Source organism: Pinus tabuliformis, chromosome J, assembly GCF_031772625.1.
Source record: "Pinus tabuliformis cultivar Carrire ecotype Pingquan chromosome J, CPIR1, whole genome shotgun sequence".
NCBI lineage: Eukaryota > Viridiplantae > Streptophyta > Pinopsida > Pinales > Pinaceae > Pinus > Pinus tabuliformis.
In genome coordinates, this window is record NC_142295.1 from 1,476,643,271 (window position 1) to 1,476,715,359 (window position 72,089).

The 72,089-nt window shown below is 37.4% G+C and overlaps 1 protein-coding gene across 3 annotated transcripts; it reads right to left on the minus strand.

Moving 5' to 3' along the window:
* Positions 1-19,872: 19,872 nt before the first annotated feature.
* On the minus strand, positions 19,873-58,881 carry LOC149232956 (NADP-dependent alkenal double bond reductase P2-like). Of its 3 annotated transcripts, XM_089379607.1 has the most exons (6): positions 58,571-58,881; positions 33,436-33,678; positions 31,631-31,808; positions 24,046-24,212; positions 22,388-22,470; positions 19,873-20,436 (listed from the first exon to the last, which is right to left on the minus strand). In XM_089379607.1, exons 2-6 carry the CDS (start codon positions 33,661-33,663, stop codon positions 20,058-20,060), a joined length of 1,035 nt encoding a protein of 344 aa, XP_089235733.1. In that variant the 5' UTR covers positions 33,664-33,678; positions 58,571-58,881; the 3' UTR covers positions 19,873-20,057. The 3 variants fall into 3 exon arrangements, with proteins under 3 accessions (XP_089235733.1, XP_089235735.1, XP_089235734.1); XM_089379609.1 differs by lacking the exons at positions 33,436-33,678; positions 58,571-58,881 and adding an exon at positions 57,831-58,058 and having other exon boundaries at positions 19,875-20,436; XM_089379608.1 differs by lacking the exon at positions 33,436-33,678 and having other exon boundaries at positions 19,876-20,436; positions 58,571-58,869.
* Positions 58,882-72,089: the final 13,208 nt, after the last annotated feature.

Here is a 72,089-nt window from a genome sequence, read left to right on the forward strand (position 1 = left end):
TGATTTTTGGTAGAGGAAGGGATATCAGTTTGTGTTTTCTTGAATGGATTTTCAAAAGATTTTCTAGAAATAATTTCAGGGGTCTTTTTAGGAGAAGCATTAGCAGTTTTTTTTCTCCTAAGATTGTATTGCTTATGAATTTCCATGATGGAATTTTGGTAACCTTGTTTGTACTCTTCAGATTCTAAGGGAAATATTTCTGGTTGTGAAAGCAAAAACTGGTCTTGATCTTCTTTGGTCAAAAAGATGTGATCAATTTTTGTTTCCTCAAACAAATTAATCTGATTTTGTTCCACTTGTTCTTCTGCATAGTTTTATTGTAATGGAGACCTAATTGGTTGATCATTGGGGCCTTGATTCTCTCTTTGTTTAATTAGAGGTGGATTTCTCCTAGGATTCTGATTTCTGTTTTGGGGATTACCCTGGTTTTTTCTAGGATTGTTTCTCTCAACCATTGTCATTTTGTCCATCATTTTCTCCATCGTTCTGACTAGATTATCTATTTTAAAATCTGATGAAGAAGAGGAGGAAGGTTCCTCCTTGATAGTAACCATATGCTTAGTTTTCAATTTTTCTTTTTTGGCTAATAAATTAGCCTCTACTTTAACAGAATAATCTTGCATTTCCTCTAGTGTATTAGGGTCTCTCTCTCTTAATTGGTAGGCCATGTCAACATCAAATCCTTTAGGGAAATGAATAAGGGCCAAGCTTGGTGGAGGTTTAATAGCAGCTGGAGTTTCATTATAAACTCTATTAAACCTAGCACAATATTCTTCAACAGTTTCATTAGGTCCTCTTTTTAGGTTTTTATATTCATTCAAGATCTGAAGAGGATTCTTTTTGATTCCCTACCTATTGAGGAAAGCTTGATGAAAGGCAGGAAGGTCATTTATAGAAGTTGTTGCTAGAGATTTAAACCATTTCCTAAATTCTCCATTCAGAATTTGGGCAAAAAGACCCATATTTACATTGTCTTCATCAATTTCCTAAAGGTCAAAGTAATCATTCATTTTATCTACACGTTGTTATGCAGTGATAGTTCCAGTGCCATCAAATTGAGGAATTCTACTTTGATAATCTTGGGGCATATTACGCAATTTCCCAGGTAGGACTAAGGGAGAATAAAGAGTTGCCATGATGGGTTTGCGTGGTTGGATAACTGATGAACTAGTGATAGTTGTGGAGGAGCTGGTTTGTGAGGTTGTTGGGGGGGTAGTGGAGATTGTGGATGTTATGGAGCTAGTGGAAACTAAAGACAAAGTTTGAGAAATGGGAGGAAAATCTATCAAAAGAGATGTAAGTTCAACTAATTGTTGAACATAAGCTTTGTCAATGGCTTGGTTGAGATCAGGTACTAAGTCTTCTAACTTCTCCAGTTGTTGGAAAGCTTTTTGGTCTAAATCTTGATCTACTGGTTTAGGTTGAGGTTTGAATGGGCTTAAAACAGACTCATCAAGGATAGTTTCATCAACAAAGGTTTCTAATTTGGTTTTGAATAAGGTTTCTTAAAACTTTAATTCAAACTACAAGTCTTCTAAAGTAGGCAAAATCTCAAGAAGAGAACTGGCTCTAATGGGAGGGCTTCTACTCTTTTGGTCTTCAATGAGGTTTTTCTTTCTCAAGAGTTGCTCATGATTGTCAACAATATTAGGAGGATTTGGATCTGGGTGAGCTCTGGTATGAATCCCCTTGGGAGCCAAATCTAGATATTATTTGAACACACACTAGCAGCATATATATGAAATAAAAACTATAAAGTATTTAATCAAATAGTTGCATTATTTACAATAAAACTTACAGCCTTGACTAGGGACAAAAAATTTTCAGTTACGATCCGTTCGTTTAGTCCCCAGTATGGTCGCCAAGATGTTATCACTCTGTAATTTAATAAGGTTGAGAAATAATTGTAGAGGTAACCACAAAACCACTTTGGGAGTTGGGAATCTAGCCCTTCCAACCCCAGAGAGGGATCTCTCTGTATAATTTAGCTATGTTCTTCTGAATAATATTAGGCTAGCTATTAGGTTCAGGTTTTGGATTTTAGAATTGAGTTGGGTTGAAACAAGGAAGATAAGCCATTGGGAAATGGAGTCACAGGTTGAGTTTGTGAAAATTCCTTAATCTAACACATCAGAAACCCCTACTGCAATTACTAGTTTACAATCTCCTACTTGTTCTTTACATTAACAATTTATTTAATTACATAAACAGCGAAGTAAACACTATTGCAGCCTTCACAAATATACAGTTCATGCACTGAAATAAACACAGACAATTACACAAGGGACACCGTTATTTTTGGACAATTGTCCCCGAAAAAACCCAATGCGGAAAAATCGGTGCAGCAACTCTAAGGGTTTTATTATTAAGCAGTAGTTCTGAATACACTTTGGATTCCCTCTCGGCTATCCAGTTACAGAGATAACAAATATACTAGCAGAAACCTAAGTGAGATTACCTCACTTCTCTTGGAAAAATCTCTCTGTTCCGGCAACTCGACTGACTGTCCCCAGCTATAACTACGCTGCCCCTTAACAATAGTTGCGTGGGCCTGCATGGAGCACACTGGGACACTGTGTTAGCACTGCACTACCTCCTCTACCTCTTGAAGCTCTGATGTCAGCCTTTCTGGCTGATTTTGCTGCTCCCCAGGCTGAATTCGGATTTCTGCTGGAGGGTGGCTCTTCCCTTTCTCTGAAAATGTGTGGGCCCTTCCTAGCCCAGCGTCAGCCTCACAGGGTCTGCATTGCCCCCTCTGGCATCTTTCTACCTCTCTCTGTTGTGTATTCGAGGTCCCATAGAAGATCCTCCAACCTCAACTATCCCTGCCTCTCTACTGCAACAGATCACCTATTCGTTTTTCTCACAAAACCTCACCCCAAAAAAATCGAACTCTTTGATATCACAAGTGTGTCTCCAACTTACCCTCAAGCCTCCTCTTATATTTTTCCTGTTAATGAATCAACGACTGACATTAAGTACCTAATCAACAGCTAATATTAGAACTGGCTTGATCCTCGTCACTTTTAACTTTCTCACCCATATTATATTAATACACGTTAATATTTTAATTTTCCTAAGTTTAGACTTAGGAACTCACTAAAAATATTAATTATTTTAATATCTCTTCATCCTATTGGAATTTCTCTAAACGATTTCTAGGTCTTGGAGATCTCATGTTCCTTAGCCTCTCCACCAATTTTCACAGCTAGAGCACATCCGATGCTACCCAAAATAAACACTCCCTCTTAGCGAGGAATGTGCTCTAGTAGTGCTTCACCATAGAAGCATCACGCTGATCCTCCGCATCGGTCCTCTGTGTTGATGCTTGGCCTGCTGCCCCACATCCACTGCACTACTGCTTCTTGTATTGTTTCCCATGACAATGCCATTGCCACTGCTAGATCTGTACGGCATCTCCCTCTCAACATGTTGTATCATGCTTCCCATAGTACTGCCACTGCTAACTGTTGCACTGCAACTCAGTTACCGAGAAGTAAGTAACTGACTTCACCCAAACACTGACATCCTGGTCAGTCTGGAAGCCTCGTGATGCTGAAGTCACCTCTGCTACTATCTTATGGTTCCTTTGTTGCCACTGCGCTGCTGCAACCTCTTATGTGCCTCTCGCACTGCTACAACCTCCACTGTGCTGCTACAGACTTCTGCACTCTAGCATTGCATTGTCACTCCATCACACCTTTCTCCACCCGACACTTGTCATCATGCTAATTTCTTTAAGGGCTCCTGTATCGGGATGTGATTCAATCGCAAGGATCTTTCCCCTATCTATATCACTTTCAAACTACATCTTTAAATCTCCCCACCTCCCTCTTGGAGATGCAGCTGCCATCTCTTCCAAATGTCGAATGACGAACTGTTCTCTTCTCCCTCTTTCGTTGCTGCCCCAGCAAAACTTGGATTTGGATTTCTTTAGCACTATAAATCCTCTACGGAACAAGCTCCTCTAAACTCACTCTGAGTCATGATTTCCTTCATGGAAATCCTCAGGCCAAATGTCAAATCACTCCTCTCCAATCCTCCTTTGCTACTGCAACCCTGATCTAGATTTCTTTGGCTAGAAATCTATCAAGGAAGTGACTCCCTCTACCTTGGTTCTGTATCCTCACACACTATTATGCACCAGCAAAAACGACGTCCCACAAGCACCTCAGATTCGATCTGCATTTCTCCCTCTGCCCTAGCAACTGAAGAATCTGAGCTCCTCAGGCTCTGCGCAGTCACTGCGTGAGCTAGATCAACTCCCCCTAGACACTGCGTCACTGCTTCTGGGCTCAGGAAGATGTTGTGGCTCTACATGAGCTTGATCTACCCCTCTCTACTTCTGCGTTGGCCTAGATAGTTGACGCAATTACTGCGTGGGCTTCTCCCAGCTACTGTGTCACCCTCACCTGGCTCATAAAGCTGATGTAGGCACTACATGAGCCTCTATGTCACCTCTTATGCATTGTGTCAACCTTCCTTTGCGTTCTCTAGCTTTGGAAAAGCAATATCACTCGGGATAGCTGCCTCTCTGCAGCAGATTTGCTAGATCTCCTCGTTGATGGCTTCGGTATCCTATGATTGGCAATGCTCTAATACCATGTGAAAATTCCTGAATCTGACACATCAGTAACCCATACTGCAATTACTGGTTTACAATCTCCTACTTGTTCTTTACATTAACAAGTTATTTAATTACATAAACATCAAAGTAAACACTATTGCAGGCTTCACAAATATACAAATCATGCATTGAAATAAACAAAGACAATAACACAAGGGACACCATTATTTTTGGACAACCGTCCCTGGAAAAACCTAATGCGTGAAAATCGGTGCAGCAACTCTGAGGGTTTTATTATTAAGAAGTAGTTTTGAACACACTATGGATGCCCTCTCGTCTATCCAGTTACAGAGATAACAAATAAGTGAGATTACCTCACTTCACCCGGTAAAATCTCTCTGTTCCGGAAACTAGACTGACTGTCCCTGGCTACAACTGTGTTTCCCCTTCGCAGTAGTTGTGTGGGCCTGCATGGAGCACATTGGGACATTATGTCATCACTGTGTTGCCTCCTCTACCTCTTAAAGCTCTGACGTCATCCTTTCTCGCTGATTCTGCTGCTCCCCAAGCTAACTTCGGATTTCTGTTGGAGGGTGGCTCTTCCCATTCACTGGAAATGTGTGGGCCCTTCCTGGACTAGCATCAGCCTCACAGGATATGTGTTGCCTCCTCTAGCATCTTTCTACCTCTCTCTACTATGTATTCGAGGTCCTGGAGAAGATCCTCCAACCTCAACTATCCCTGCCCCTCTGCTGCATTAGATCACTTCTTCAATCTTCTCAGCAATCCTCGCCCCAAAAAAATCAAACTCTTTGATCTCACAAGTGTGTCTCCAACTGACCCCCTCAAGCTTCCTCTTATACTTTTCGTGTTGATGAATCAACGACCGAGATTAAGTCCCTAATCAACGGCTAAGATCAGAACTGGCTTGATCCTCATCACTTAGAACTTTCTCACCCATATTATATTAATCCACATTAATATTTTAATTTTCCTAAGTTTGGACTCAAGAACTCATTAAAAATATTAATTATTTTAATATCTCTTCATCTAGGTGGAATTTCCCCAAATGATTTCTAGGTATTGGAGATCTCATGTGCCTTAGCCTCTCCACTAATTTTCAAGGCTAGAGCACATCCGATGCTACCCAAAATCAACAGAGTTCAATCAAGACAGGTTCTACAGGAAACCTTACAGGGCAGAGTAGGCACCTTTTCTGGATTCTTAAGGTTGAGTTGTGATTTAGAAGAAAAGATGAGGGAATCAGATTATACCAGAGCAGTTAAAAATTCTAATACAAATCATCAAGTAGAAAACATTGAGATTGTAACTAAGCCGGAAGCATAGTGTATTTTGCAACAAATTATGTTATTTTACTTCTTAGAATAATCCAGAATTAATGAATAACATATGAAAAATAGAAGCCCCAAGGTTTAGCTCAACCGATCGAATCCCCATTGTTAAGTACCTCGTCGATCAGGAGGTCACAGGGTCAATTCTCCTCGACGCCCTTGGGCTTAGGCATAGCTATTGTCCGCAGGGCTTGATTCCCTTCAAGGTTGATCAGCCCAGATATTTTCATGGATGTAACGGCCACCCAGTGCCCGTGAACCACCCCCAAGAAAAACATATGAAAAACAGTGAACACAAAGATACAAAGGTAAATGAAATTCATGAGCATGAGTGACACGAGAATATTGTAATTGTTGCAACTATATTACTGAAGTTTGATCAAATGAGGCCCTGTGAGCTGTGTTACATCAATGAGTCTTTCTTCTCAAAAAAGTTCCAACCCATAATGCTTCAAAGTTTGAAGTATATATAGGTGAGTATTCACAAAATATCTTGAGTAACAGAAATATCCAACAACTAACTCCATTTGTTTCTCATTCTTACATATAATAGGAATTTGAAATCATCACTAAAGTGACCAAATTTCTCTTCAAAATATCAAAGGATAGGTTCAATGAACCTAAAACTAAATGTCGAAAAAACAGGGGTTGAATTTATTAAACAAAAACTATTTTAAAACACTAGATAGATGAGACTTAATGCTAATACATTCACCTAATACATCCTATTACATGCCTTCATCTCTCAACTGCTTCAAATTCCGCCTTTTCTTTCAAAAAATTCGAAATCTTGACAATGACTAGGTTGATTGTCATGTCATTTTTTTCCTGTAAAACTGTAAAAATGGGTCTCCAAGTCACCCTCATAACTATCAAACTGTATGATCTGTGTAAAATGTGAAGGAGGTTATTGTGTATGAATATGTTTTTGATATAAACGTCCTTTCTTTTGTAAAAATTCTTCTCCGATTCTTCATAATCTTCTTTGCAAAAAGGTGACTAAAACAGGCAATTGCGTGGTCAGAACAATAGGTCGTGAAGATGTGAATGGATCTCTCACTCTATAATACCTTTGTACTTTGGCATCTTAGGAACAAAACCCTCCAGTTTTCCAAAATTCAGCTTTGGTGGTCCACAAAATAGTTTTCAAAATGATGGCACAAGCAGAGAAATGTGTGATATTTTTGCACAGTCAAAGTGCAATCAAGTGCCAAATTTGGTTTTTGAAGAGGCCTGTTGATCATTGTAACTTTCAGATCCATGGATTGAAGGAGGTGTGATTTTTCTTATGTAGCTCTAAAACACATTCCTAAACTGATAAACTTGCAAAAAACACCATTCATACTTTGTGTAGTCAAAATGCAGTCATGGTCAAAATTGTATGCTAACTACCTTCAAGGCACCAAACTCTACTACAACTGGTAGTCTTTCCTCCACAACATCCTTATGACAACAAGTTAGATTCAAAAAACATCAAAAACCCTTATCATTTTATGTGAAAAATCCATATTGCAGCTCTCAAGGCAAGGTATTTCAAGTGGTTGTCTCAAAATTGCAAATGTGGTTAAAAACTAATTAGCAACTACCTTAGCCAAAATGTCAAGGCCACTTCCTCTCCCTCTAGTCTTTGCTTGCTTGATCTTTCTTAGTTGCTTCCTAGTCTTCTTGATTTTTTTCTTCATCACTCTTATCCTTACTTTAAGACTCATATTTCTAGCACAGTAATGCCTTGTTAGGTTCCTATGGAGGCTAATGTCTTTGTTGGCCTTGTGCAGTAGCCTCTATAAATGGTCATTCACTCTTTCCAGCCAATACTCTTTATCCTCTTCAAGGTTTGCCCACATCTTGTTTTCAATGGCAGGTTGTGCTTGAGGTAAAGGCATGTCCTCAGTGCTTTGTTCTTTCATGTTCATTTCTTGCTCTGTTCCTTGGTCTCTGAGGCTTTATTTCAGTGACATCAGCCTCTTCTAGATCAATCACATGTTTCCCTTTGTCTTCAGCAGCAAGTGATGGTAATTTGGGAATCATTTCATGTTATTTTTGCCTTTGTGTCTCTCTAACTCTATGTTGTAATTCTTTGTTTTCCTTTTGTAGAAAGGCAATGGTGTAAAGAGCCTTGCCTAATATTCCCTATAACTCAACAATCTTAAGGTCTATTTCATCTTGTTTGCTAGACTGCCCTCTTCAAATTAAGATTCTTGACCTTCATCCCCAATCTCTTGATCTTCATATTGTTGTGTCAAAATTCTTTCAGAAGAACTGATATATTGCTTGGGAATGACTTCTTTTGCCACTTCCTTGGTGGTGCCTCTTCTTCTTGATCTTTGTGGAACCTTGATCTTCTCAAAAACTACAGATCATTTTTCTCTTTGGAGTTCACTTTCTTTCCTCTTGTTGGCCTATGATCTAGCGGTTATCCTTTGTCTTTTAGGCTCTTCAACTGAATCATCTTTCTCTGGTGTGTCCTGAGATGTCTTAGGTGTGGGGTTTTGCTCTTGAATCTTTGACATGTCAATCTGGTTTATGAGATTTGATGCTGCCAAGAAATCCTCCCAAGTGCTACCTCTCTTTTCTAGCTCCTTCAAAACCAGCAACTTGATGAGGACAAAATGAAACAAGATGGAACCATGCTTCCCTCCTCTTGTTTGCACCTTTTCTGTCATCTTACCCAAACTTTTAAACAAATAGAAAGGCATATTAAGGCTCTTTCTCCTAGTGAAATGCATAAGCAGCCTAATATGTATTGATAGATGAATCTGCCCTCACAGGTAAAGTACCTTTCGATTGCCTTTAGAACCCTATCATAACGGTTCAAGAGGTAATTTCTTGGGAAAATCCTTCCATAATTATTTTTGTGTTGAGGTTTGAGGAAGGTTTTGTACAAAGTTGGGTCAAGCTACATGTTTTTAAACCAACAATTTCCTGTCAATGGGATATCAGTAGCCAAAGCAATAATCACTTCAGGCACTTAAAACTCTATGTTTCCCACCTTTACCATGTTGCCTTTGAGGTTATGTTCAAATTTTTCTACCACTTGGGAATGAAAACCATGAACCTAACATTTTTTTCAAAACTCTGCACGCCCTACGCGTTCAAAGGCTGACCAAATGGATGGGTCACTTGTCAACATTTCTATGCTTCTAGGTTCCACTCTGATTGGTTTTGTTGTTATTCTTTTCTTTCTTTTTGAAGTAGACATCTTACTTGGTGGGCTTTGTCATTGTTTTGAATCTTGAGGTGGAAGATATGACCAATCTTGAGCATACACTGATTAATAAACTAAGGAATTGTAAGATAAGGCATAATGAACAAAAATGAGGGTAGAAAAGTGTAAATAGGGGCAGGTTTGGCATGACTTGTTTAAGACAAGTTTGATTGATTGTCAATGGATCAATATTTTTTAACAAAGCTGATTATGCAAACAGGGGTTATACAAAAGTAAGGGCAACTACACTTTTCTTTACTTTAAACAAGAAATTTGTGAAAAGAAAAGGGCATAGCAGACATTTAGGAGACATATAAGAAGGTTTGGTCATGCACAGGTGGAATCGAACAGGAAATAAGAGTGAAAATTTGAATTTCTCAGATGCTTTGTCTTTGAGCAGTCATTGCACAATCATATTCAAAAATTTTGATGGTTTTCATATAAGGAGGGTGTTCTGGAAAAAACTAAAACATGGGTTTTGAAGGGACAAACATGTGGATGGTGAGGTGTTCAAAAAACTTGGAAACTTTTCGTCGAGGAGGCACCAAGATGTCGGGGAAACTATACGTAGTATTTGCGCAATCAAGGTTTCGTAGTCTTTGCGCAATCAACAACAATGAGGGCTTGAAACTGTGAAAATTGTTCTCTCTTTCTTTGTTGTGATGCGCTGCTCGATTTCTCCTTTGGGAAATAAGGGATGTGAAGTGAATTTGGGAAAGGAAATGGAGGGCGGGGCAGGGGGGAAGTATGTAAGAGAAGTGATTTGATGGGAAATAATGAGGGGAGATGGAATGAGTGAATAGGAGGAGTAAAGTGAAAGGGGAGGGAAAGCTATGATGAGGGGATAGTACAAAGAAAGGTCTTAAGCCAAATTATTACAATATATACAATTTAATTAATCATAAACATGATCAATTGCCTCAAGGCGCACTTAGACTAGCATGCCTTTTCATTTATTTCCTAAGTCAGTAAATCATGATTAAAGAGTGTGATTACTGCTAATTTTTATCTGAAGGCTTAATCACATTTACAGAGTGCAATTAGCCTATTTTATTCCTATTAGTCTTCTTTTCAAAGTGGCATTTAAAACAAGTTGCACACTTATTTCTTTAAAAAATGAAATTGGAAGACTACCTTGATTGTCTTTTTTATTTTGTTTTTGGTGGCACTTAGACTTGCTCACCTAGGGGGACAATTTTTTTATATATCTTCTTCTTCTTCTTCTTCTTTTGATGCCTCTTTACTAATTAGGGGAATTTTGACATCGAAAATGGGCCTCCTAAGAAAAATGTACAACCAAAATAAACTTTATAAGAACCAATAGAATTCAAAATGATGATGTCAACCATCGGGGATGATTCACCATTTTTGGAGTAAAAAAGTAAATAGATTAAAAAATAATAAAATAATAAAACTACTTTTTCAACTCGTATTTTCAACTTATCTTCCTAAGGTTTTACTCAAATTTCGAGCAAGAGTACTCGTTAGATACAAAATTTAATTTATCATCCAAGGAGTACCCATGTTGCATACTTTCGATGCACCCTGCTACACGAAAAATGAGAAATACAGGAAAAAATGTGATTGCGATCACGTTTTTAATGTATTTGTCATTTTTCGTGTAACAGGGTCCATTGAAAGTATGCAATATGGGCACTCATTGGATGAGGAATCAAATTATGCATACAATGAGCACCTTTTTTTTTTTTTGGTTGCGCTCTAAAATTTGATGATGTAATCTAATCTTATTTTATTATTTCCACTATTATTTTATAAGTTCCTTAGGAGGCCCATTTTAGACCTCAAAGCTCCCCTAATGTTTTTCATTTTTTCTTTCTTTGTACTAATTTTTCTATCCCCCACAATACTTTTCTTTTCTTAGGAAATTTCTATTTTTTCTTTTTTTCTATATATATATATATATATATATATGTAATTTTATTTTTAATTTTTTTTGGAAATATATTTCAAACTTGAAACATTATTTACATTGTCAAATCTAGAAATCATCAGGGAGAAAATACACTTCCTCATATGAAATATGGGACCCTAACACATCCTAGTTGATTGGATGTTACATAAAGACATAATTTCAATATTTAGCCAAAAATCCTTATAACTATATTTTTTCGCATCAACTCTTGTCATGGTTCAATATATTTAAATGTTACATAAGTATTAATATTATTCTCATGATAAAAAATATAATTCCAAAAGAGTATTAAGAAAGAAATGAGATTGTCAGGGGAAACTAAGGGAGATGGGCTTTGTGGCATAAAAAGGTGATCTATGACATGGTGGAGAGATCTTTGGCAAAGGTTTTTTTGAATGGAGATGTGAGCTTGTTTTCATTCATGCTAATCATTTTTTCATGTTATAATTTAATGTTCCACCATAGGATCCATGTTTGAATTTATTTTCTAAGTTCATCTTCTTCCTTATTCTGGTCTTGGAGTTCTAGCCATTCAAAGGTTTGTTAGTTTTGGACAAATGTTGTGTGCTTTTCAAATAAAACAGAGTGGGTTTTTATGGCCTGGATCTGTTAGGAGGTCCATCATTAGGGCATTATATTAAATGAGGAAGTTGTTCATTACATAGATGATTGTCTAGACCCTATTTAAATTTTTCATCACCAATATGTTATTACATCTAGAACATTCTCTTCATTTCCAAAGAACCACCTAACAAGGACATCAACTCGACTAGGACTCTATAATCCAATCCATCGATTGACATATTTCTCTCTTCTCGAGGTGGTGAAGGAAGCCTAGGTTGTTCTTAAGCAAAGCCTCCACATGTAAATAGATCTATACAAATGCCCCAGGTCTAGCCAAAGAGTACCCATATTCCCACTTAGACCTCACATGGCAAAGAGGCTATGAGAAATAAGGTTTGGCAACCGATACATCCGGTTGGGCGAAGAGGTGGTGTATTTGGACCAAAAAAGAAAAGGTGAAAATGATTGTTGGGGTGGATGTGTCATTGGACCAAGTTCTAAACTTCCTTGATAAAGCAATGGTGGGGTAGTTATGCGGAAAATTTGTTTTCCCCAAGTCACTTAAAAATTAGCTCAAAACTAATTGGTGCCCGTGCATAGGATATATCCCAGTTTTCCATGTCCTATCCATAGAGTGGATATGCTTCATTTTGAATTCTCTCGCAGATGCGGAAAAAGTTATGAGTATTAATTGGTGCTCAAGACCTTATGGTCTTCTCATGCAAAAGTGGAGTGTGGATTTCAATTTGATGAAGAATTTTTCTTCTATTATAAAGGTATGGTCAATTTTCTTAGGTTTACCTATAGCATTTTGGCAAAAGGATATGTTGGAATCCATATGAAACAAAATCGGTATCTTTTTAAGTCTGGAACCAAATTGGAATTCAAAATAGATTGACATTAGGCATGGATTCAGGTTGAAATGGACATTCATGAGGGCCTTTTGGAGGAAATCAAATTGGTGTTGGGAGAAAGGTCTTGGCTTCAGAAAATAGATTATGGAAGTTGTCATTTATATGGTATGCATGCCATAAGGTTGGACATACACAAGTTCATTCTTCTGCGACCCTTGATCTAAGCTGGCGTCCAAAGAAAATTTGGGCTAGGAAAGAAAATAGGCCAAATTTGTATACTCATAATGTAAGGGCAGAGAAAATTGTCCAAGCTTTAGTGGTTATGAAAGGTTTCAAGGATCCACAAGCCAACATTGTCAACCCACTCATCAAAAGTTCAATCCCTTGTTCAAAAGGCAAGAACGTGGTAGATCTATGTAAGTCATTCCCTAACCCCAACCCCATTTTTTTTCTTTTTATGTGGATAGTGAATGATAAGGTATGTAGGTTGGTGGAGCATGATTTTCCATCTTAGGTTGGCTTTGCTGAAGTGGATCCCTTAATGGGCCCCCTCTTTCTCCTAAAAGGATTGAGAAACAATCTAAGTCAAACTATTCTTCTATACCCTTTCCATGAAGCCTATAGACAGAGCCTGTAACAACTCCGCATCAAATGCTTCTAGATCTGAAGGTGATGCCTTAGGGGATTGTCGGAAGAACACAGTTAGTATTGCTCAATCCTAAAAAGGTATAATCTTAGGTCCATAGTTAAATTTAAAGAAGCATCATTTTTTAGGGTGGTCTTGCGACGGATTCCCATTCGGTTTCCTTTGTGACAAGAAAATATCACCTAATCAAAGCATAGCATAAGGCTTTATTGGATATTAAGAAAGGTAAACAAGATGCGATCACAAGATCCCAAGTAAAGGCATGAGAAAGGCTTCCCATTAGGTGTCATTCTTTCAATGCATGCAGGGTTGGGGGCACTCGAAAAGTCATTGTGCTTAAAAGGTTGGTTAAAAGCCTTAATCTTGACATTGTCCTAATAAGAGAAACTATGGTTGCATATTCAAAAGCTTGAGAAGCTTTTAAACATTGGTTAAAAGGGTGGTCTTTCTATGCATGCAATGCGAAAGGTCATTTGGGGCGTGGGGGTGTGTGTTGCTCTTAGCTTGGAATCCTTCTCTTAAAGTTGTTTTGATGACATTTCATGATTATGTTATTTTGATAGACTTGCTTGTGAAGGAGTTGGGCATCCCTCTAAAGGTGATCAATGTATATAGGTCATATGTTGACCAAAACCTTTCTAGGATGATATAGTGGAGTCAAGTTTGTTACAACACCATCATACTCTCCTTGGTGGAGACTATAATTTTACCTTATATTTACATGAGGTTTGGGGAAACCATCCTTATCAAGATGCCAATTGTGTTTTCTTTATTTCCTATTTTGAATCTTACAAATTGGTGGACATGGAACATATGAATATGGTCCCTACATGGATTTTCTGAAGCAATGAAGATGTTATGTCCAAAATATTAGACAATTTTTATTTTTTATACATTGTTTAATGACTCTTTCCTTGTGAAGTCCTAGTTAAAGCGAGGAGTCTATCTAATCATCCCCCTATCCTCATTAAAATAGAGCTTGAAGAAAGTAAACCCAAGTCTCAGTTAAAATTCCACCTTGTCTGACTACTTGAGGATGATTATAAAAAAATAATTGAAAATTTGTGGGAGCATCTCCATCCTCAACCCGACTCCTCTTATATGCTCCAATTGGTAGACAACATTGCTAGGGTTAATAACATTATTATGAAATGGTATGCCTCTTTAATAAAAAAGTCTCAAGTTTAGCTCAAGGACATTGAGTCCAAAATTAAAAGTATTTTTGAAGAAAACTATTCTTGCACTTTTCGGAGGAGAGATTCAATGCCTGGGATTCTTGGAAGCCAAAAGGCAAGTCATGCTGGATAAAGAAGAAGCCAAAAGGCAAGTCATGTTGGATAAAGAAGAATTTGTGTGGAGAATTAAGAGCAGAGCAATGTGGATATATCAAGGGGTTAACAACACCAAGCTTTTCCATCATTAACATTATTATGAAACGGTATGCCTCTTTAATAAAAAAGTCTCAAGCTTAGCTCAAGGACATTGAGTCCAAAATTAAAAGTATTTTTGAAGAAAACTATTCTTGCACTTTTCGGAGGAGAGATTCAATGCTTGAGATCCTTGGAAGCCAAAAGGCAAGTCATGTTGGATAAAGAAGAAATTGTTTGGAGAATTAAGAGCAGAGCAATGTGGATATATCAAGGGGATAACAACACCAAGTTTTTCCATCATTAACATTATGAAATGGTATGCCTCTTTAATAAAAAAAGTATCAAGCTTAGCTCAAGGACATTGAGTCCAAAATTAAAAATATTTTTGAAGACAACTACTCTTGCACTTTTCGGAGGAGAGATTCAACGCCTAAGATCCTTGGAAACCAAAAGGCAAGTCATGTTGGATAAAGAAGAAGCCAAAAGGCAAGTCATGTTGGATAAAGAAGAAATTGTGTGGAGAATTAAGAGCAGAGCAATGTGGGGATAACAGCATCAAGATTTTCCATCATTATACCAGATACTGCAAAAATCTCATTTCAATTTGGGAAATTAAAAATGCAAAGCGGAATTTGTTTGATCTTTTAAAGAAAAAGCCAAAGTCGGGGTTCAACATTTCAGCTCTCATTTTAGAGAACAATCAAGATACCTTATCTAAGAGATATTTCAAGTCCTTAACAAAATCTATAGATCATTTTTAGGGGAAAGGAGCAAGTGATGGAAGCATAAATTGCAGGGGGTGAAATACACGCCATGTCTTCTTTAAATAAGAGGAAGAGCATGGGCCCAAATGGGTTGATGGTTGAATTCTACGTTGGTTTCTATGATTTTACAAGGAGCTCTTAACTCTAGTTCCATTGTCTTAATCCCCACAAAGCAAGATGCAATTTCTTTTGATGTTTTTCATTCAATTTTGTGTTGTAACATTATTTACAAGGTGGTATCGAAGTTGATTGCTCATAAGTTAAATCCCATTCTTGGTGAATTTGTTTCGGAAGAGCAATTTAGGATTTGCCAATATAGGAAAAGCCATGACACAGAGGCTTTAGCTAAGGAGGCTATCCATTCAGTCAAAAAAAAATAAGATTCCTGGAGTGGTTCTAAAATTGGATCTATCAAAAGCATACGATACAATCAACTAGACTTTTCTGAGGACAATTCCCTTCAGTTAGGGATGAATCTTAACTCAGTAAACTAGATAATCGGACATGTGTAGTATGTGTCATTCACAGTTTTAATCAATGATGTGCCTTCCAACTTCTTTCGAGCATTCAAGGGATTTATACAAGGATTCCCCCTTTATTGTTTCCCATTCCTATTAGCGTTTGAAGTTTTGAGCAAGCTTATGGCTAATGCAAGAGAAACAAGGGGGTTGCAAGGAATAAAAGTATCATCAAGTGAATTTATTTCTCATCTTCTTTTTGTAGATGATGTGTTGATCTTGGTAGCTAGTTCAAGGAAAAATTCTTGACCTCTTAAACATATAATTGAAAATTATTGTAAACCCACAAGAATGGTAATTAAGTCTACCAATCCTATCTTCTAAATAACATGCTTCCCAAAGCATTATCGTGTTACTCTTCTCTTGTTTGTTGTCAAGATTTTGACCCAAGTTTCAAGTATTTAGGTTTTGCTTTTCTTTAAACCTAATGATTAAATAATTGTAGATTAGCTTTGGCTTTATAAGAAAATTGAAGCTTGTACCTCAATTTGGATAAATATTTCTGTCTAGAGGCGAGCACTTGGTGCTTCTCAAGTCAATCTTAGAAAGTATATGTATATCAGTCTTTTGGACCTCAATCACATTCCCTAAAGGCATTCTTACAAAAATAAGAAAGCTCAATTTCCATTTTCTTCGGTTGAGCAATAGATCCTCTGAAAGTATCCACCCAGTGAAATGGTCGACAAAAGCTTTACCAAAAAAATTAGGGGGATGGTACTTGAAAAATATCTCCTTGTTCAATGAATCTCTTACTACAAGGAGTCTATGGAAACTCATGCACAATTTTTTCATATGGGGAATGGTCATCAGGTTGAAGTATTTGGATGTTCAATCAATGGAGTGGCATAGGAACCCTAGGAAATCTAAGAAAAGCTCAATTGTCTAGAAGGCACTTGTGTTTTCTTTTCTTCTTGTAGGAAATTGGACTATATGGAAAGTGGGAAACGAACAAAAAGTAAGACCTAGGGAAGATCCCACGGTGGGTGTTGTGGAAGAATTTTTCCCATCAAAAGGACTCTTCACGCACCTTCATGATTCTGGTATTTTCTTCCCGGCAGATGCAAAAGTGCAAAATTCTCAAAACAAGGGGAGGAGTGGGAGGATTGATGAATCCAATATGGTTTTAGAAGGTGACTTAACTATTGAATGGCGCAACTTTGTCGGCAAGTTACGCTATAATTTCATGAGGCTCTCCAATGAGTATGAACGCTCTTGGTTCATTTAAAAATCCTAGCACTAGTAATTACACAACCAAGATAGGATATAATGCTCAGATTGAGTACCAATTTAAAGGTGATAAGCAATGATGGTGGGAGGTGCTATGAAAGATTCATGCACCTCTTAAAGTGAAAATTTGTGTTATGGCTAGCCTTAAATAGTAAGTTGTTAACATGGGATAATGGTTTAAAAATAGGTTGGAATGGACCCTACAAATGTGGACTTTATAAACTTAATGTCGAATTTGTCTCACTTATTTATCTCTTCATCCTTATGTAGCCTAGGTTTGGTCTAAAGTGGCTCACAATCTCAAGCATAAGGTCATGGTAGAAATCGAGCTTGGCAGAATGCTTTTAGGAATGGCTCTAGGATGTAGAGGTCAAACAACTTACACTCCCTAGTGTGTTTATATATAGTTTATGGCAAGCTCGTAATTCAAGCATTTTCTAGGATAAGGAAATTCCTTTTAAAGTGACAGCAGGTTTGATAATGATGTTGTCAAGAGAATATATGATGGAGTCACAAATAAAAATTACTAGATCCCTCCTCATGCTTTTGTTTAACTATGATATCCCATGGTGATTCTTTGATGATGTTAGTCAAGGGGATCTGCCAGTATGTGGTGATGGAGCTATTCTTTACTTACAATTTGAATCACTTCTTCCACGTTCGATACTCTTGGTATAGGCACTAATATGAAGGTAGAATTTTTTGCGCTTTAGACTCTTATTTCCCTTGCTTTGAAAAAGGAGTATCAAAATTACAAATGCTTGGGAACCACTATTCTTTACTTACAATTTGAATCACTTCTTCCACGTTCGATACTCTTGGTATAGGCACTAATATGAAGGTAGAATTTTTTGCGCTTTAGACTCTTATTTCCCTTGCTTTGAAAAAGGAGTATCAAAATTACAAATGCTTGGGAACTCAAAGACAGTAATTGATTGGGATTTTAATAAAATGGTGGTGAAGTTTGTCTTGGTCCCTTCCTGCAAGATATCAAAAGTCTCCTTGGATCTTTTCATTGTACACCATTCTCTCATATTTATCATGAACTCAATCAAAATGTAGATGAGTTATCTAAGGAAGCTTTGACACTGCGGCCTAGTTTATGGATGTTTAGGAAATAGAAGAGAGGGACACCATTCTCTCATATTTATCATGAACTTAATCAAAATGCAGATGAGTTATCTAAGGAAGCTTTGACATTGTGGCCTAGTTTATGGATGTTTAGGAAATAGAAGAGATGGAGTTACATTTTTCAGGTAGAGGACCCCTTGTATCTGTTTCATCCATGTTCCTGTTTTCAGCAACTGCAAATAAAGTTATCTATAGGAGTTTCTTTTCTTGATATCTTTGTAAAGTTTTTGTGAAATCAGAGGTTATGTTTTGGTATGCAAGGAGTGCTGGTCTAAGCACCGATTTAGGAAATAGAAGAGATGGACACCATTCTCTCATATTTATCACGAACTCAATCAATGATTTAGGAAATAGAAGAGATGGACACCATTCTCTCATATTTATCATGAACTTAATCAAAATGCAGATGAGTTATCTAAGGAAGCTTTGACACTGCGGCCTAGTTTATGGATGTTTAGGAAATAGAAGAGATGGAGTTACAATTTTAAGGTAGAGGAACCCTTGTATCTGTTTCATCCATGTTCTTGTTTTCAAGCGCTGCGAATAAAGTTATCTATAGGAGTTTCTTTTCTTGATATCTTTGTAAAGTTTTTGTGAAATCAGAGGTTATGTTTTGGTATGCAAGGAGTGCTGGTCTAAGCACCGATAGGACAATGTCAGACTAAGGAAGCTTTGACATTACGGCCTAGTTTAAGGATGTTTAGGAAATAGAAGAGATGGAGTTACATTTTTAAGGCAGAGGACCCCTTGTTTCTGTTTCATCCATGTTCCTGTTTTCAACAGCTACAAATAAAGTTATCTATAGGAGTTTCTTTTCTTGATATCTTTGTAAAGTTTTTGTGAAATCAAAGGTTATGTTTTGGTATGCAAGGAGTGTTGGGACCCCTTGTATCTGTCTCATCCATGTCCCTGTTTTCAACAGCTACAAATAAAGTTATCTATAGGAGTTTCTTTTCTTGATATCTTTGTAAAGTTTTTTGTGAAATCAAAGGTTATGTTTTGGTATGCAAGGAGTACTGGTCTAAGCACCGATAGGACAGAGGTTATGGTCTAAGCACCGATAGGACAATGTCAGATACCAAGATTAAGGCAGAACTTGTTTTTTTTAATAATAGTCAAAAATAAAGTTATCTATAGGAGTTCCTTTTCTTGATATGTTTGTAATGGTCTAAGCACCGATAGACAATGTTAGATACCAAGATTGAGGCAGAACTTGTTTTTTTTTAATAATAGTCAAAAATAAAGTTATCTATAGGAGTTCCTTTTCTTGATATCTTTGTAAAGTGTTTGTGAAATCAGAGGTTATGTTTTGCTATGCAAGGAGTGCCGGTCTAAGCACCGATAGGACAATTGCACCGTTGCACCGATAAGACAATGTCAGATACGAAGATTGAGACAAAACTTGTTTTTTTTAATAATAGTAAAAAATATCCCTCTCTTTTATGAGTCCTTTGAAAAACTAAAACATATATATTCACATTCATGAATAAAATGAATTTTTAATAAGAATATCAAAATACAAATATTGGCTTTATTCACATTTTATCAATCCAATTTTAAAATAGCATTTAACACAAGTATTGCATATCAAAATATATATATCATCTTTATTCCTACTCTATTATTATATACTCTATTATTATATAGTTTAAATTTACATCCAAAACAAATAATACATCAACATCAATTATTAAATAATAAAAAAATCACATTGATTAAAAACAAACAAACAATTTATACTCAAAATTTAACTGTTCGGAGAAAAAAAAATCCAATAAATACCAAAATCTGCCGAGAAAAAATTAATTTATTAAACATACTCTTCTTAAGGAAAGGTTTATCCTTCCAGAGTCATCTCCACCTAGAATAAATAACACCTATATCACCTCACCTAAATCCTCAACTCATACTTGATAATTGCACTCATTATTCATCACAAATGCGCACAACCTGCTTTCCAATGTTTTTACCTTCAAATAAACCAACAAGCGCAGCTGGTGCATTCTCCAAGCCATCAGCGATATCTTCAACATATACTATTTTTCTTTCTTTTATGTAGCCTCTTACCTTCTCCACAAACTGAGGGTACCTCTCCCAATAATCATATATGATGAAACCTTGTATATTTATGCGCTTGCTTATCACACGACTTATGTTTCTTATGCCTCGGCCTTCCTCCCGATTATATTCTGAGATCATCCCACAAGCAGCAATACGCCCATGGAGATTCATATTTTCAAGAACTGCTTCAAGCATCTCACCACCCACATTTTCAAAATAGATATCAATCCCGTTCGGAAAGTACCTGGGAATAAGTGAAACAAATATTTATCAATGTTTCCATTAGTGTATGAAATCATATGTTAAAACTGAGATCTTGTTACAGTCAATCTCAATCGGTTTGAATACATCCGAAATAAAAATGCAGTTATGCTATATCAATGGAAATAATGACAATCTCTGGTGAGCAAGAGTCATCCAATACGCCCATTATATTTAATTGAAAACTCCTACAGTGAAAATCATTGACCAGTTTGCCTCACAAACCATTAGAAAAAATAGTTCGTTGCACAATGCATGGTTGTCATTGCTTATTAAAAGCAAAATTGAAAAGGAACTAGTATTCTAAATGTTAAATGGTTGCCATCTTGTGCCTTGTCCTCTGAAAATTTGTTTTGAAATTTCATGTAACCTTTTGATTAAAGTAAATGAAACACAAAGATTTCATTGTCCCTTTTCATTCCGTTATAGCGTTGAGAGCCGCTTAGGAAGACTCAACAGATATTGAAAATAAAATGAATGGTGAGATGAAGCAGATTTATATTGCATGGCTTAAGCAAGCGAGTTTTGATTTTGGAAACAAAGTTTCACCATTTGATAAATGAGAATGACTTTAGAGACATAATAAAACTTAATCGTGTGCCAGTGGTAAAAGATTCAACCGTTTGCAATGTTATAACAAAATATATAGACATATCAAATTTGATAACTCTAATAGGACAAGTGTGTACAAACGAGTGTTATAGAAATTGGTCAAATCAAACTCTTAGTTGGTCAACTTGACTAATTTAGTGCCTTTGGGAGGTGAATCCACCTTCAAACCAGTTGGTTCAGCATGGAACCAGTATAACTGATCAGTTCCATTCCAAACTGGTCACCTACAGATGAGCGCAAGTTTTTTAAGAAAAGTACAAAAAAATTATAAACCAACAAAAGGAACACTTCCCCTCCAAACCCTAAAACAATCTTATTTTTCAATCTTTTATGATTTACCATCATTGGAATCCAGTTATTAGATCTAGGAATATGCTCATCATAGTTTGCCCCATTTGGGGTTGGAAACTCTGTTGGTGTTGAGCATGTTAGCATTGTTGAGTAGCAAGTGCATTGACAAATACACGTTGTTCTAGCATATGATATGCCAGGGGCTAGGCAACACTTGAGTCCTGAGAGTATCTGGAATCACTAGTGATCTTGCAAGGAGCTATAGGTCACAGGAAATGCTTGAACAAGAAAAAATTGCAACTAAAAATAGTTATGCACGAGATGCGCATGTGGATGAGGAAGATTGGAAAAATATTGTACGTAGGACCATTATGTTGGTTTAATTAACAATGGATATATACTACCGATTTAGCACATCTCTAAGTTTAGGTAGTGGATTTACAGTTTTGAGAAGAAACTTGATCATCCACCTAAATATGTGTATTGTACTGTAACCCTAGGATACTTTGTCAAACATTATTACTCTCCAGCACTTGTATACCTCTATATATACACAATACAGTGAAGAGTGTACCAAATGCATACATTGTCTATCGATTATAAGTGGTGCACCCAAATAGTGCAAACCAAACTTGGTAAAATTTCACGCCCATGAACAATCATGACTATACATGGACATATATAGCAATTTAATTTAAATTCAAATGCACATATATACCATTTTAAATTCAAATGTTGATCATATAGTAATTTTCACAATTTAATAGCTAATATCTCATGTATTTTCTTAGGTACATTATCTCATTTTTATTATTATTTGAAAACAAAAGTAAATGCCTAGTCCTACAAACACTGAACATTTCTAGCTTCCCCAGTAAAAGAAAAATTTTGGAGTGAAAGCAAGAAAACAAGTCGGTTGTCTAACCGATATCAATCTCTGTCAAAGAAATAGAAAAGTTAGCCACCCCTTTCGATTAACTTATAAGTATGGAAATTCAACAATAAGGAGAATCACTTTGAGAATGTATGACCTCTTAAGGGTAGCATGCAAGTCCGATTCCTCCTTGTAATTGAATGCATCATCAAAACCTAGTCTATTTTTCAGCACCTCCACCTGTATGACAACAACATATGTGGTGTTAGTATAATGTGCATATCAGGTTTGAATTTGCCTTATGTAACATGTTAAATACTTAGCCAACACAATGTAAATCTAATCTTATAGACTTATAATTTAGTTTACTACTCAATAATGTCTACTTGGTCATGGACATTTCAACTTGTGATTCTTTGTGCCACACATATACGTGTGACCATTTCCCATTCATATCCCAATCATTATTTACCTGTAAGCATGGCAAAAGTCATAGTTTATTTCATTTATTATATGCTAGGCTTAAGGTTAAGGTCAACCTAATCAAACTTGATATGCAGGCTAAATACCTTCTTAGGATGTGTGCCCTCGTTATGTGGATCCATGACCCCTATTGAAAGGACACCACTTGAGTTATATAAAATTATAAATACACAACTCAAATACTCATTTTGTATGATCTCATCCTGTGATCTTGATCTCTCTTATAAAGTGTTTTATGCCTAAGGGCACCTAAATCATTGGCTCTTTCTTTTATGAGTACTTGTGCATTTCTTCTATAACATACTTCTACTTGGGCATATTTCTTTCTCTCTCTAGTGCACTAGGGTTATCTCTCTCTAGCACACATGTGATTGAATTAGTAGAAAATTTGGTTCTGTTTTTTATTTCATTTAATTCACTACTTTCATTTATGATTCTCAACATGGTATCAAAGCAGTTGTGAACCTTAATCACTCAATTCTTCTGGTTGATCAAAACAATATTGGCTAGTGGCATCTTTTCTTTTTTCTTTTTTTGCTAACAGGGGAATCGGCAACTGGGGCAGCCTCGCAACTCGCGTAACACGGGGTCGATTCTAGCCGCTACCACTATAACCCCTGGGAGACTGCGCCCACCCCTCTCCACAGCTCCGGGTTAGTCCGGGGGATTTGAACTCGTGACCTTCAATACGGAGCCAGCCTTTCTAACGAACTTCACCGCAATGTGATTACCAGCTCGCCTACCCTCGCGGGGCTGGCTAGTGGCATCTTTGATATAGTGCAGAACTAGGTTTTTCTTAGATCATCGCTTCTAAGGGTTCTCTAGGAGTTCCACATATATAATCCTGATTCAAGAATGCACCTTCATTCTAGGGTGTTCTTTGCACTTTTCACCCTTCTTTAAGGCCAACCCCTTCATTCTTAGGGTTACTTGGGATTTTGTACCATTTAGATCTATGAAGGAAAATTTATGAAGTCTTCATCCGATGGAGCCTTTGTCCTATTGTTATTGAGCCTACGAATTCAAAGTGGTTGTTTCCCAATCTAAATGAAGTTATCATTGTGGTATTTCAAAGAAAAGGTCTATGGATGTACTTACTAAGGCTGCTTCTTGCAGAAAATAATGATAGCTATGGCCTCATATGTTTAATGTGCCAAGTTGATGTAATGTGAATGAATCTTGTAATGAAGTTTGCCACAAATGCATATGGTTTAATTATGGATACTTGGAAATAATAAAATATCAATAATTGTGTCAGCATGGAATGATGTGGCCATTAAATTTTGAAGAATGTAAGGACACATAATTTGGTGAGAATTAGTAAAACGTCACCTTTTCTTTGCTTCCAGCACTCCCAACAACATAACACCCATGCATCTTTGCAAACTGCCCAACAAGCTGTCCAACTGCGCCAGAAGCTGCGGAGATAAAAACCTTTTCCCCTACTTTGGGGGAGGTCAAGTCATAAAAACCAACATACGCCGTCAGACCAGGCATTCCTGCAACATGTTTAGCGTTAAAAATGAAGAATACCAGTTGTTAATGGTCCAAATTATCTGAAAATGTCACCAATTATATGAATAAGTACGAAGAATAAAATCAAAAGCAACTCTCATAGAAAACTAAAACAAGAGAACTATAGCTGATACAGTGCCTCATCTAGTTTTGAAGCTTATTGTCAGGTGTTCAGTGGGAATGTTTATAACTTGGATTATTGATTGAATGCTAGTGGATAATTTAGATGAAGAATATTGCAGCAAAGCCAAGGCAACTTAGAAAAGACAAAATAAGGGCAGAAAAGAAGCATATTTAAGCTAATAACAAAAGTAAGTAGTTGGGATTTCAACAGCCACGTGAACAAAACAATGACAAAAGAGAGCCAATAACCTACAGACATGTTTCACTTCACCACTTCTGCTATATATAGACAATAATGTCAACCATTCAATTACATATCATGAACCATTTCACTTCACAACTTCTGTTATATATAGACAATAATGTAAATCTTTCAATTGGATATCATGACTCGAGTAGTGTTATAGAACCTTGATGAACACATTGCCCAAGACAAGTTCCAAGAATTCAAAGCACTTGTGGAAATTTTCACAAGTGGAAAGATTAAATTGCTCCAGTTTGAGAATGAAGGTGAGTATACCTCTAAGGATTTTGATTCCTATTGTTGGGATGTGGGAATCGAGAAGGAATTTACTATACCTTACAACCCAGAGTAGAGTCTTGAATGGGATTGCAGAGAGAAAAAACAGGTTCATCATAGAGGCAAAGAAGGCAATGATCCATCATCATCCAGATCTTCCCATGTGTCTTTGGGCAGAGGTATTTAGTTTTGACGCTTACATTCTAAACAGGTGTCTTCACAGTTTGTTGAAGAACAAAACTCCAATGGAAGCCTTCACTAGAGAGAAACTCAATGTTTCTTATATTCAAGTGTTTAGAAGTATGTCGCATGAGTACATTTCTATCAACGTAGTTACATCTCTTGTATCTTGTTTCAGTTGGTTCTTATATCAAATGGATGTAAAAACTGCATTTCTAAATGGGATGATAGAGGAGGAAGTGTAAATCAATTAGCCCAGAGGGTTTGAGGTGCATGGGTGGGATACCCATGTATGCAGTTGAAAAAGACCCTAAGTAGGTTGAAGTGGGCACTACATGCTTGGTACTCATGGATTGACAAGTACTTGTTGAATTTAGGCTTCATCAAAACCTAAGTAACAGGACACATCCCCCAAAGGTGCCATGTCCGTATCCTATCTGTCAGACACTAACACACGAGGACAAATGTCAAACATGTTCCCTAGACATGCCCTAACTGTGACACTAAAAAAACATTTTTCATTGTTATTTTCTCACTTTCAGCTGTATAAAATTTAAATATATCTCTTACTATCTCTCAGTGCAAGTGAAGGGTTAAAATAAGATTTCAAGGATTCCAAGTGTTTTGTTAATGTTCCATTTTCTGAAAAATTGTTTTTGTCTAAGTTTGCATTAGTAATTTGTAATTATTTTAATATTGTAATTTTTCTGAATATATTATTTATTTTCTTTGTATATATATTTTCAGGGTCAACATATCCTATGTATCTTAGACACTCATACTTCCATGTCCTCCGTGTCTTTCTGTCATGTGACTTAGGTCAAAACTACTACAAATCCCAACCTTTATTACTTGTTTGATAATCTGATATGCTTGTTTTGGTCTTATAGGTAGATGATTCAATCCTTACAGCTAGTAGTGAGAAGCTCATAGCATGGTGCAAGGAGGGGTTGACTTTCGAATTTCAGATGAAGGACATAGGCCTTATTCACAATTTTCTGGGTCTGGAGATGTGGCAGGGTGCAAGAGAAGTCTTCCTTTGGCAATGGAAGCACACGGTGGATATTTTGAAGTGGTTTCAAATGGTACTTAAATCTAAAGAGGCCTGCTGATTTGATTGAGATTTGCTGGATCCTTCAATGTATTGGTAGATGTTGGGTTCCTTGTGAACTTGGTGAATACCTGACCTAATATTTGCTTTGCAATGAACACATTTTCAGTTCATGGTTGCATTGAGGCAAATTTATTGGCTGACTGGAAGCATGTCCTCAAATGCTGACAGGACACAGTAGAGATCTGGTATTGCATGGATTTGTGGATTCAGAGTCGACAGCTGATGTCAGTGCTAGGAAGATCACTTTAGGTATTTATTTCAGCTTGGGGAGAGGTATGATATCTTGGTTCAACAGGAAGCAAGTGAGAGTGGCATTCGAGTTCATTAGAGGCAAAGTAAATGGTAACTTCTACTAGTTACAAGGATATATGGCTCCTCAAGTTGATACGAGAAGTGACCGATCAGATGTACCATGACAATCAAAGTTGCATCAAGCTCTTCAAGAATCCAATGTTTCATGATTGCTCCAAACACAGATATCAGGTACAGTTTTCATGGAGATAAGAGTTTAGAATGGAGCAATGGTCTTTGAGTATGTTCCTTCATAGTTTTAGCTTGCAGAAATGTTGATCTCGCAAAGGGGAAATTTAAGATATTAAGGAAGAGATTTGGTCTAGTGGAGAACAGCTTCCTTACAAAGAGTGTTAGTTTTCTTACCAATTGCTCCAAGCTGTTCTTCCCAGTAGAGGCACACTTCAATAGATCCAAAGCAATCATAGTTTCTTGATACTCACACAGGCATAATGGAAGAGAGAGGTGCATGCACTAAAGGATATCTTGAAGACGCAGTATTTATGTAGGCATAGTGAGGTGTGTGAGAGCATTGTATATATAATTTTATGTAGGCACAATGAGTGCATGAGGGTACATGCATGCTGTATCTTCAGATGGCGAAGATCCTTATGTGAGGATAGTGTAGTGCATGTGGAAGGTTGACTATCTTTGGAGCACAAAGATCCCTAGGCGAGTTGGTGTATGAGTTCATGCACATAGTTCACTTCAAGGAGCACTCTAGTCAAGGTAGTTTTCCCTCGAGGAATATCACATCCATGTCTACATTAGGTGTATTTCCACTTCTCTCTTATTTTATAAAAAGGGACTTTGCTCATACCAGATCTGATTTATTTTACTTCAACAATTTTTAAAAGCCCCAGAAAATATTTATCTCAAATATTTCTGAATTTGCAGAAAAGTAAACACTGGTATATTAACTTAAAGATGCAGCGGAAATAAAATGAAGAGATCAATCAAACCACAACAGCTAATTTACACCCAACACAATCTTCTTTCATTAAATTTCTCAAGAAAATTCTAGGTTAGACTCACAAAGAATACAACGAAAAATACAGTTGCTAGGAACTTGGAAACTCAGCCCCAATGGGAAAATTGGCCTCAAGGAATTCAGCCTCTGAAAAATCGAACCACCTGAAGCAAATCGGCCCTAGAAAATTAACTTGTCTAACCAGCGAATCAGACTCCCTTTCTCCCTATCTTGTACGGGCCCTGTGCACTAGAGTATTGGTCTCCCTTGATAATTCGACCTCCACAATTCGGCCCTCTTCTTGAGCAACTTGGCCTCCCTCTTTCTTGAACTCAGCCTCCTTGAATTTCTATGTGAAATTCCCTTATGCACTCATCCTTGTGAAAATTCCTATCCTCAAGGAGCCCCTACTGCTGCAAAACTGAATTGACTTCACCTACTTGATTTTAATATATATTATCAAGTTATTCTCTGAATAATATTGAAGCAAATTACTTCTGCAGCCTACACCAATTTAATTTGATTACACGAAACAAGAAACTGAGCAAAGAACAAGATACATAGGACACAGTTATTTTTGGACAAAATAGTCCCCGAAAAAACCCAATGCGGGAAAACCAGTGCAACAACTCTGAGGGTTATATATTATTAAGCAATAGTTCTGAATACAATGTTGGTTGCCCTCCTGACAATACAGTGATAGAGAAAATATAATGGCAGCAAACTAAGTGAGATTACCTCACTTCACCCGACAGTTTCCCGCTGATCCGACAGTAAAACTGGCTAACCCCGGCCATCTCTGTGTTGGCCCTGTGTCAGCCTTACAGGCTCTGCGTCAACTTTTGCGTTGTCTCTTCTGCCTCCTGGAACTTCTGCGTCAACCTCTCCTGACTGTTCCGGAAATTTCTAGCTTTCTGTGTGAGAGCAGCTTCTGCGCTACATTGGCCCTTTTGGCTCTACGTCAAGACTGCGTGGACCCAGACTGGCCTAGCATCAGTCCCTCTAGATGCTGCGCTGCCTCCATTAGCACCTCGCTGCTCAGTATTCCCGAACTATCCCTGCCCCTCTGCTGTAGAATGACCACTCAGTTTGAATTTCTCAGCCTCCTAGCCCCAAAAATCAAACTTCGGATCAATTCGTTCTCTCCGTGTGTGTTTCTAAATGAACCCCAAGCCTGCTTTTTATACTTTTCTTGTTGAGACTTCAACGGCCGAGATTAAGTCTCTAATCAATGGCTAAGATTAAAAGTTGACTTGATCTGCTTTCTGAAACATTCTCACCCATATTTTGATTAATACCCATTAATACTTTAATTTCCCTAAGTTTAGACTTAGGAACCCTATTAAAAATATTAATTATTTTAATAAAATACAATCCATGTGGAATTTCACCAAACGATTTATGGGTTCTTTAGAACTCATGTTCCTTAGCCTCTCCACCAATTTCCATGGCTAGAGCACATCCGATGCTACCAAAACCTAACACTCCTCACTTCTCTTCAGTGTAATCGAACCTCTCGCTCTAGAGAAAATCACTTCCTCCACAACTATGTGTGTTCACCTCTCCCTTAGGCTTATTTTATAATTTCATTAATCCAAAATCCCTAACCCTAATCTCCTAAGTGATCAATGGATATGATCAAATCCTAAGCCTCATTTGAGATCAATAGTTGATATTATATCCCAATAGTCCACAATAATTAATTAGATTAATTATTGTATTTTTCCTAAGCTAACCTTAGGAAAGAAATCATAATATCACTTACTCCACCAAGCAAGCACCTAAAGAAGCAATCAAATATCTTTTGCATGCTAAGACACCAAGCCTATGTAGAAGACCTTCCAAGGCCACAAAAACTTGAGCAAGGTAGACCACAGTTGTTCATACTTGATATTCATAGTTTTTGACTTACGTGTTTGTAGATCTAGCATTCAGATTTCATTATTTTCGAAGGATCTCATCAGTGTTTGTATTCCTAGGTTAAATTTGTATCTCTTCCATAGATCGGCTTACCATGTCATGAAAACTTAACTTAGTCAACCTTGTGATTTTTATAAACTTAGAGTTTGCAGTACTCATCAAAGTGTTAGGAAACTAATCTATTTATTGTAATGTTTTGCTACACTTGCTATTGAGTTATGTCAAATCGTTGTTGATTCTCCATTTTTCTTTCACTATCATTGCAAAGTCTGAATCACTGGCTTTATTGTAATCTTTAGTAACTCAAATAATGATTTATGGACGAAGTAAAGCTCTTGTGAATTTAGGTTGTGTTTTAAACATGAATAATGTTTCCCACACTATGAAAGGCCTCACTTCAGGTTTTATCTTCCTAACACTACATTTGCTACTTTCTCTTAAGCATTTTAGCTTCTTATCCAAGGTCGAGGACAATGATCCAACAATTTCCAACAATGTTTTGAGGGCCCATACAGCATAGGATTTTAAACATGAATAATCATATAATGTTTCCCACACTATGAAAGGCCTCACTTCAGGATTTATCTTCCTAACACTACATTTGCTACTTTCTCTAAGGCATTTTAGCTTCTTTATCCAAGGTCAAGGACAATGATCCAACAATTGCCAACTATGTTTTGAGGGCCCATACAACATAGGAGTTCATCTCAAAAAGCACAAACATGCAAGAAACTTCTTGCAGATGTTTCCAATCCTCCTCTTTTTACTATGGTGAATTGGTAACTCGTTGGAGTAATTTAGGCGAGGCCCAAGATCAAATCTAACAGCTGCCACTATAACACCAAAAGTATACCCAACAGCTCATAAGCCAGATATACCAGGAATTTATGACTTAGCAAGAGTCGAGACTCCACGAGGGTGAGGGAGCCTACTCCTTGAGACTTATCACAAAGGGCCAAAAATGTCACCCATGGGATTTGAAACCAAGTGGAGGGGATAACATCCCATTGTGCCAACCACTCAGTTGTTCCAAGGAGATAGATATTTCCAATACTTAATGTAAAGGAAGAACATATTCTCAAACTAATTGTCAGTGGATGTTCCTAATGTGCAAAGGTTACGAGCTTAGCAGTGTGATGAGGATAGGGGACTTTCTCCATAGTATTATGGAGGATGATTAGTAAATGCGTTAAAGGCATTTCGGGTAAAATTTTCCCATAATGAAAAGGAAATATTGTTCGTGGATATGTATGTGTTGACAAATGCTTCCAAACCTAAAGAGAACACAAGCTTTAATATATGATAGTGTCCAAGGATGTAATGTGGTCACAATCTAAGTTGCACGAAACGCCAAAACGTTTTGGAAAGGAAATATTGTTTGTGGATATGTATGTGTTGACAAATGCTTCCAAACCTAAAGAGAACATAAGCTTTAACATATGATAGTGTCCAAGGATGTAATAGGGTCACAATCTAAGTTGCACGAAAAACCGAAACGTTTCGGAGTTTCCGAAATGGGTATGTTTAGAAACATCACCTCCCAATAATGAAAACGTGAGCTAAAATGTTGGTTGAAACATCATATATGTTTATATATATATAAAAAAATTTATAAATAAGTGAATAACACATTATCTTGCAAGAAAAAAGGGAATAAGACCCATAGATGACAATTTAGAAGGAAAACAAAGTCTGTATTAACTCTCATAGATGATTACATAATGGTCGAGTTGCGGTCAAGTTTTGGCGAGTTTCAGAGTTTCGAGTCCGAAACATCGCGTTCCTAGAAGTTTCGTGCAACATAGGTCACAATAGGTATGTGAAGAATAATGTATTAGAACAACACAATGGAATCCAAGTGGGGAAACACATAATGAATTCCTTTCAACTATGATATTAACTCCTTTTTTCGATGCATTTCAACCATGGTTGATGTGATCCTCATGGTGTTTCCATGTTCCGGGGATGTGTGATTATTTTAGAATTATAGATACCCAATGACAAATATAACATCAGAGTAATCTCTATTCTGTTTTTTTAAATAATAAAAAGCATTCCCTAGTCTATGAGAACGGATAATAAATGTCTATGATATAATTACTTTAAAGGTATCATCCACTGAAATGAAGACAGATGCTGAAATTTAGAAAATATTTTATAAATTAAAAAAAAAAAACAAAACAAAACAAAAACTTTTAGTAGTAAAACTTGAAAGAACAAATCTGGACCATAATGAATCTGTTTAAATGGTTTCAAAATTAAAGTCTTCCAATCAAGAAATTACCTAAAATTCCCAAATAATACGAAAGACGTATGTCCGCATATTTGATCTTCTGCAATTGATTGCCCCCAGGTATTATGCTGTATTCTTCCCATCCAGTAATACCCATTACCAAATCATCTTCTTTGAAGTCTGGATGATTTGAAATAACAACCTTTGCAACACCATGGCTATTTATCACCTGCACATTGAATTTATATACTGGATAATGTTATGCAAGCTTTGTAGTTCAGATACTAATCCTACAATGAAATTAATTTTGGTTACATATTTTGAATTGCATTGGACTCTATCCTGATCTAGAACAAGAAAAAGGACACATCCTTCATTTATTGCAAACGGGTAATGAAAGCAATATAATAGAACGATAGAATTCTAAGTTAAAATAGAATGACAGAAATTTATTATTCTTTTTCTGCCAAAGCATTTGATGTGATTTGGTTGAATCTTTTAACTAAAGAGCAAACAGATTTAGATTAAAAGAAAAATCCATCATTTTCTAAAATATCAAGTTTGATGTCAAGTGGTACGTGAAAGAAACTACTAAAAATTAAAGTACCTAAAGTAATTTATTTGATTTAGTTACAATATATGTCAATTTCAAGCAACTTAGAAGACATAAAACAACTAATATTGACAGTACACTGAAAAACTTAAAAATCCTACCAAAAAAACTCAAAAGAAATCGGGGTCCCTCAAAATTCATGAATCAGGTTTCCAAACTGCTTACATGAACCCACTGTTTTTCAATGTTTTCCCAAGAGATGTACTAAGCATGCAAACTTACATACAAAAGAGAACAGAAGAAAAGGACACATTTGCACTAATGTTCCACCAAGACTCCAGTGCAAGGAGACACACAGGGGGGATGTGTGGGAGTACCCTCAAATTTTGGGGAAATTTCGGGGGTGCAGGGAGACATCGAGGTATATATATATATATATATATATATATCAAGTTCATATTCATTGTTCACTGTTCAATAATGAAAGCATAAAAATATTAAATAGACAATTGAATCATTGTTCCATCCTCATCATTCATTTTGATACATACATCATTCATATGACATACTCAAGTCTCATTATTGAATTATTCATACATACCATGAGATTCAACAAAAATCAATAATGAAATATTCAAATACATTGATCCATATCATTCATCATTCAATGATGCATCATTCTACAATCTACATTGATTTAAAAATTAAATTCATCATTCATCATTCTAGAATCTAAATTGAAAGCAAAACATACTAGTATATTTTCAAAGTTTGAACACTAAATTTATATAACTCAAAGTTTGAACCTAGGTTTTAGACTTTTAGTTATTTAATGTTTTTTCTGTTCTATTTAGTTTTAATTTTAAGTTTTTTTAATTGTTTCGATTTTTGACTTTTTTATTTTTTATTTTGGTCTTATTAGACAAATTTAAAGGGGGACGCCCATAAGCACCCTTTTTGAAGGGCGATGCCCATAAGCACCCTTTTTGAAGGGGGACGCCCATACGCACCCTTTTTGGGGAGTCTAGACTCCCACACTGAAGGGGGACTCCTAGACGCACCCTTTTTGGGGAGTCTAGACTCCCAAACTGGGGAAACGCACCCCCTTGCGTCTCCGCGAGACTCCCCAAAAAGGGTGCATGGGGAAACACACGCCCAAGAGACTCCCAGTCCCGAGTGCGAGGGGTGCGAGGGGTGCATGCACCGACCCTGGGGGACGCGTCCCGTGGAACACTGGTTTGCAAATGAAATAATTTAATTCAAGTAACAGAATAAATTTAAAACAAAGGCAACCACATCTCACCAATCCAGGGGTAAAAATAGGTGTAAAATAAGAAGGAAAGTTTCTCATGCAGCCTCCCATGTAAGGATCACATGATAGATACAAATTCTTTACAAGCACATCTTGTGATCCATCTTTCAGTTGCAAGGGAAGTTTTGTAGATTTTAATGACATATGAGATGCCTTCGGCATTCCAGTAATGTAATCCTTTAAGACCACTTGCTTATTATTCACTTCACTCAATGCCATTTCAGTAGAGAAGCCCTGCAAAAATTTGGTCCACATATAGAAATTGTCATTACAATCATCCTTCCAATAACATGAGGAAGTATCATCCTTAAAAAAAACTAACCCAACAATCTTTTTAATAAACATTCTTACAAAAATTTAGTTTGCAAGAAAATCAAGTTTCAAGTAAGCCAAACTAGAAGACTGACATTTATATAAAAACACTGTATTGGTAAAATCTGAAAAATATCAGACTGCAGATCATTTATTATGTATATTACTTGCTAGCATAATAGCCAATAAATATGCAATAGATGTCTAGCACATAAGCATAAAATTACCTTAAAAATAGCTTTTTGGAGTCCAGAAAAAGCAGGTCTTGATATTCTCCAGTAGTGATATTTCAAACACAAAAGAAGCAATCTCTAAAACACTAGATAATAAGATAAGAAAAATTTATTAATGTCCTTGGGTGACCACAAAAGTAGGTCAATGGGACTAAAGGATACATCCAGTGTAAATGCAAGACATGTGGGAGTGCAAATGCAACTCCAAAGCTAATAAAACTGAGATATGACTAAAATAGGGCTAACATGAAATAAGAGTACAAATAGAGAATCATCTTGAAGTCAAGATTCTATCATGAAAGATTACTAGAGATATAATAGGAAGGAAAATTCAATTCAAGCAAGTTCAGTGTGTAATATTTGAAACGATTGATAGCATCCAGAAAAAGTATCACTGGATAGGAAAATATAATCAGCAATCAAATAATCGCAACTTTTTAGAGGCTCGACCTAGATCGTTAAGGAGAGGCAGAGAGACAAGGTAACACTCCTCTTCCTAGTCCATTTACTTTTTTTTGTAACTGCCCACCCCGAAAAGGGTTAAAAAGGAAAATAAAAAGCATTTCCTCGTCAAAGCTACAGTCTACTGTTGCCTTGCTTATCTACCATCAGCTGCTTTCTTGCAGCTTCAACTGTTAGCATTCTCAGAATATGGTGCCTTTATATCCAGAAGGACATGTTATGGAAAAGATTATTTTCTTACATTTAAATCAGACTTCCATACATTTGCATACAGTAAACTCAATAAGTAATATACAACAAACCAAAAAGTATTATGACCCAACTCCATGGCAGTAACTACAATTAGGAAGAAAAAGAGTCATATTTCCAACCTCATTGGCCTGATTCCAGTCTAACCATATTTTTCCCTTGCATCTAGCAGCGAATCACCCAAGGTTATCTCACTTAATTTATCGGTATCATCAATTGCTTACTTGCAGCTTGGACTGTTAGCATTATTGGAATGCTAAGCATTACGAAACTAACCACCATTTTGAGCACAAAGGGTTGCATACACGAGCCAAGCATAAAGGAAAAGGAATTTAAATTGTGAAAGAAATATGGGTTATAGAAATATGGTTGTTGAAGCCATATGGAACAGCATAAAGGAAAAGGAATTTCCATTGTGAAAGAAAAATGGGTTGTAGCAACGTGGTTGTTGAAGCCATATGGAACATTTGCCTAATATCTGGACATCAGAACATCCTTATCGACCATCGTTGACTGTAAATTCTTCCACCTATTCCCAAAATATACGTTGAAAGGGGCATAAACCATTCAAAACAAGGACATCAAGAATCTTGGGGAAATATTTTGAAAAGTCTTTCGATATCCCTCCTACTGATTCAAATCAAAAGAACCAAATAATTATGGCCCAACAATAGAAGGCTCTTGGAATCGGGAGAATCTGTGGTGGGCCCATGCCATTTTCACAGATCCATATTTGAAGGAGCTCTTCTATTTCAAAAGGTGTAGTCTAACACAGCAATTTTTTCGGCTTTTTTTTCCAGAATTCGGCAACATGATTGTTGGTGAAATCACAATGTTCCGATGTTTTAATTGCATTTTTGAATGCAGAAATGAATTCAGCACCCAGGAAAACCTCTGAAACACTTGAATTATGCAGACTAAACAACTTCAAAATTTCAAATTATGATTTTCCCAATTTCTGACAATATTTCAGGTAAAAATCAATCAGAAAATCAACCTGGAAAAAGGCCAAAAAGTCGCCTTGTTAGACTACTGAATTCCAAAATTGAGTTGCCATACATGTACAAGTAAAATAATCCAAAGGGATTGAAAAGCCCTTTTTCTACTCCAAAATATAGTTAATGGAGATATGGGATTGGATGACATGGCATTCCCTCTTACAAATCCTCCTTACACAGGTGCTACTGCCTGTCTGCAAAGTTTGAGGCCCAAGTGTACGCAAAATCAGGTGGAAGCCGTTGAAGAAGACTATAAGGGATTGTTGCAGAAGACATACGAAGTCTAGAAGAACCACTGTACTTAAAGAGTTGCAGCAGAGGGTTGGAGCCCTAGAGGATAGGAGTCCTCAAGAAGTTCAAGTTGGAGCATGTGCCAGTGAAGAGGGTTGGAGCCCTAGATGTTGGAGCGTCATAACAACAAGGTTGGAGCCCTAAAGGTTGAAGCCTCGTGAAGTCCAAGTTGGTGCTTGGCAAAGTACAAGTTGAAGCTTGGTGATTGAAATATTGGTGTCTTCATCTAGGGTTGGAGCACTAAACATTATTATAATTGATTTATTGTAAAGAAGAGGATTGGATTCCTTGTTATTTCTGATTAATAAAATTATTTATTCTATACTGTTCATTTTTTGTTCTATTTATAAGTGATCTAAACTGGTAAAGTAACAATTGTAAAAGAAATACTGATTCACCCCCACTCTCGGTATTTTCAACAATTGGTATCAGAGCCAGTACCTTCTCTCACAGCCTAACAGCTGGAAGGTAGATCCTTAGAACACAAATGGCAAGATCAAGGAAGAAAGGCTCCAAATCGTTTGAAGATTTCTCTTCCTCAGTCAAGAATTCAGATGAAAACCAGGTTGACAAAGCCCCTATGTTGAATGGAACAAATTTTGAAGTATGGAAGGGTAGAATGAAATTCTTTTTGATGGCTCAAGGTTTTGAAGTTTGGGAATCAGTGATTACTAGAAGCACAATGGAAGAAGAGTCCAAGGTAATTAATGCAAGAGTCATTAAGGCAATCTTGAGTGGCCTTCCAAACCGGAATCCTTTAAAGGCCAAAATAGAGAAATGTTCATTAGCAAAAGAGCTTTCGGAAAATCTTCAAGATCTTCATTCAAAAGGACATTTGTTCATAACCTTAAATGACGAAAGCCAAGAGCACAAGGGCAATCCAGAACTAGAAAAGACAGTTGAGAGCAAAGTTGAAGACACCAAGAGCAAGGAAGACCTAGAAGATAAATAAGATGAAGAAAATCTCAAAGAAGATCTCAAGGCAAAACTTGTAGCTGCCCTAGAAGAGATAAGCAGTTTGAAAAAGGAAAATGAGGAGCTCAAGAAGCAAGCACAAGATGGTGACCATGACCTTGACAAGACAAGGAAGGAAGTTGACCTTTTCAAGCTTCAAGTACAAGAAAGAGATAAGGAGCTCACCAAGATTAAGGAGGAATTGCATCAAAACAAGAAAAGACATCATGAAGAAGTCATATCCATGACAAATCAATTGGATAAAGCAAAAGGAGCTCACCAAGATTAAGAAGGAATTGCATCAAAACAAGAAAAGACATCATGAAGAGGTCATATCCATGACAAATCAGTTGGATAAAGCAAAGAAAATGGAAAACATTTTGTCAGGTCATCTTGAACAAAGACATAAGGACTTGAATAAGCTTGAAGCAAAAATTGGTCAATACAAGGAAGAGGTCTCCTACCTTAAATCTCAGCTGGAAGAAGTGAAGAAACAAGCACAAGGAGTTGAAAAGGTGATGGAAGTTTTGGCCCTCCTGGAAGGACAAGTTGATGAAGCAAAAAAGGAAAGAAATACCATGACATGCCAACTAGAAGAAAAGGATGAAGATATCTCCAAATTAAAATCAAATGTCACCTCACTCGAGGCCCAATCATGTGAAGCAACAAGGATGAAGGCAGAAATGGAGAACCATCTAGCAAAGAAGGTTGAAGAATGTAACATGATGAAAGAAGAAATTGATCTCCTAAGGAAAGAAGTTGATCAGTTGAACAAGAGTCTAAAGAGCTCTCAAACCCTAGATGACATTCTAAGTCATCAAAGATCTCCCCTTGATAAATCAGGTCTTGGTTATGCAGGTGAACCCTCAAGCAAAAATGATGCAAACTCTAATGCATTAAGCAACAAGGATGTGGAGAAGCTTGAAAGAGATGTAGCCCCTCGTTCCAGCAAAAGAAAGAAGATTAATCAAGATAACCTTAAAGGAAACCCTACTCCAAGAAGTTATGGAGAAGGTGTCAAGGATGCAAGAGGCAAAGGATATCATCAAAGGACCTTAGGGCAGAAAGACTTTAGAATTTCATCAAGACAAGCTCCATCCTTCAGGTACTAAAGTATATTTTTTGGTTATTACTATTCTTGTACAAATTTTGGGCATATGGCAAAAGATTGTAGGGCATACCACAAGGACAAATATAATCATCCCCATCAGTCTCCTAGAAGCAACTTTGCAAGAAGAATTCATGCTTCCTCGTTGATGAACAAGAAGGAATGTTTCTAATGTCATAACATTGGACGTATAGCTTGTAATTGTAACTTGAATTGGGTCCCTAAACAAGCTAAAACCATAACTACCAAGCAAGAAAAGAAAGTTACACAAGTTTGGAGAAGAAAGCAAACTAAATCAGAAAGTGTCTTGGACACTCAAGGCATCAACTCATGTTGTTGAACTAAAGAGTACATCTTTGGCAAATATGATATTTCAAGTTTTGATGATGAGATTTTGCCAAGACCATGCATATTGTTAAGGGGAGCTTGTGACAATTTGACCATTCTTACAATATGCTTCCTTGATAAGCCAACCCCTTGACGTGTCACACATGGACAATCATGCTATGACAGACATAGATATATCTCTTGATGGATCATCTCTCAGATAATTTTAAAGAAAATCTTCATCTACTTCATTCCTTTCCATGCATGCGAAGCTTAGGGGGAGCAATTTTACTGAAGAAAAGCATGATATTGTGTATTCACTACACATTCAATGGACCATTGTTGAAGATGCCTTCCACTTGATCACAAGGCAGCAACCTTTCTTCTCTTGGGTTCCATAAGCAAAAAGAAGAACAAGAGGAGCTTATGCAAGTAAGGGGAGCTAGTTTATCATGAAGAAACGACAAGATATCTCTTGTACCATATTGCCAAAAGAAGGAAAGCAAGATGACAGGGGGAGCTAGTTTATCATGAAGAAACGCAAAGATATTTCTTGTACCATATTGCCAAAAGAAGGAAAGCAGGATGACAGGGGGAGCAACATAACAAGAAGAAACGTGATAGGGGAAGCACTTGTTGGAAAAAGGCGTTGTCAGGACAGCCCATTTGCCAGTGATGTCAAAGGGGGAGAGAATGTTGAAAGGGCGAGAATACTGCCATCAATGACAAAGGGGGAGATTGTTGGATAAAGTTGTCATTGATGTCAATATGACAGGTGTATTGTTGAAGCAAACATTTGGAAAAAAACCCATGTGTAAACCCTTGTTGATGCAAACCCTAGAAACTCTTGCTCTACATGAAACCCTAGCTATATATCCCTATCTATATAATGGCAAGCCTTAGTTTGTTGAAGCATGGCCTAATAATGACTAAATGAAGGAGCCCCTTCCATGAAATCCTCCTTGACACATGATGACATATGAAGTGATGGCATATGCCCTAACATTGTTGAAGTCCTTGGTCTATGATGAAAAAGTTGTCCTAGGTCCATTAAGATTGTAAAACCCTTCAAATCTAGCCTTGATGAAAAACCTTAGCACTCTAGTTCATGTCCCATGATATCATTTCTAGCCTTGTTGTAGACTAGCTCTTTATTGAAAAGCCCTAGCTCCCTAGTCCTGTTGAAACCCTAATCCTAATACCATAAAATCCATAATAATTACATCCTAGCATAAATAAATTAAATCTTATCCATTACCCTAAAGCCCTATCCACATTCCAAATGTTCATAACCCTAAAAGTCTGTCATAAAAAGATATTTTTATGAAAGAAAAAAAATATGTTTTTGACATTAGACACAATGTCTTGAAAAGCTGATTACATCAGCTTGTAGAGGGCTTAAAATCCTTTCCAATGAATATTCATATGCCCCCTAACTCCTTTTCATTAAGGAGAAATTGATTTTTGAAATAAAAAATATATATATATTTGCCAGCCTATGCAAGCCGACTCATGTAGGCTCAATACACCTTTCCAACTGACATGACCCTTCATCAAACATTCAAACAAGTATAAATACCCATCCAAGCTCATCCTTCTTAGCCATATATATTCGGTCAAGAAGAATGACGAAGAATGAATAACAGTTCGGATCTGAGGTAAATAAGGTGCAGAGCAGAGCAAAGAAATGAAAAAGAAGGTTGAAGTCTTAACTATGAGACAATCAATTCTGTGGCTCAATTAAGTCTGAAAGATTGGTGTCTTCATCTAGGTTTGGAGCACTAAACATTATTGTAATTGATTTATTGTAAAGAAGAGGATTGGAGTCCTCGTTATTTCTAATTAATAAAATTATTATTCTATATTGTTCATTTTGTGTTCTGTTTATAAGTGATCTAAACTAGTAAAGTAACAATTGTAAAAGAAAGATTGATTCACCCCCCCCCTCAGTATTTCCAACATATATAATAATGGCCAGCACAGAAGTGAAAAACAGCACCGAGCATGAGATACTCCTTGAAGAATCGGGATTGCATCCAATAGAGTTGGAGATGCCTAAAAAGCTTATTTTATATAGGCAGAAAATGCCAACCATGAACAATGAGAGGCTTTCAGCCAAAATCACCTAAGTGTAGTTAAAGAAGACAGAAGAAATCATGGGACCTCTATTGTAGAATTTGGCTTAAAGATTGGAGAATAGAAGATGGCAGCTGTCCCACAAATTAAGGCAAAAAAAAACTGAAAACTCATATCCAAAAATGCTACAGCAAGAAGAAATGGAAGAAACATGCCAATAAAACTTCAACAAGCAGGGGGGAATCAAAATGCAAGACTATTTGAAACTAAATACATCATGGTGGGAAAAACAAGCAATGGCTCAAGTAGGAACCAGTTCCTACAGGGTATGGTGTGAAACAAGAAGATGGGAGCAATTTGGAGAATTGTGGAAGGAAAGGTTGTGTACTTGTGTAGGATATGTAGGATATGTAGGATATGTAGGAACAATGAAGTTGAAACAAAGCAACAATTCCTTCTTCGCTGCACCACATAGTTGCACATCAGGTAAGGGGCCAAAAGCCATACCAAGCACTGGGAAGCAACATTCCAAAACGATCAAGTAAATGGCCACTGCAAGGCTGATTGAGAAATATATGTGGGCAAGAAAAGGGTTGTTAAAGAAGATTCCAATAGAGCAATCAAAACCTACACTGTATCCATAATTTTCTGATATTTTTGCATTGTAATTATGCACTGCCCATCACGGTTTCCTTCTTGTTTTCTTTGCTGCTTTCTGTCAATTAAGATAACCGTTGGTGGGTACATACATGCTTTCTTTTCTTCATTTGTTGTTTTGTAGTGCTTAATTTACAAGTCACACAAGCTGTAACCGTATTTTTTCTGTCCCATGGGTACATACATGCTTTCTTTTCTTCATTTGTTGTTTTCTAGTGCTTAATTTACAAGTCACACAAGCTGTAACCATATTTTTTCTGTCCCATGTGACCTATGGTCTTGTGGACAGTTTAACAAAATTTGTCTATCAATCTATCTATCAATCTTCACAAAAGTTGTTCTTATAATGGGGTCCCACCTAGCTAGGAGGGTTTGAAAGATATGATATCAAGAATATGACAAAACTTACATTTGCTAAGTCATCAATACTTAGCATGATAACCAAGCAATTCATGACTTCAGGAATGTGGTTATTGTTAGCTTTTGGGGTTACTCTGAAAGTGTTTATAGTTATACCATGTTTGTGGGTGCTTCATGAGATTTGGGGTGCATGGTATATGGATTTATAAATTGGAGATGGCTTACTCGGTGACCTCAATTGGGTGATTGCATGACATTAAGACTTAGTCTAACATTGGAGATCTTCAAACAGCATTGTTATGTTGGCCACATTGATGAGATTCCTTGCTTAGATAACACCCTGCATTGAAGGAGGAGCATTTCGTATTCTGGAGAAGAGCGTTAAGCCCTAGACAACATGGGGTAGCTTGGATGCTCACATGGAATCATGGAGTTGACTTGGGGATACTTGGGTTGTGACAGTGTTCACACAAGGGGACTAGATCCAGTGGAGCACATAGCTTAAGAAGAACATTGGAGTACTTAGAGGCTTAGAGGAAGAGCATTGGACACATTTCATGGAGTTACCCTTGCATTGAAGCCTTGTCTGTTAGAGAAAACTCTGATCTGAGCATGTTTTTGGAATATCATTCATCTTGGACTGTAACAGAAAGCTTTATATCAGCTTGTTGTCAAGTTGCTTGGGATCAAATATCCTGATCCTGATTTTGATCTAAAAGCCAGCATAATTGAACTTATTGTGAACAGAAATGCAACTTTTCTGGGGTATTTTCAGAGCTTCACGAAACTACAGTTGTTGTAGGTATAAGCACACATAAGGACAACACATGAATAAATAGCATGTATCACAGTTCTTGTCTACCATTTTCAAATATTAAGCAAATGCAAAGCATGCAGGACATACCTTCAACACACAGAGACAGACAGAGAGCAAGAACAATACACGGCAAGATGGCACTCTGCACTTGAAAGTGAAGCTTCACAGCATAAGTCACACAACAGTTTTTACAAACACTCCCTGTGTCAAATGAACAAATGCACAATGTAATAAAAATAAAAGGATAAAGTACTCTATTACACACCCTTGATTTGGCCCGTCACATGTGTTAAGGCCCTTTGATGACAATGAGAAAAGTTAAAACCAACTCTGGGAGGTCAAACACCATCCTCCTCACACACACACATGGAATCTACACTCACCGAGGTTTGAACCTGGGCTATTTGCATGGCAGCACCTCATCCTAATTAATAAACCACAGCCAAACAGCAAAGGGTATCAATCTCTCTGCATAGAGGCTATGCTCTTCTGATCTGACAATTTTCCTCATAAATTATTTTCCACTTGTGGGTGAATAATTGTTGATCACTTGGGATTGGGAGGGGCAGCTGCAGATAAGCGAAGTCCTTGCAGGGTTCAGCTTATCAGAGAATCTAGGGTTAAAGTTTGAAAGAGACACATTGCTGAGGGCAGAAAACAGGAATCTACACAGTGAAGAGCCTCTAGGGTTAAGGGACGAAAGGGATACATCGGTATGTGCAGCAAACAAGAGTGTATACAGTGAAGAAGGGTTATGTTGTCACTTTTCTGCAAGCACAGAAAAATGACCATAGGTGTTGGTTCAAGATACTGTTGAAATTGAAAGGCCCTCATAAAGCCGGAATCTTCTTGTGGCTTATCTTGACAAACAAGGTCCTATTTTGGATCTTAAGAAGTGGGGGTGGCAAGGGTCAGATCTATGCTACCTATATAAGGAAAGCAGTGAATTAGCAAATCACTTGTTCTTCAAGTGCCATATCATTAAGGAAGTCTGGGCAGCTACAAAAAGATTCAAGGAAAGGAGAGGCGGTTGGAAGGGGATTTTATTGATGAAGCCCTGCAAATTTGGTTGGAGAATAATGAAATAAGAAATATACAGTGCACACAATTCCCTTCCAATCTTTGTCTTATGGGTTAGCTAGACTAGTAGAAAAAAGGACATCTTTAATGATAAACTGTGCACACCATTAGACATGCCATTCAGGGTTCAAAATGCTCATCCTGTCTTAAAGAAAAATTCCAAGGAGAAGTCAAGAAGGGCTCTTTCTACTATGGATCTTGATTGATCTGTTCTTTTTGGAATTTTTTGACAGTGCTTCAAGGGACAATCTAGGGACCAGAGAAGAAGGTAGCACCATCGTTATTGTGGAAAGTCGTAGGTTGATTTTTGGATATGGAACGGACAGGATTTAACAACTTAGCAGAATCCAGACAAGTTTACCTTCTGATGGCACTTGCTTTAAAATTTGGGGGCTCAACGTTCACACTTGTTGGGGACTCTCAGTCGGTCATTTCATGGATGAAAGGGTCAGCAGAAGTTAGGAATCTGGGGCTGACAGAGGTTATAAGGAGAGAAAAGGACCGGGCGCTCTCCTTCAAGTTTATCAATTTTATTCATATCATGCGAAAGAATTAACAGGATGCTGGCAAAGTGATGCAGGAGCATCTTCTATTTTGTATTTAATTTAGAGAATTTTAGAAAATTTTAAATTTTGTGGAGACTTCTAGAAATTGCTGAAATTGCTGGAGATTAAGCAGTTAGGATAGATTCTTAAAATTGAGAGGATTTTTCTCAACTTCCTCCAAATATCTAGGAAGGAGTTATCTCTTTGAGAAATTCTAGAGTTTTCCTCCTTCAGAATAAATAGCCATGTAATTGCAAACTCAAGTTTTTGGAGAGAATTTAATTAATGAATCATTTGTTTATTAAATTTTTCCTCTCCAAACAGAATGTAGTTGGAAGCTCTGGCTATTTTGGCTTAAATGCCCGGGGTAATCGGACTGTGCTTCCTCTACTTTTTCCAATAGTGGGACAATCTTCAATATTCTATATGTAATGGGAGCTTGCTCCAATTTTCTTTTGGAATAGAAAACACAATAGCCGATCTTGTTAAAAAAAAAATTGTTCCTCGTCACAAAGAGTCCAAAACCAGGAATTGGGGGTGAAAAAACTAAGAGATGGGGTGACTATAAAGCAACCCGTGAAGCTATCATTCCAGTTAATCCAGTAACTGTAGTACATTGATGATTCCTCGCCAATTCAGGACTTTCGATGGCTTTCTTTGGCATAAACTCTTGCCATGCATCGAAGTATACCAATATAGATGCAGGTCTCAGCAATGCTTCTGAAGGCCATCATTGTTTTGTTTTTGTAAGTGGATCATCTTACATAATCAAAATATCTTGAATTTCTAGCGGGAATGGTTCCATCAAGTATGGAAAGCCTGACATTACAACAGTTACTGCTTTCCCAAAAAAAAAGGTATGATACAATACAGTTACGATTCTCCCAACTTGATACGATAATAGTTGCAATTTTCCCAACTTAAAAGAGTCGGGTAAAAAAACCCCTGGGAAAATCGCGCTGCTAGCCGCTAAGGAGTTGCGCAGCCCTAGCCAGAAAACGCAGCACGCAGCTGCCCCTCAGCGGCCTCCTGCTACTGAGGATCGAGCAACATGGATTCATCAGAGGATGGAGAGCCTCTTTCAGATCATCAGCAAGAAAATGAAGGAACAGCAAAAGCTTTCGCCTCTCTCATTTCTGCAATGGGTCCGACAAAGAACCAACCATCAGTCACTAAGTTTGTTAAAAGATTGGAAGACATCCCTGAAATCTCACTCCCTCCTGCCCTTCCTCGTAAAGCAACACTTTCCCTGGCGGAACATGGATTAGTCGGGCAGTTTACTGGGTTATGGCCATCGCCCAAAACTGTCCAAAAATGGGTAGAAAGGAACTGGACTGCGTCAATAGATGGGAAAATCTCAATCAGGTTCTATGGAAGAGGGTACTACACCTTTCACTTTGAAACCAAGGAGGATCGAGATCTGATATTTAGGAATGGCCCTTACTTTATGGATACAAGGGGACTGTATTTAAACAGATGGACATCGGATTTTGATCCAGAAATGGATGTACCCAATGTCGTCCCCGTTTGGGTCAGATTGTCGCATCTTCCCCTCCACTGTTGGGGAGATGATTCAGTTAAAGCCATAGGAAATGCAGTTGGGAAATACATAGACAGGTGTGAGCCAAAAGAAAATATGCATGCATGTGCCAGAATCTGTGTAGAAGTGGATCTAGGGAAAGGGCTTCCAGAAGCCATCAAAATCAAAGTGGATCAGTGGACGCATATACAACAGTTGGATTATGAACAAATCCCCTTCAAATGCAAGGTATGTCACGAATATGGCCATTTTTCTAATAGATGTACAAAAAAAAGAAAATGAAAATGAAAAGATTGAAGATCCAGAAAACAAATGGGAATAGGTTAAAAGAAAGAAGATAGTCAATAAACAACCAAATCAATCTTCTACGCAGCCCACCATATCCTCTGATCTCCACCCTCTATCACCAAAAGCAGACAATAATCCTCTTGCTAGCCTTAATCCTTTTGAGCCACTGGATCCCTCAGCCCCCCCATCCCCCGGACCCAGATCCAGATCCCCCCACCATACTCCCAACCCCCCTTCATCCCCTCTGGTCTCAAACACACATACTCCACCCCCCCCTCAATTGACAGAATCCTAACAAGAAAGCAGTCAAAGGAAGCACCCCCAAATGTAGAATATCAAAAAAAAAGCAGGAAGAAAGACAAACAAAGAGTTGAGGGATGAAGCAGCAGCAAAGGAAATGGCATTAGGGACGCAGCAACCTATGGAAACTTTCTTAGGAAGAAACACAGGAAACAACGAAAAAACCAGCAAAGAGGGAAAGGACCCATGCACCACCCAACAAGCAAATAATGATAGTGGTCTCCTGGAATTGCCGAGGAATGGGATCATCCTTCAAAGAAAATGCCACAAGAGACATTTTGGTAAAAGAAAACCCAGACATCCTTATGATTCAGGAGACAAAAACAAATAGCCAAGAAACTGAAAATATCAAAAAAAAATCAGAAACTATGAAGGGGAAGCAATACAGGCAACAGGAGCGTCAGGAGGTATCTGCACATTATGGAAGAAAGGAATCTGGGAATTAATACAACAAAAAAAAGATCAGCATTGGATACAAACAGATCTAATGCAAATCAGTACAAAAGAGAAGTATAGTGTCATAAACATATACGCCCCCAATCACTACAAGGAAAAAGGTCAATGTTGGGCAACCATAAAAGAAGCATTAAAAGAAACGCAAGCTGGTAAAATAATCCTAGGAGGAGACTTAAACTTGGTAAGAAGTATAGAAGAAAAGTTTGGAGGAACATATCACACAGACTCATCCAGGGATGCTCTAGAAGAAATAATGGAACAACACAATTTAATAGACATCCCCCCAAACAACGGGAAATACACCTGGAGCAATAAAAGAGTGGGCAAAAGCAACATAAAAGAAAGGTTGGATAGAATCCTAATACAAGAAAATATAGCAGCAGTGTACAACTCCATCAAATCAAAAATTTTACACACAACGGCATCCGACCATAAACCGGTGGCAATAGTCATGGGCAAAATGGAAAATCAAGGACCACTCCCATTTAGATACAGCTCAATTTGGGACAGCAATACAGAAATCAGTGAACTAATTAAGGAAGCATGGGAGCCTAGAGTATCAGGATCACCACAGTATATTTGGGAGACAAAATTAAAAAATGTAAGAGCCAAGCTAAAGGAATGGGCAAGAGCAAATGAAATTAAAATAAAAAATGAGTTACAGCAGAAAATGGACAGCATGCAAATTGAAAAAGAATGCAAAGAAGAAGATAAGCAAGATTATCTAAGAGAGAAGGAAATTTTTTGGGAAATATATAGGGAAAACAGGAAAGAAGAAGAAGAGGCCAGACTGAAATCCAGAAGCCTGTGGCTCAAGGCAGGGGATAAAAATACATCATTTTTCCACAACACAATGAAGATTAGAAGAGCAAGAAACCAAATAGAAAAAATACAGGTTGAAAATCAAGAGGTCAAAGGTGCAGAGGAATTAAAAAAAGCAGCCCACAAGCACTTCAAAAATTTACTTTCAGCAAAAGAAGAAACGGCTGAATATGAAGATTTCCTTCAGCACACAAAAAAAAAAAAAATTAAAAGAGATCAAAACGCAGAAATGTGCAAAGAACTCACAGAAGAAGAGGTAGTGGCGGCTATATGGAGCCTGCATCCGGATAAAGCCCCAGGGCCAGATGGTTTTACAATAGCATTCTACAGATTTCATTGGTATACAATCAGAAAGGACTTCTTAAGAATGGTGAAGAATGTCTTCAAAAAAAAAATAGGAAGCAACACAAAATCCTCCTACCTTGCTCTAGTCCCAAAGGAGTCAAACCCCTCCACTTTCAACAGGTTTCGCCCTATCTCTCTTTGCAATTCCTCTTATAAGATAATAACAAAAATAATTGCAAATAGAATCAAGGAAGTGCTTCCAATAATCATATCTGAAAATCAAGGAGGATTTGTGCCCAACAGGCAAATCATAGATAATGTAATTATTGTACAGGAAGTTGTACACTCTAGTATGCTAAGGCAAGAAAAAAGCATCATAATCAAATTAGATATGGCAAATGCATTTGTTGGGTCCCTATAATACTAGTGATTACCCCATTACTATTGTAGTTATACCGCTTATTTATATTGTTGTGCCCCTATTACCCCCATATTGTTATTTCTGTGCCCCATAGAATCCCTCTATTGTTATTTTTGTGGCTTTATATTATTATTGTTAGGTCGGCTGGATTATATTGTGACTCCTTAGACTCCTATATATAGAAAGGAGGTTTTGTCATTTGTATCATCCAAGAATTGTTCATTTATGTAATGTAAAGGAGGTTGCCCCCTCGAAGAGGCTGAACTCTAAGGCGTTGATCTTTCTTTTCTATCTTTTCTTGAGCTGGTTTCATAACATTTGGTATCAGAGCTTTGGATTCTAGGGTTTCGCTGCTCCAAACAGGTCATCGTGGCATTTTCGCTATAACTTTTTTCTGTGACGTTTCAGAAGTCGCAAAAAAAACCCATTTGAGAAGAAATCGCGCTGAACCTTGGGTCCGAATTTTAGAGCTTTTCGCGCGATATTTGCGGTGATATGATCTGAGAAAGTTGGTCTTTTTGCAGACTCTTGAATTACATTCAAAATAGGTGACCTGGGGAAAATCGTCATAACTTTCTCTCTGGGGATCGGATTGAAGTTTCGTAAGAAGGTACAGAAAGAGGACGGACTGTAGTTTCTTGTGGGTGTTTTTCAGATCCAAAGGTCGAAACAGTGACTCACAGCACGTCGTACAAGTTAGCTCTACTGAACTAGTCTATAATCAAGTCACTGTGGGAGATTTCGCATAACTCTTCCTTGGAGAATCCAATTTGGGTCAGACTTGTGGCATTGGAAAGAGGACACAGAGAGCTACTACAGGTCACAAGTTCAGAACTAGATGATTGGAAAGTACAGAGATACATCAGAGGCAATATCGAGCTCCTACAAAGTGAAAAAAGGTGTGTTGATTTTTTTAAATTTTTGCTTAAGCTTGGTTTGAAAATTTATTTTGAAGGAATTCAAAGGGCATAGTAGAGCATTATTATCGGTAACTGATGCCCCGAGGAAAGAAAATGCAAACACCTAGTAAGGAACCTGAAAGCTCTAGCATGACTCATGAAGAAGAGGAAGAAATGCTACATGATATATCAAAATTACAAGAACAAGTGCAACAAATGTCACGCTCACAAAAGTTAACAGATGCTAAGATAAATGGCGTGGAAGCTAAGATAAATGGCGTGGAAGCTAAGATGGACAATTTGAAGATAGATTTGAACACAAATTTGAAGACAGGCATGGCAGATTTGAAAACAGATTTGACTAATTTTCTACAAGAAATACTTACTAATGGTGAAAAGGTAGTAAAGGAAACTCATGATGAGAACAAAAGAAATGTTAATCATGATTCCATAGACGCTAATGTTGGATCGAAGAATCACCACATTCCAAAAATCGATATGAGGAAGTTTGATGGCAAGGATCCCGCCACATGGATATTACAGATGGAGCAATTCTTCGATCTCAATAATGTGCAAAACACACAAAAGGTACGTATGGCAACTTTATATTTGGAACCAAATCAGTTTGTATGGTATCAATGGCTTTGTTCTCGTAAACAATTTATCACTTGGGCAATTTTTACGGAAGAATTGATAGCACATTATGAGGATACAAAAAGCAACACTTTTTTTAGCCAATTGATAAGTCTCAAACAAAAGGGTTCAATAATGGAGCACATTGAGGAGTTCCAAAAATTGAACATAAGGGTAAAAGATATTCCAGAGGAGCATAGGATTGATGTGTTCATAGGGTCTTTAAAGGATAATATCCAACATGATGTGCGCCTTTGGGAACCTGATTCATTAGAGAAGGCATTCAGGTTAGCAAGAAAAATGGAAAGCAAAATTATGGCAACTAGGAAGCATACCATTCACAACTATAAAGACGGAAGTGTTGTTGCCCATAGTCTTCCACAACCTACAAGGTTGACACCACAACAATTGGAAGAAAAAAGAGCAAAAGGGCTTTGTTACAATTGTGATAGCAAATACACAAAAGGTCATAAGTGTGCTGAGAAGAAATTATTCTACATAGATTGTGAAGAGGAAGAAGAAAAGGAGCAAGAAAGGTCAAAAGAAGAGGATATATTCCAGGAACAAAGCCTAGATGAAGAACAAATAAATCCGACCATATCTTGTAATGCATTGGCGGGAATTACCACTCCTCAAACCATCAAGATAGAAGGACAAATCAAGAAGAAAAAGGTAATAGTGTTGATTGATTCAGGAAGCACCCACAATTTTATTCATTGTAGGGTAGCAAAAGAATTGAATTGCTTCCTATATCCAGCACCAGAGTGTCAAGTGATGATTGCAAATGGAGGAACAATAAATTGTTCTGGAAAGTGCCATAATATCAAGCTATCCATGGGAGAATATGTATTGACTAGCCCAATGCTTTCCATTCCAATGGGAGGTGCTGATGTTGTACTAGGAGTCCAATGGCTACAATCCTTGGGTACAATAGCTTTTAATTTTCAAGAACTTTTCATGAAATTTTCTGTGGAAGGAAAGGAAGTTGAATTAAGGGGTATTGCAGGGAAACCAGGAAAGATAATCAGCTCTAATGGCATGACAAAGCTTCTAAAAAAGGAGCAAAGAGGTGTAATTGCACAATTATGTTCGCTAGATGTTTCCACATTGGAATCATCTATTTCTCCAGATCTCCAAAAAGTCCTGGACAATCATTCCAAGGTATTTGAGACTCCCAAAGGTCTCCCACCTATGCGTGATCATGATCATGCTATTCATCTGATTCCAGGAAGTGTTCCTCCAAACATCAGGCCGTACAGATATCCATATGTCCAAAAAAGTGAAATTGAACGTATGGTTGCAGAAATGCTAGAGGCTGGTATAATTCAACCGAGTCAAAGTTCTTTCTCAGCTCCAGTAGTATTGGTGCACAAGAAGGATGGATCATGGCGCATGTGTCCAGATTATAGGGAGCTCAACAAGCTCACTATTAAAGATAAGTTCCCCATTCCTGTCATTGATGAATTACTGGATGAATTGCATGGATCAATTTACTTCACCAAGTTGGATCTTCGTTCGGGATATCATCAAATCAGAATGAAGATTGAAGACATTCCGAAAACGGCATTTAGAACTCATGAGGGTCATTATGAATTTTTGGTCATGCCTTTTGGCCTTACCAATGCACCTTCAACATTTCAAGGTTTGATGAATTCAATTTTCAAACCATTCCTTAGAAAATTTGTGTTAGTATTTTTTGATGATATACTAATCTACAGCAAGTCTTGGAAGGATCATGTTGAACATGTTGACAAGGTGCTACAACTATTGGAGGAGAAACAATTATATGCAAAAAGATCCAAATGTTTCTTTGGAGTCCAGGAGGTGGAATATTTGGGTCATATTGTATCTCATGAAGGAGTTAAGGTAGACCCTAGCAAAATTAAAGCCATTAAGGAATGGAAAATCCCCACATCCATAAAGCATCTGCGAGGATTTCTTGGGTTGACAGGGTATTATCGCAAGTTTGTTAAGAATTATGGGAGAATAGCAGCACCTCTAACAACATTATTGAAGAAAGATTCATTTTCATGGACTCCGGAAGCAACAAAGGCCTTTAAACATCTTAAAGAGGCAATGTGCCAAGCACCGGTCTTAGCTACACCGGACTTCACAAAAACCTTTATTGTGGAATGTGATGCTTCAGGAAATGGAATTGGTGCTGTTCTAATGCAAGATGAAAGACCCATTGCTTTTGAAAGTCGTCCAATCAAGGGAAAGTTTTTAAGCAAAGCTATTTATGAGAAGGAAATGTTGGCAATACTCCATGCACTTAAGAAATGGCGACCCTACCTAATGGGAAGACACTTCAAGGTAAAAACGGATCATGATAGCCTTAAATACTTTTTAGAACAAAGATTATCCTCTGAAGAGCAACAAAAGTGGGTCACAAAGATGTTGGGTTATGACTTTGAAATCATCTACAAAAAAGGGAAGCAAAATGTGGTGGCAGATGCACTCTCAAGAAAGGATGAGGATATGGAAGCATTGTTGTGTGCCATTTCTATTATCCAACCAGATTGGATAAACGAAGCAAAGGAGGAATGGAAGAATGACGAAGAAGTGTGGGCACTTATTCGAAAGCTACAACAAGATTCCAGTACTTCTGATACATTTAGCTGGCAAAATGATTCGTTATGGTACAAAGATCGCTTATACCTCTGTAAGAATTCCCAGCTAAAACAAAAGATTCTTATGGAATTGCACACTTCTCCCTTAGGAGGGCACTTAGGATTTTTAAAAACTTACCACAGGGTTAAGAAGGAATTTTTTTGGGATGGCCTTAAATCAGATATTCAAAAGTTTGTGGCAGAATGTTTGGTTTGCCAACAAAATAAAGTTGAAACAATTAAGACACCGGGTCTATTACAACCTTTATCCATTCCAAGCCAACGTTGGGAGGAGGTTTCAATGGATTTTATCACAGGTTTACCCAAGTCTGAGGGAAAGAGTGTCATCATGGTGGTAGTTGACAGACTTACCAAGTATGCACACTTTTGTGCATTATCACATCCATTTAAAGCCAGTACAGTTTCTACTGCATTTATGGAAACAGTTCAAAAGCTACATGGAAACCCAAAGATTATTGTAAGTGACAGAGATCCCATTTTCACTGGAAATTTTTGGACAGAATTATTTTCTTGTCTTGGTACTCAGTTAGCTCATAGCTCATCTTATCATCCTCAATCTGATGGGAAAACTGAGATAGTAAACAAATGTTTGGAAGGATATCTTCGTTGCTTTGTATCTGATAAACAGACACAATGGGTCAAATGGTTGCCTCTGGCTGAATGGTGGTATAACACTTCCTTCCATACAGCAACAAAAATGACCCCATTTATGGCACTTTATGGGTACCAACCACCATCAATCACATCATATTTAAGAGAAAATTCTAAGGTTCAGGCAGTGGAACATCACATCGAACATCAACAACAAGTCCTCCAACTCTTAAAGGATAACCTCGTGTTGGCACAAAATAGAATGAAACAACAGGCAGATCAACATCGCAGTGAAAGAAGTTTTGATGTAGGTGATTGGGTATTCCTACGGCTACAACCATATAAGCAAATGTCCCTAAAGCAAGCTAAGAAGGATAATAAATTATCACCAAAGTATTATGGTCCGTACAAGGTGTTGGAAAAGATTGGTACTATGGCATACAAATTGGAGCTTCCTGCAGCTTCTCGATTGCACCCAGTTTTCCATGTTTCATGTTTAAAGAAGGTTATAGGCGACAAGCTCCCAGTTCAAACAATATTGCCAGAACTTGACGAGGAAGGAAAAATTATATTGGAACCGGAAGCAGTCACAGAAACAAGAACTCGACAGCTACGAAATCGATCAATTTCAGAGTATCTTATCAAGTGGAAGAACTTATCCGTTGAAGATTCCACATGGGAGGATGAGAATTTTATGCAGAAGTATCCAGAACTGCTCAAGCGTTGAGGACAACACTTTTTTGAAGGAGAGGGGCATGTTGGGTCCCTATAATACTAGTGATTACCCCATTACTATTGTAGTTATACCCCTTATTTATATTGTTGTGCCCCTATTACCCCCATATTGTTATTTCTGTGCCCCATAGAATCCCTCTATTGTTATTTTTGTGGCTTTATATTATTATTGTTAGGTCGGCTGGATTATATTGTGACTCCTTAGACTCCTATATATAGAAAGGAGGTTTTGTCATTTGTATCATCCAAGAATTGTTCATTTATGTAATGTAAAGGAGGTTACCCCCTCGAAGAGGCTGAATTCTAAGGCGTTGATCTTTCTTTTCTATCTTTTCTTGAGCTGGTTTCATAACAGCATTTGACAGGGTCAGCCATCCATATCTAATGGTTGTCCTCCAAAAACTTGGATTCTCAAGAAAAATAATAGAAGTCATCTAGGCATGCATCTCTACTCCATGGATTTCCCCCCTCATAAATGGAAGGCCTAGTAAATTTTTTCAAAGCACAAGAGGCCTCATGTAAGGATGTCCTCTCTCACCCTTCCTATATATTATAATGGCAGAAACTTTAAGCAGAGCCTTGGAAAAACAGAAAAGAAAGAAACATCACAGGGCTCAGAATAGCAAAAGGACTAAAAACAATAAACCACTTTTTTTTCCTGATGACACATTGCTGCTGGGAGGGGCATCAACAATAATAGCAAGAAGGTTCAAAAAAATTTGGATGATTTTTTACAGGTTTTAGGCGGGCTCTTAAACAACACAAAATGCAGAATATATGGATGGAACACCCCTTCCAGAATCATGCAAAGGATTTCACAAATCTTAGAAATCCCCGTACAGGAAAAATGGACTCACTTCTTTTACCTGGGACTTCCAATCTCAAAAGAGAACATGAAGGCAAAAATATGGACTAAACAGATTGAAAAAATGAAAAATAAAATACAAAGCTGGGGTATGATGTGGCTAAATATGGCAGGAAGGGTAATATTAATCAAAGCACTCCTTGCAGCACTACCTATCTACCAATATGCAATAATCATGGCCCCAGCAAGTGCCCACAAACAAATGGAGTTAATCTTAAGAAGATTTTTATGGTAGGGGGGAAGCAAAAAAACAAAAAATTCAGCCTGGTTAGGTGGGAGCAAGTAGTGCTACCATATGAACAAGGAGGCCTATCAATACGGATACCTGGGCTCATGAATGCAACCCTGGGAATGAAAATAGTATGGAGATTGATCACAGGAAAAGAGAGCTGGTGGAAAAAAACTCTCATCTCAAAATACATGGACGGCTCCAGGAAAAGACTGCTCAATGGAAATATCCCAATAAGACAATGTACTCAAGCATGGAAGCTAGTAAAAAAAACAATTCCTCTAATGAGTAGCTACATCTCTAAAATTCCAGGCAATGGAAAAACAATATCGATTTGGGAGGACAGAATCATGGGAAAAGAACCACTGAAGACTCACCCAAAAATTGAAGGCATCCAAGAGTGGATGAAAGGAAAAGGTCTCAACACTTTACACTCAATCTCTCTATGGAACCAAAAGGAATGGAAAGACTGGAAAATTTCAACAATTCCCGCAAATCTGGAAGGACAATGGAGCAAAATTAGGCAACTCCTAAAAGGGGCAGCACCAATCAACTATGATGAGGAAGATGATTACCTCTGGGATCCAAGTGGTGAGCAATACGCAGTCAAGACTGGATACAAAATCCTACAAGAACAACCAAATCAACAACATTATAAGCCCCTTGGAAATAAGTATAAATTTTGAAAAGCCTTTGCCAGATTTTATTCAAACTTTAGAGAAGGCCTATCCATATACAACAAAGAAGAAAGTTACAATTTAGAGAATATGGAAATGCATTCCAGTAGTTCTATGTTGGCAAATTTGGTTGACACGAAACAAGTGCATCTTCAAAAATAAAACACCAAGAATAGGGAAGACCCTCTCAAAAACGTGGGGAATAACTTCTGAAATCCTCAACGTCAAAGGAACAGCACCAACAGATTACAACACTCTTCAACAAGAAGAGCGAGATTGGCTCAGCAAAACCATAATAAACAACAATGGACAAAAAAAACAGAGGAAGATAAACTCAGGAAATAATTGAAAAATAAGAGAGAGTGAAGAGGAACTCGCAAATTAGAAAAAAAACAAAATAGATACTGCCTATACTTTGATGGGACCTCAAAGCATAATCCTGGAAAGGCAGGGGCAAGGGGAATAAGGGGAATAATACTTGATCCTGATGGGCAAGAAAATGTCACATATGAATGGGGACTGGGACAAACCTCAAATAATAAGGCTGAAGCATACAGCTTGTTGATGGGAACAAGAATAATTAAAAAAAAAGAAATACAAAATCCTATAATAATAGGAGACTCAACCATAATAATAGAGGCAATGGCCCGAAACAAAAATCCAAGCAATGAGTTCATGAGCAGAATTTTTAGAAGAATCAAGAAAAACTTAGAAGGTTCTGGTGATGTAATCTTCAGACGTGTCTTGAGAATACACAATCAACAAGCGGATTATTTTGGCCAAAAATCCAAGCAGTGAGTTCATGAGCAGAATTTTTAAAAGAATCAGGAAGAACTTAGAAGGTTCTGGTGATGTAATCTTCAGACATGTCTTGAGAATACACAATCAACAAGCGGATTATTTTGCAAATCAAGCAGTGGAAAAAAATGAAGGGAATGTTCATGAAAACCATGAGGAATATCACAACTCTGTTCCATAATAACCAGCAAAAGATCATAAGAATGAAACCCACCAAAAGCAAGGAACAAAGCACAATGATAAAAGAAACAGAATATAAATCACCAATCAGAAATCAACAAAGGGACACATCACTGCAGTGAAAGGCAGAAAATGACAAGAAGGCAAAGAAAACATCATAATAGTTTAGAAATTCACATGAGCAAAGGCAGGCAAGACGATCGCAATTTTGGTCACAAGAACCAAGCAGCAATCCATCCCATCGAAGGCAGACCTCGGGCTGCTCTCAATTGCTATAAGAACAGAGGGAATTTGAATAATACAAGCAACTGTATAAGGCAAAATCTCGTTCATGAAGTGATCTTCATCTCCCCTGTCCAGCGCAAAGTGTTGTCGCCTTTTCTAAGCCTCTCCCTGCCTTCTTTCTCAGTCCACGGCGTTCATGAAGAGATCTTCATCTCCCCTGTCTAGCGCACAGTGTTCTCGCCCTCTCTAAGCCCCTCCCTGCCTCCTTTCTCAGTCCACGACTCCCGCATCCCGTCACTCCCCTCAAACAGCAACTCTCCATCGCAGCGCAAAGCCCCTCTGAGCATCCCCGCCTATCATCTGCCCCTCCCTCCATTTCGGACCTTATACCTGAATGTCATAACCATACTTCGGCCCCATTCCTTTGCTGTCATACATAGGCACAAAGATACAGTAGGTAGGAAAGCGCAGGTCAAAAGAAACGTGGTTGGCATCAGTAGAGGAAGTATTATCTCAGGCAAAACAAGATCCAAGAAGCACAGCAAGACAAGGAACAGTAAGCAGCACAAGAGGAAGAACAAGAAAACAAAACAAATGAAATTCAACCCCATTGAAAAGGCAACAAGGAATGATACATGTCCAACATGCAAAGCGAACAAATTCATGATTCAACGATTGCAAAAGTCACTCAAGAAAGTGAGAAATGAAATGAGAATGGAGTATAGCTTCCAGAAAAGAAACATGGCAATGCAGAAAGAAGAGATCATGGCACTAAAAACCAAATGCAAACATCTAGAAGAAGCAGTGGCATACTACAAAAACAACACTATGAGCAATGAAGGAGAGAACTCGGTCAATTATGACAAGAAGAACCAGCCAACTTAGGAACAATCAGTTTACAAGCCATGAAAAAGTTTCAAAGAATCCATGATATGTAAATTTACTTTCCTAGTAGATCAGTTTGTTAGGCAATACTCAAGAATAGTCATAAAAATACATGAAGTTTTGAACTCAAGCATAGGAGATGGGACTGTGCTCCTATCTCATTGCTCAGTTTTCTATCATGCTAGAGTCGATTGTAATAGGAGCTTGCTCCACCACAGCTTTTGGTAATTCGAGCTTGCTCCACCACAGCTTTTGGTAATATATCAACTACCCGACCTTGTTAAAAAAGAAAAAAAGAATCGGGTACCTCTCATTTTGAAAAAAATAAGTTTCAAGTCTATCTTTTTCATTTTGGGGGGTAGACTGGACCGTTTCCCTTTTATAATTTCTTATTGTGCCAACAAAAGTTTGTTCTCTAAAAAAGGTTCCAAGAAAATACATCTTAAACATTAAGTTACCTCCAGGTATCTCTGTTCATTTTCCTGCCCTTTATGTTACTGAAAAAATAATCTTCAGGCAAAAAAGGATTCTTCCTTTCTCCTTTGCAACAGCTGGTAAACTCTCAGATGTTTGTTCCCGCGGATCCATTCTAGTGATATTTTTGGTACTCTAATCGGCATAATTGTTTCTGAGAGGAATACTGTAGCGTCTGCAACTTTGCATCGTCTGCGTCCTGAGCGTTGCAGATGTGGGGATCTGCTTGTTATGTTTTAGGAATGAAATACGCGAAGCGTGAAGGGTAACTCGGTGGAGTTTAAACCTCAGGGCAGTTAATGGCAGTTAAGAGTGGTGTGGATGGTTGTCTTCTTTTCCATTTAAGTTTGATTTTTGACTATGTGATACGATTATCTCTCTTGATTTTTTAAAATAATGGATAAATATTGCTACTACAATATAATTACATTAAACCATATAAAAACAAGACAGAACTTCCACTAAATTAAAATCATATTCTCTCATTACTTTATTGACTATAAGCAAAGAGAAACAGTACTGCCTAAATGCTAATATCAACTCAATATCAGGAAAGAAGTTGCAGTGATCTGGGTACTAAATTTGCATTTAAATCAATTGCGTATGTGCAGATTTTTCCTTAAAAAATAATATTAGACACCAATTCTTGCCACTACCCCAAAAAAAATTAACTCCCGTCTACCATTTTTCAAATATTAAGCAAATGTGAAGCAGCGGGACATACCGTAGCACAGAGACAGAGGAGAAGCGTGGTCTGAAATGAAATTGAAGCTTCCCAACGCAATATTCACGCGAAATTGTTTGAACAACAGAGTGTATGTTTCTCTGTTTGTAGGCTGTGTTCTTGTTCTGCCACAAAAATCCTTATATAGTTATGAGTGAGCCGTCGGTTGCGCAATTATTTTCGTTTTTAAATATTCCACAATATCGTGTTTCTTGACCAGAGAGAACGGGTCCAGAGAGCGTGTTTTGTACTTTTCGTTATAAATTGTACACACATTGTCAGTTCAGTTAAAATTTCGAAAAATAGAGACAAGTTGGATTCGATCATTTAATTCCAAAAAATATTTGATAGTCAAATTACATTGATCCATATAAATATAATTTTGGATGTTGGCTTGAAAAGTCAGTTTCTTAAGATATATTAGGTTTTCCGTTTTAAAATAGTAAAGTTAGAATGTGATTTATTTGAAAATTATAAAGAAAAATTAATAAAAAAATATAATGATTTTGATGGTGTAAAATGTAGTTTTAGTAAAGATTTTATGGTGAGTTTGGTGATGATAAGTCAGATTGATTTTAAATTCTAATTTTATCATGATTTTATGATTAGATTTAGTTTTCAACAACTACAGACCAAAAAAATTTAAAATGATAGATCTTAGATAAGACAAAGTGGGTTCACATGAAAATGATATAGACTTAATAAAGACAAACTGGGTAGATAGAGAACTTAACAATTTAGTAGAATCTAATGATGTCCAAGGATGTTTACTTTTGATAAAGCTTGTTTTGAAATTTCAAATCTCAAAGTTAAAAAGGGTTGGGGACTTTTATCTTAGATTTGCTTTGAAGCTTAGTTAACAAATTTTGATATAGATCTAAAATTGAGATTTGAAATTTCAAAGAAAGTGTTATCAAAATTAGCCATAACAAATATCAAAACAAATAAAACTTAGATAAAAGTTGGGACTACACTTCAAAGCAAGTGTTATCAGGAGTTTTATAGAATAGATAAAGACAAACTGGGTATTGTGGAATAGAGAGAGGACCTAACAACTTAGTAGAGTCCAAGGATGTTTATTTTTTATAATGTTTGCTTTGAAATTTCAAATCTCAAAGTTAGAAGCTCCCCACTCTTTTTAAAAATGAGATTTGAAATTTCAAAGCAAATGTTATCAAAATTAGCTATAACACATAAAACTTAGATAAAAGTCGGGGACTAAACTTCAAATCAAGTGGTATCAAATGTTATAAGTTTATAAATTTCAAAGCAAATGTTATCAAGTATTTTGTAAGGACTTTTAGCTATAATAGATGGTTTAAAAGTGTTTTTAGTATATAAATATCTTCCAAAATTTATATAGTAAAATTAAATATAAAAATTGTAGAAAATATATATATATATATGGTGGTGGTGGTGGTGGTGGTTAATGTCCACTGAGACCCAATTGGTCTATCGGACCTATAACTTTCTCAGTTTCTAGTTGTCTGGCTCCTCGTCTTTCTTGGCGAGATTGGTGTTGTAGCTTTCTTTTTTTTCTCTATGGTCTTCCAACTTTCTTTATCTTGCATCTCCTTCATCTCTTCTGACTCTTAGGACATTGGTGTCTTAGCTTCGCGATCTATTGTGTTCGTCTTTTTGAAGATAGTCGGAGAAGAAGTTTGGTCTAGGAGATCTGCTTTACTGTTAAATGAAGATTTATTTTGTGCGGTATTCGAATCCTCATAACTATTGATGCTTGAGGGGTTGTTGAGTTCACTCTTTTGTTGTTGGGCGGGGCTTTCCCCCTGCTTGTCTTGAGAGTTGTTTCTTTCTTGCCCGATTTCTTGTGATTCAGAGTTTTCTCGAGAGTATTCTTCTTTGATGACAATGTAGTGTTCTTTTTGTGCTCCTTCCCACCATGTAGATCTGTGGTGATTTTTTCTAGCAAAATTTTTCTGGGAGGCTTTTGGGCAATTTTTGGCTAGGTGGCCTGTCTCAAAGCAGGATCGACATCTGAAGAGGACACTTTCATAATCAAGTTTCTGGTTCCACACATAGTCTTTACTTGTTAGGTGTATTTCAGCTGGGAATCCAGCGCTGAAGTCCATTTCCACATAGATGCGTGCATAGGTGGTTCTGGCATATTCCTCTGTTTCTGGGCACTTGCAATAAAATTTCCCAATTGCATTTCCAATGGCTTTTAGCGAAGAGAAATTCCAGAGATGCAAGGGTAGGTTTGGCAATCTCACCCAAACTGGTGCTGAGGGTGGTTTTGGCATATTCCTCTGTTTCTGGGCACCTGCAATAAAATTTCCCAATTGCATTTCCAATGGCTTTTAGCGAAGAGAAATTCCAGAGATGCAAGGGTAGGTTTGGCAATCTCACCCAAATTGGTGTTGAGGTTATGCTGCATCATCATCATCATCATCATCATTTTAAATAATAAAATTTCAAGTTAAATCATCAGCATCATCATCATCATTTTAAATAATAAAATTTCAAGTTAAATCATCATCATCATCATCATCATCATCATCATCATCATCATCATCATCATCATCATCATCATCATCATCATCATCATCATCATCATCATCATCATCATCATCATCATCATCATCATCATCATCATCATCATCATCATCATCATCATCAATGTAAATTTATAATTTTTCAATAAATTATAATCACACAAAAATAAAGTTCAATAATATTACACTAGTTGTATTAGAAAAAATAAAATCCCACATCTTAGAAGTTCTTACAATGATTATAAAAAGAAATTAAAATCTTCTTACAATGATTATAAAAAAAAAAAAATCTCATCTTTATACTAATCATAATAAAAATTAAAATCCCACACCCATTAAAATCCCACACCCTAAAAATTCTTACAACGATTATAACACTCAAATTGATTTTTAATAATAAAATTTCAAATTAAATAATATAAATTTATAATTTTTCAATAAATTATAATCACACCAAAATAAATTGATTTTAAATAATAAAATTTCAAATTAAATAATGTAAATTTATAATTTTTCAATAAATTATAATCACACAAAAATAAAGTTCAATAATATTGCACTAGTTGTATTAGAAAAAATAAAATCCCACATCCTAAAAGTTCTTAGCATGATTAAAAAAAAAAAACTTTCATGATTAAAAAAAAAAAACTTCTTACAATGATTATGAATAAAAAAAAAAAAATCTCATCTTTATACTGATCATAATAAAAATTAAAATCCCACACCCTAAAAATTCTTACAACGATTATAACACCCACTGCAGAAATAGTCAAAACCTATCTTACAAAAAAATTAAATCACACAACATTAAAGCAGTTGCCTTAAATGGCTATCACACTTGAGGTGAGGTGATGTGGTAGGTTAAAAACCCAATACATATAAAATTCATTAAAAGCAACTGCCTTAAATAGTTGTCAATGTAGAATTTAGAAAATATCAACAACAGTAAACATAATTATTTAAAAATATTTTTACCTAATCTTACTATAAATGAACATGGATGAAAATGAAATCAATTAATTCCCTATTGGTTTTTTTATGAGTTGATGTGGAAGTTGAAAAGATCTCCAATAACACATGTACATAATCATTTGAAAATAATTTGACCTAATAGTTTGTCTCGACAATAAAAATTTTGAGGGTAAGAAAATTTTCAAAAAACTTGAGCGTTGAAATGTTTGAATCTCATTTTTTAATGGTGGAAATAAATTCACCACCATCAAAAACCTCTAAAGTATCCAAAATCATAAAACTTGGATAATTATAACCTAGATTTCCAAAAATTTCATCTAATTAAAATTTCCATTATTTTCCATAAAATTATAACCTCATTAAACTACTCATCAATTAATTAATGATATATTGGTTTTTCCATCAAACTAAAAACGTAAATCTTATGTTTTATTGTACTATATTTTAATAATATAATCAAACAGTAAAATTACTGTGGAAATGCTGATACAAATGCAATCTCAAGGGAGAACACCTTTGTATTTATACCATTTAAGTCTTATTGTGAATTGGTTTTATGTTTAAATCTAGATCATACTCTTTTGGGTGAAAAGGGGTCGATGTCGATGTTCATACCTTGCATAACATACACGATAAAGTTCAACAATAAACCGCAGAATCCGTGGTGATTCGTTACTAAGGGACCAGTTTCCGTGATAAGGACAACTCCGTGGAAGACCTGCAGAGGTGCAACGGAGACATATCGAAGACCTGCGTGATGAGTGAGCTTGAAAATTTGCATTTAGAACACAAGCATAAGCTCAAGGATGCATGTCTGAGCTCGATGTTTTAGACGACAAACCAAAAAAAAAAAAAATTGGTTTGTCCATTAACAGATCGACTTCAACTTTGACGATTTGGGTATCGAAGGGAGAAGAAGGGAGAAGCTCATACAGAAGCGGAAAAATGCAGTTGAAATTTTCAGGGTATTTATGAGCAGAGCAGTGTGAGCAGTGTGGTCAGTAGTGTAAGCAGTATGAGCAGAGCAGTGTGAGCAGTGTAATCAGTAGTGAGAGAAGCGAGCAGTGAATAATGAATAGTGTGAGAGCAGGGATCTTTTATGCAGCAGAAGTATCGAGCAAGGAGCAACAAATGCATTCAAACATGACAAAGGAACAAGAAATTTCAGAACATGTGGAGACAAATGATTTAGGACAAGTGAAAATTGCCTCATCTGCCAAAGCTAGGAAGTGGGTTTGGGTCAATGCCAAACAATATCGGGGCATTTTAAAACGAAGAATAGCCCATCTAAAATGGGAGCAAACAAGGAAGAAATGGTCTAAAAAGAAAAGTACTCAAGCCCTTCGCAAAAAGAACTCAAACAAGTCTCCTCTACAAGCACGTGGCAACAAGAAGTCCAGAGGAAAAGTCATTGATGATTCTGCCTTATATAGTCCCACATCCACACCTCTCACCTGGTCATCTGATCTTTATGTGAAAGAATTGTTAAATGCAAAACAAAGGTTGGAGGTTTTAGAAGCTAAAGGGTAGGAAAGAGATCATAAAATTCATATAATAACAACTGAGAACAAGGCTTTAGCAGAAAGCAATAAAGTTTTAAAAGAACAAGTGGCATTACTGCAAGAAGCTCTCCTGATAGAGAAGATAGGATGGCAACGCATGAAGGCGGATGTGCAAAACATAAAGAAATCTGTAGTGGAAAGTTCAGAGGTGGTGAATGTGAAATCATCCCAGGATAAACGGAAAATGATTGCCTAAATAAACAACCATGAAGAGAACGCAATAGAAGAAACGAAAGGAGATTCCACCAAAGTTTGCAAAACTTGGGCGCAAGTTATTAGCAATTCTGCTAATAAGGAAGGAGAAACAAATATTCAGGTTGACAACATGCAAGATAGTGAAGGCAAGGAAAGACAAAATAGGGCAGCAAACATAGTTATTAAAGGGGTGAAAGACTATGGGAAAAATGAATGTACTCTTGACATTGCAAGAGACTTCTTGAAAGACAAGTCGTTATGGCAAGGACAAATATGCCAATTGTTAGCGCTCGAATCTGGCCTCAGGCTGAGGAAGGCAAAATCCAAGGCAACATCAAACCACTTAGCCTCGTAGCTAGCCCTACGAGGACAGGAGAGGGCTCTCTCCGGGTCTATCTCGGCAAAGATCTTCAAAGGGCAGAGATAACCAATAAAGAACACTGATTTTAGGCTAGTAAACTGATAGAGAAGGTTTGATTTCATATTTTTAGGGTTTTGGTGGAAAACAGGGGGAAAGCAATTTTGGGTGCGGGGATGGGACACAACTTTTGCAGAGGTCTTTTTGGGGCAAGGTAGGAGACTGTCTTGATGCCTTTGAAAGAGTTGGGTGGATAGGAATGACTGGTGAGGAGCTAAGGAGAGCAAGAAATCACCATGAGTTCTCCTTAAACAGATGAAAACATTGATATTAAGCAAACTTAAAGGCAGAGCATAGCAATCATGAATTCTACCTTATCACTTCATTTGCCTAATTTGCAGAAGGAAAAGTGAGAAAATGATACACATAATAAAACTTACAAGTACATAAGAGAAGCACACCATCAACACAAGTAACCACAGGAATCCCAAAGAGGGCTGCAAAACCCTGGTCTTTCCTTTACCAAAATTGCAGAGATACAAAGTGTAATACAATAGAAGTTTATCCCTCAAGAGTCCAACCATGAAAATGACTAAGAAAATACATAATATAGGCAAGCTAACACCTTTCCTTGCATCTAGGGGTCGAGCTCATCCTTCTAGGAGCTGTTTCAACCAATTCTAAACTGAGCACTAAAATCTAAGCAGTCAAAACAACTTGCCTCTATAAGCTAGGAAACCAATTCATTCATTAAATTTTTGACTTTTTATGAATGAATCTTCTAGAAGAGATAAATAAGTGCCATGACATCATAAAATTACATCAATTACATCAAGGAGGATGAAAAATCACTCCAAAAAGTCAAAACTAGTCAAATCTGCGTTTTGCTGAGCTGTAGGTGAAAATCTGGCAAATTTCCCTGATGCGTAGCGCCCCAATTCTCTACGCGTAGCGCGCCTTTGAGCCAACTTTTGAGGCACTTCCCGACATCCAAATGAGGCAAAAGTAGGCTTGTTGGAAAGGTCTGGATGTCTACTTTCCAACCCAAGTAGAATTTCTCAATTTGGTGTCCATTTGCCCCTCCAAAATTGAAATCTGCCAAGACTGCTTCCTGTGTGTCCAAAAAGTGGCAGAAAGTCATTTTTTGCATGTTTTTTGACCTTTTGAGGGCTCAAAACCTGATGAAATGTCTTGGAAATTGTTGAGCAAGTGTAATTTGTCATGAAAAATCCAAAAATGCTGAGTTTTTGAGAAATGGACTTGCCCATCTTCAGGGTAGCGCGCGGCGCGCTACGCGTTGAGCCAAAACCCTGATGCGTAGCGCGCCTGAGCCCTACCCATAGCGCGACTTTCAGATGCTTTTTGGAGGCCTTCCTAGTTTCCAAATTGGGTGCAGGATAGCTCGTTGGAAAGGTATTTGAGTCTACTTTTCAACACAACTAGAATTTTTCAATTTGGAGTTCATTTGCCCTGTCAAAAATCAAATCTCCCACGACTGGTCAAAATGTGCCAAATGAGGCTGCCTCAAGGCAGAGTGCTGTTGCAGTCAACTTTTGAATGCCTTCCGCAACTCCAAATTGAGCTCATGATAGCTCATTGGAAATATATTTGTGTCTAGTTATCATTTGACTCATCAAGAAAGTCATTTGGCCAACAAAGCTAGGAGAAAACTTTATTTTCCCAAGGTCACTACAAATGTACATTTGATTCTCCTAAGGCAACGATATTTTTGACATTTCTCTAAAAACATGACACCTGTGTAAAAAGTGAAGGAGATTTTCTTCCTTGGAATTTTTTGGACAAAAACCTCTCTCAGTTTTCCCAAATTCATTTTTGATTGCTCAGAAACATCATGTGAGTAAAACCTATCCCGATGTGTGAAACAAGGGATTTTGTCGAAATGAAGCGAAATGAAGGGGATAAGAGGCTTCTAAATTCTTGGGGAAATTTTTGGAAGTAGGGAGGGATGTTAGGGAGCAGGGGAAAGTGGAATCACGGAGATCGAGTGAGGGGAAGGGGTCCAAAAGGGCAAAACACAGGCCCAACCTAGAAAATTGCCAAGTTGTAGCAAGAAACTAGGGTTTGCGCGAAAATGAGGAATTTGGGGGATCTCAGTGATGGGAAGCATTTGATAAGGTACATGAAGGATAGGGGAAGGTGTATGAACATCTGGATACAAGTTTTGCCGATGATTTGACCGTCCAAGAGAAATTGCCTTCAAAACCCTAGGAGAGGGAAATGACCTTACCTAGGCGCAACTGAAGCATGAACAAGGTGTAAAATGACTCATTAGAACTTGACATGATTATGACAACCCTATGAATGATGATAGACTCAGCTGAATAGTGACATAGATTGTCATTTGGGCAATTTTGAAAAGAGTGAAAGAAAACCCTAGACCTAATGCCTAGTGACCAAATTTTGCTTGAAGACTCACTGAAATGACAAAATTTGACCTTGACACTCTGAGACCACTTTGTAAGAGCATATTTGATCACTGGAGGAAGGTTGGAAAGACTGACACTAACATTGGCTCCAATGGGGATGGTAGCTCCTTGGAGGTGCCAAGAACGACAGATCTTTAGGAGAGCAGACCAGCGCCTTCGTCCATTATTTCGGCAAACGACACAAGACTTTGACTCATTTATTGACTGAAACCTGACTCAAGCCGACACAATTATGAAACCAACATAATTGAAAACTGACTCATAAATGACTCATGATTGACTTAACGAAAACAAGAACTTACAAAGCTTATTGAAGGGCAGCAGTCCATCAAGATTTGAAATCATGATGACAACCACCTGTGTTTCTTACAAGACAATATACCATCAAACTATATCAAAATGCCAATGCAACCAATCAAGCAGATGCCTTCTTGATTGGTTCTCCTGATCAGATCTTCTGGTCAACAATGAATACTGGTAACTGGGCATCCAAAAATATAGTCGACCATATTCTCCTTCATCACTGAATACTGCAATAATCACCTTCACTGTTGACTGCAACAGGGCTGCCATTGGATCTTGAAAAACATGAAGTTTTGCCACTGCCACCTCCTGCTGAAAGAACAAGGTGTCTTTTGCTTCAAATTCTGATCTGCCTTCATCATGTGCTTCGGTAAAAGTATGCTCATGGGCTTCAAAAAACTCTGAACAAATGGATGGGCAGATCTCTTCTTGGAAAAACATTTCAGCACATGAAACATATGAAGAGGAATCTGAATGGAAATCCTGAATGTTTTGTTCTTCTGTGGTGTGAATGTGCTGTAGGTCATTTGTATATGATATGACAGCCGGATTATCATCTTTGTGAAGGAAAACATTATCTGTTTGCTGATCTACAAGACAGTCATCTTTTTCAACAGAGGAAGAAGTTTTCCCATCACCTTCTTGACCATGTGTGCACTGCAAATCTGCTGTAGCTTGGGCTGTAACAAGACCTTTCAAGAGTTGATCTATCTCCTCTTCAGACAAAGGAGACAATGCCTTTTGTTTTCTTCTGCTTAAACAGTAATTATCTTCGTATGACAGGGCATTCAAACTATCATTAATTACTGAGTTATTGAAAAGAGATTTATCACTTACTTGCACAAAGATCTCATTCTGTTGTTCATGAACTGACTGGATTGCTTCTTCATGAAGGCTGTGTTCTAATGATGGACTAACAGTATGAATTACTGTGTCTTCTACATTCCAAATGATTTCAACAGAACCTGGAGTAGCTGACTGGACATTATCACAATCTACAATCAGCATTGGACTTACTTGCATGTTGCTGTCTTCTGTGGACAGATCTGAAATATCATTCTCCCTTTCATCATTTTCAGCCATATTATCTTCAACCTGCTGATCTTGATTCTGCTGCAAAATGTCCTGATCATCTGGACAAGTATCCTCTAAGTTTTCTTTATGCTGCTGAAATGGATTTTCGTGCAGGGCCTCCATGATTTCATCATCCATAAAATTATCATCTTCATAATATTTCTCAAGGCTTTCAATAAAAGTAGAAGCATGTTTGCAACATTCATGAACAAAATTTAATGATGGATAAGATGCTTGATATCTTTCAATAAACAAGGCATGAAAATCCTTTAAACAGTAAATACAGGCCAGCGGCAAATTTTCATACCAGGATTGGGCTTCACCTTCCAGAGTGGCCATGAATAGCTTCATCAAGCAATCTTCAGGAAAATCCACCTTCAACTTGCGAATATGCATATGAAATCTAACTAGATGTAAAGCAGCATCCTTCTTACCATCATCATTAAATGTAGGCAGATTCCTTGACCAATCTACCTTGGGCATCTTATTCGGAAAACCTGGAATGTGATCTCGGCTCATGGGAGCATATCTTCTTGTGATTCGGTCCATCTTGAAAATCTCACAGCTACTGATCTCTCTGCAGTGAAGTCACCATGAAGCACAGATTGTTGGATTCTTCAGTGAAAGGAGTCGCCAAGTGAATGATTTCAGCCTTGCCAATGTCTGATCGTTGTCCACCATCAACAATCAAATCTGAACTTGATACATGTACTGGGGTAATTAAAAAGTTAATTGTCACGTTTACAAGCTAGACCGGAGATTGACTGAAGCAGCGTTTATCTACTTGCGCTTATGCAAAGCAAAAGCGTTTCGAAGGCTACCTGGCATAACTTCAGGCTCCTTCTGTAGCTTATAAAACAAATGACATCAACAAGCAAACCATTTGTTCTTCCCCAGTATGGTCGCCAATATGTTAGCGCTCGAATCTGGCCTCAGGCTGAGGAAGGCAAAATCCAAGGCAACATCAAACCACTTAGCCTCGTAGCTAGCCCTACGAGGACAGGAGAGGGCTCTCTCCGGGTCTATCTCGGCAAAGATCTTCAAAGGGCAGAGATAACCAATAAAGAACACTGATTTTAGGCTAGTAAACTGATAGAGAAGGTTTGATTTCAGATTTTTAGGGTTTTGGTGGAAAACAGGGGGAAAGCAATTTTGGGTGCGGGGATGGGACACAGCTTTTGCAGAGGTCTTTTTGGGGCAAGGTAGGAGACTGTCTTGATGCCTTTGAAAGAGTTGGGTGGATAGAAATGACTGGTGAGGAGCTAAGGAGAGCAAGAAATCACCATGAGTTCTCCTTAAACAGATGAAAACATTGATATTAAGCAAACTTAAAGGCAGAGCATAGCAATCATGAATTCTACCTTATCACTTCATTTGCCTAATTTGCAGAAGGAAAAGTGAGAAAATGATACACATAATAAAACTTACAAGTACATAAGAGAAGCACGCCATCAACACAAGTAACCACAGGAATCCCAAAGAGGGCTGCAAAACCCTGGTCTTTCCTTTACCAAAATTGCAGAGATACAAAGTGTAATACAATAGAAGCTTATCCCTCAAGAGTCCAACCATGAAAATGACTAAGAAAATACATAATATAGGCAAGCTAACACCTTTCCTTGCCTCTAGGGGTCGAGCTCATCCTTCTAGGAGTTGTTTCAACCAATTCTAAACTGAGCACTAAAATCTAGGTAGTCAAAACAACTTGCCTCTATAAGCTAGGAAACCAATTCATTCATTAAATTTTTGACTTTTTATGAATGAATCTTCTAGAAGAGATAAATAAGTGCAATGAAATCATAAAATTACATCAATTACATCAAGGAGGATGAAAAATCACTCCAAAAAGTCAAAACTAGTCAAATATGCGTTTTGCTGAGCTGTAGGTGAAAATCTGGCAAATTTCCCTGATGCGTAGCGCCCCAATTCTCTACGCGTAGCGCGCCTTTGAGCCAACTTTTGAGGCACTTCCCGACATCCAAATGAGGCAAAAGTAGGCTTGTTGGAAAGGTCTGGATGTCTACTTTCCAACCCAAGTGGAATTTCTAAATTTGGTGTCCATTTGCCCCTCCAAAATTTCAATCTCCCGAGACTGCTTCCTGTGTGTCCAAAAAGTGGCAGAAAGTCATTTTGTGCATGTTTTTTGACCTTCTGAGGGCTCAAAACCTGATGAAATGTCTTGGAAATTGTTGAGCAAGTGTAATTTGTCATGAAAAATCCAAAAATGCTGAGTTTTTGAGAAATGGACTTGCCCATCTTCAGGGTAGCGCGCGGCGCGCTACGCGTTGAGCCAAAACCCTGATGCGTAGCACGACTTTCAGATGCTTTTTGGAGGCCTTCCTGGTGTCCAAATTGGGCGCAGGATAGCTCGTTGGAAATTTATTTGAGTCTACTTTCCAACACAACTAGAATTTTTCAATTTGGAGTTCATTTTCCCTGTCAAAAATCAAATCTCCCAAGACTGGTCAAAATGTGCCAAATGAGGCTGCCTCAAGGCAGAGTGCTGTTGCAGTCAACTTTTGAATGCCTTCCTCAACTCCAAATTGAGCTCATGATAGCTAATTGGAAATATATTTGTGTCTAGTTATCATTTGACTCATCAATAAAGTCATTTGGCCAACCAAGCTAGGAGAAAACTTGATTTTCCCAAGGTCACTTCAGAGGTGCATTTGATTCTCCTGAGGCAACGATATTTTTGACATTTCTCTAAAACCATGACACCTGTGTAAAAAGTGAAGGATGTTTTTCTTCCTTGGCATGTTTTGGACAAAAACCTCTCTCAGTTTTCCCAAATTCATTTTTGATTGCTCAGAAACATCATGTGAGTAAAACCTATCCCGATGTGTGAAACAAGGGATTTTGTCGAAATGAAGTGAAATGAAGGGGATAAGAGGCTTCTAAATTCTTGGGGAAATTTTTTGAAGTGGGGAGGGATGTTAGGGAGCAGGGGAAAGTGGAGTCACGGAGATCGAGTGAGGGGAAGGGGTCCAAAAGGGCAAAACACAGGCCCAACCTAGAAAATTGCCAAGTTGTAGCAAGAAACTAGGGTTTGCGCGAAAATGAGGAATTTGGGGGATCTCAGTGATGGGAAGCATTTGATAAGGTACATGAAGGATAGGGGAAGGTGTATGAACATCTGGATACAAGTTTTGCCGATGATTTGACCGTCCAAGAGAAATTGCCTTCAAAACCCTAGGAGAGGGAAATGACCTTACCTAGGCGCAACTGAAGTATGAACAAGGTGTAAAATGACTCATTAGAACTTGACATGATTATGACAACCCTATGAATGATGATAGACTCAGTTGAATAGTGACATAGATTGTCATTTGGGAAATTTTGAAAAGAGTGAAAGAAAACCCTAGACCTAATGCCTAGTGACCAAATTTTGCTTGAAGACTCACTGAAATGACAAAATTTGACCTTGACACTCTGAGACCACTTTGTAAGAGCATATTTGATCACTGGAGGAAGGTTGGAAAGACTGACACTAACACCAAGCATGGAGGGTGGGTAAGTTTAACGGGGAGAGAGTCAAGCCCATAAAAGTCATTATGCCTAGCTTGCGTGATAAATATATCATTCTAAGCAAGAAACATCTCTTGAGGGGTTCTCGTTTTTTCCTAGAAGAAGATTTAACTGTAAAACAACAGGAGGAAAGAAGGGAGGAAATTTTAAAGGTTAGAGCAGCAAGAGATGAAGGCAAGAGAGCATGGATTTATAAAGGCAAAGTTGTGATAGTGCAATTTGGACCTCCTTCCAAAACAGAGCAGCAAGATGGTAATAAAGAAGAGGCAACAAACTCTTCAACAGGAAATCAAAAAGCAAGGTCAGTATGGGAAAGTTGGACCTAGGTTTCCTTAAGATTAATTTGTTGGAACTGCAAAAGTTACCCATGGAGACGAGGACCTGGGTTAGGGCCTATTGCGAAAGATAGAGACATAATTTACCTCATAGAAACACATGAGCATGAAGGGTGCAAAACACCTATGTTTGAAGGATACTGGAAGATGGTAGTGTGGAACAAGGCAGCTGGGAATGGCAAAGGGCACGGTGTTATTATGGTTTTAGTAAGGGAGAAAGAAGGTCGTCTCA

Excerpts from the sequence above, each read along its gene's own strand:
- LOC149232956 (XM_089379607.1), bottom strand. The coding sequence starts at position 33,663 with ATGGCATTGAGTGAAGTGAATAATAAGCAAGTGGTCTTAAAGGATTAC. Across the intron at positions 31,809-33,435 it reads CTATTTTTACCCCTGGATTG|GTGATAAATAGCCATGGTGT; the intron begins GTGAGATGTGGT and ends TTCAATGTGCAG. Across the intron at positions 22,471-24,045 it reads GTGCTGGAAGCAAAGAAAAG|GTGGAGGTGCTGAAAAATAG; the intron begins GTGACGTTTTAC and ends GTTGTCATACAG.